Below are 72,089 nucleotides of genomic sequence, written 5' to 3'. Positions count from 1 at the left end.
GTAACACCGCGCCATCTGATCAGCTTTTACCCATTTCTTATGATACTCAATCTCCTCTGGGGTAGAGTCACCGTCAGGTGCATCAGGGCAAGCCTCAGTCAATACAAACTTATAGCTTTCAACAGTAAGAACAATGTCCAGGTTTCTTTTCCAATCAATATAGTTGGGACCAGTAAGTTTGTTCTCTTTCAGTATAATGGCTAGTGGGTTGAAAGTCATCCTAAGAATCACAAAAATAAACTTTGGTCAAGACTCTAAATTTAAAATAATATTGATTCCTCAAACAATACTATTTTAAATTAACCAACACCTCAAATCATCGTGAATATTGCATGCCACGTTAGTGTAGACGTATACAAATTTGACATTTGTAAGAGGAGGGTGTGACCCATTAATTTTATTATCTTGTCATCCTAACTTTATGACAAATAAAATTAATAGTTAGTTTCACTTTGGTCATACAATACAATAGCAGTGACTCCATTGGGGAGGATACTATTAAATGCGTCTAAGTGTATACAATTACTTGATACTAAGTCCATTAAATAGGATTGTGCCCCTTCAGTTGGAGAAGATCACATGCTCCTAAATAATTTCCTATAACTATCCATAAAAGGAAGTTTGATCTAGTGATCTGCAACAAACCCATCCGTTGTGGAGGGAGGCACTCAGAGCCAACACGCAAACCTGTTGCATCACTTACAAACCAGTAATGGAGACCATGAGATTTATTAAAATCCCTCTCCCACTTAGTTATTTAAAATGAGGATTTTAACCTATGCTAGCATACATCATATGCATACACACACATCACAGTAAATAAAAGCAATAAATATGAAAATCATTTCCCAACTATTATGGCATTTTTCTGTTACTGTCCTCTTTGTGCTCCAACCCTAGCTGCTGCCATCTTTAGCCACTACCATCGGGTTGAGTTGTCGCATCCATCTTGCTTCTTATTCCGCTGCGCCTCTGGTGCTCCAAAAGTACCACGCCTCGCAAGAATCCGATCCGCGATAAAAATATAATTTTACATATATCGATCCTATATTCCACGAGGGAATGTACATGTATTCTAGATCGAACAAAAAATAAAATTCTAAAAATAATACAGCTCCTGCTGTATTTTATACATACAATCATGCACACAAATAATGCCCTTGACATGTCCAAGGGTCCAATCACACACAATATCAATAAGCCATAATAGTTGGAGCCTGCAACCAAAGAGTTAGCACATCCTACTACTATCCTGCCTAAATTATGTATGACATGTGCATAACCTATTTGAATTCTAAAAATACACAGAGGCAAACCCTAGTTCTGATACCAATTGTTGGTTAGTCCTAGGAAAACATATCGGTTCCACTGTACAAAAAATTTTATATAAGTGTCGAACCTTTCCTTAAATAACCTATTGTGTTCTTTAGAAGTTAAATTAGGAATCGCAGACGGAACTTAACATCATTGATCCCAAATTTAACTTATCTGTTCTTAATGGTTTAGATTTGAATTGCAAGCGGAACTTAACACTATTGATTCAAATCTACCTAAGTTATTAATTCCATAAATATTAATTTCAAAAATTAGCTTCCAGGACTGCATGGCGAGGCGCATGACCTTCTTGGATATGGGAGCAACCACCACCGCATAGGCAAAGCCTTTTAAGGAAAGCTAATATTTATTTCCTTAAATAACTCTAAGTTAACCAAAAAGAACAATCGAATCACAAATTCGAAAAAGAAGAAAACACAAAATCGAAAATAAATTCGATAAACTAGATCTAATTGCCTCTTGTATTTAGAATTCATACAAAGAAAAATAACTAGTATGATGTGGAAGAAAAATACTAGTTATACCTTCTCTTTGTAAGCTAATGACCTCGAGATCTTCTGTCGTATTCCTCGCCTTGCCTTGGACGTCGTGTGGGCGACGATCCTCTAAGATGAACACCACCCAAAAGAGCTTCTCCTCTTCTTCTAAAATCCGGCCACCACCACCACCACCACCAAGGAGAAGAGAGCAAAGGGAAAGGGAGAAGGGAGAGGGCCGGCCACCAAGAGGTCTCCAAGCAAGAGAATAAGAGTTGTATCTCATGAAGCCCCCTCACCCATTCTTTTATATTACTTGCCCAAGGCAAATAAGGATAAACCTTTTACAAAAAATAAAATCATCCAAGAGTTTTTCCTTTTCCCTTTTATTTTTCCTTTTCTTTCCTCTTGATTGAATCAATCACCAATCAATGGTTGAGATCAATCCTATTTGGTTTAGGATTAAGCTTGGTTAACCCTATTGGCCGACCACCATATTTAGGAAAGGAATAATATTTTTTTTATAAAATTTTACAAGAAGAAAAACTCTTATAAAATTTTACATGCTCTCTTTCCTAGAGTTAAAAAAGGAAAGTTTTAAAAAATTAAAACCATGTTTTAAAATTTAAAACTTCTCTAACAAAATTTCCTTTTTTAACATGATGATAGAAAATTTTAATTTTAAAACTTATCTTCCTTTATTTTCTTAAACCATGAGGATGGTTAAAAAAGGAAAGTTTTAAAACTTTTAAAACTCTCTATTAAAACATGTGACCTAATTCAAATAAGGAAAGTTTTAAAAAATTAAAATCTCTCTTTTAAAACTTATAATTTTCTACAAAGAGAAGATTTTAAAAATTCAAAACACCCCTCCTATTTGAATTAATCTTGGTCGGCCCCTACAAGCTTGGTCACCAAGCAATAGGGCCGACCCCTATAAGAGGATGTGGCCGGCCATTGCTTGGTCACCAAGCAATGGTCCGGCCCCCTTCTTGAACACCAAGAAGAGCCTTACGTTTGGATGGACTTGAGGCTATAATGAGGCTACGATAGGGACCTAGAGGAGAAATTGGTTTTGGCCTTCCGATGAGCTTGAGTATCCCGTGTTCGCCCCGAACGTACAACTCAAGTTCATCGATAATAACTCATTCCACTAGAGAGTTATTATCACACTACCGCACCAATCCCAAATTGCATTATGAGCTTCTTCTTATCATGAGTGTGTTAGTCTCCCTGCGTTTAAGATTACGAATGCCCACTAATTAAGTAAGTTACTGACAACTCACTTAATTAATATCTAGCACCAAGAGTAGTACCACTCAACTTCATTGTCATATCGGACTAGGTCCACCTGCAGGGTTTAACATGACAATCCTTATGAGCTCCTCTTGGGGACATTATCAACCTAGATAACTAGGACACAGGTTCCTTCTATAATCAACAACACACACTATAAGTAATATCATTTCCCAACTTATCGAGCATATTGATTTATCGAGCTAAACCTCGCCCTTTGATAAGTCAAAGAAATAAATATTAAATATATGTGCTTGTTATTATATTAGGATTAAAAGCACACACTTCCATAATAACTAAGGTTTAGTTCTTTTAATAAGTCAGTACAAAAAGAACATACCTAAATGGTTCTGCTCAATACACTTTAAGTGTATCAGTATAATTTATTAGTCAAGATAAACTAATACTTAATTACACTACGACTATTCTGATGGTTTGTTCCTTTCCATCTTAGTCATGAGCAACTTGTTTATAATTTATAGAGAACTGACAACATAATCTTCTGAATGTGACACCACACTCCATGTTATCTACTATATAAATTAATTAAATAATTATATTTAACAAATAAATACAGATATTGACCAATGTGATTCTTTTATTTCAACTAATAAATGTTTATAAAAGCTAGGCTTTTAGTATACACTTTAACAGGGGGAAATACTTTTCAAGTAAACATAATATCGTCACAATCTCTCTTTGCATATCATCCAACTTTGAGACATCTATCACTTTATTGCATAACCCATTGAAGAAGAAACACAATCGAGTGATAGTGTGTCTGACATGTTTGGGCAAGACACCACGGATAGCCACTGAAAGCAATTGTTGCATTAAATTATGGTAGTCATATGACTTAAGGCCAATAAGTTTCAAATCTTTCATCGACACAAGATTTTTAAAATTAGATGAGTAACATGTCGGAAGTTGTATTCCAAACAAAGAATTCAAAATCTTTCTTTTCTCATCCTTACTAAGTGTATAACAGGCTGTTGGCAAAAATGTTCTCTTCTCCCCTATCCTTAGTGCCAAATCTATCCTCACATTCATTTCCAAAAGGTCTAATCTTGATACTACTCCATCCTTTGTTTTTCCTGGAATATCAAGTAACGTACCGATGAGACTTTCACAGACATTCTTTTCAATATGCGTCACATCAAGAACATGTCGAACATGTAGATGTTTCCAATACTGAAGTTTAAAGAATATTGATTTCTTTTTCCAATATGATTTTACATCATTCTTCTTCGACTAAATATTCCCACTGATTTTTCCCCAATAACAATTAATTCTTTCAACTCTTTCAAAAACTTCGTCGCCACTCAATGGTTTTGGTGCAGGGGTAAATTCTTGGTTTCCATTAAATGCCTTCCTTTGCCTTCGATAAGGATGAGTTGCAGGTAGAAACCTTCTATGGCTTGTATATGACATTTTCCTACTATGCTTCAACCTTTGTGAATAAGTTTCTTCACCACAAATAGGACATGCATGATATCCTTTTACAATACATCCTGACATGTTCCCATATGCAGGGAAGTCATTAATAGTCCATAGTAATACAACTCTAAGCGAGAAAGTTTCTTGTCGATATGCATCATACGCCTATATCCCATAAGCATTTAAGTCATCAATTAGAGGTGCTAAGTAAACATCAAAATCATTTCCCGGTTGTTTGGGGCCAGATATCAACAATGTGAGCTTCATAAATTTTCTCTTCATACACAACCATAGAGAAAGATTATAAGTGATCATTAAAGCTGGCCAACAACTATATGCAGAACTCGTCGAACCATAGGGATTCATCCCATCAGTTGATATGACCAATCTAAAATTTCTTACCTCAGTAGCAAAATCTAACCACTGGTGATCAATTATTTTCCAAGATGGTGCATCAACTGGATGACGTAAGTATTCATCATAAAGTCTTTTATCAGCATGCCAAGTCAACTCCTTGGATATCTCCTTATTTCGAAACATTCTTTGAAATCTTGGAATAGGGGGGAAGTACCATAGAACCTTTGCAGGAACTCCTTCCTTTATCATATTTTTTTTGGTCCAACTTCCACCTTGACATCCCGCAAGTAGGGAAATTGATAAAATCCTCATACTCCTTCCGATATAAGATACAATCATTAGGGCAAGCATGAATTTTCACGTAATCCATCCCTAATGCACATAAGCTTTTCTTTGCATCATAAGAAGATAAAGGCAATTCATTGTCATCTAGAAGGATTTCTCCTAAGAAACTAAGTAGGTCAGTGAAACTTTTATCACTCCAACTATCTTTTGCCTTCAAGTTGAATAATTTCACAACTGCAGATAACCTTGTAAATTTAGTGCATCCAGGATATAAAGGTTTCTCGGCATCTTCAAGTATCTTATTGAATTGGGTTGGATTCTCGGCATAATTATCAAATGCAACATGTACCATATCTATTGGGTCCTCAGCAACATAATTTTGTTTATCTGGCCCTACTTCATCACTATCATTCTTTGAGTTCCCTATCATAGCTCTTTCACCGTGCCATATCCATGTATGTGTTAGAGTGTATACTAAAATCCTAGCTTTTTGTATAAATATTTATTTAGAAATAAGAATCACATTGATCAAATGTCTATATTTATATGCTAAGTGTAGTTGTTCAATTAATTTATATTGTAGATAACATGGTGTGTGATGTCACACACAGAAGATCATGTTATCAGTTCTATATAAATTATAAACAGTTGCTCACGACTAAGATGGAAAGGAACAAACTGTTGGAATAGTCGTAGTGTAATTAGGTATTAGTTTATCTTGACTAATAAATTACACTAGTACACTCTGAGTGTATTGAGTATGACCATTTAAGGTAAATTCTTTTTTATTGACTTAATAAAAGAACAAGACCTTAGTTATTATGGAAGTGTGTGCTCTTAATCTTAATATAATAACAAGTACATATATTTAGTATTTATTTCTTTGACTTATCAAAGGGTGAGATTTAGCTCGATAAATCAAAATGCCCGATAAGTTGGGAAATGATATTACTTATAGTGTGTGTTGTTGATTATAGAAGGAAACTGTGCCCTAGAAATCTAGGTTGATAATGTCCCCAAGAGGAGCTCATAAGGATTGTCATGTTAAACCCTGCAGGTGGACTTAGTCCGACATGACGATAAGGTTTAGTGGTACTACTCTTGGACTAAGATATTAATTAAAATGAGTTGTCAGTAACTCAATTAATTAGTGGACATTTTACATCTTAAACACAGGGAGATTAACACACTCATAATAAGAAGGAGCCCAAAATGTAATTTGGAATTGGTGCGGTAGTTCAATAATAATTCTTTAGTGGTATAAATTGTTATTGATGAAATTAAGTTGGGTGTTCGGGGCGAACACGGGAAGCTTAATTTCATCAGGAGACAAAAATCAATTCCTCCTCTCGGTCCCTATCATAGCCTCTTATTTATAAAGTGTTATACCCACCCTTACCCACCTTCTTACCCATCCTAATGGGGTCGACCAAGCAAGCTTGGAACCCAAGCTTGGGCCGGCCAAAGAAGAAAGGATGAGTCAAGTTAGGGGCCGACCAATACTTGGAGACCAATCATGGTGTGGCTGGCCCTAAGCAAAGTAAAAGTATTTTTATTTTAAAAATTTTTCTTATGTGGATTCCATGGTTTTAAAAGAAAGTTTAAAATTTAAATCTTTCCTTTTATAGCTTTCTACAAAAGATTAAGAATAGATTCGATATCTTTCCTTATTTGTAGATTGATAGGAAGATTTTAATTTTGATAAAATTTTTATTTTTTGTAACCATGTTCATGATTTAAAAAGAGAGTTTTAAAATTAAATATTTCCTTTATAGTCTTCTACAAAAGATTAAGAGAAAGATTAGATATCTTTCCTTATTTGTAGATTGAAAGGAGATTTTAATTTTAGAGATAACTTTCCTTTTTGGAAATCAACCACATGTTTAAAAAAAAGTTTTTAATTTATAAAATTTTCTTTTATAACCAACCATGAAGAGAAAAATTGTTAGAGAAATTTTTATTTAAAATTTCCGGAAACAAATTAGGAAGTTTTAATTCTTGTGATTAAAATTTTTCTTGTTTGGAGTTTTAGAGTGGTCGGCCATATAGTTTAAGAAAAGGAATTTGATTTTAAATTAAATTAAGATTTTCCTTTTCATGGCAAAGTAATAAGAAAGTTTTTATTTAAATTTTTCTTATTTGCAAAGACCAAGGATTATAAAAGAGAGGGTAGGGGTGCCTTCATGGCGAAGAACTCTATTCTATTCTTCTATTCTCCTCTCTTCCTTGGTGTGGCCGGATTTCTTTTCTCCTCTTCCCCTATTCTTCCTCTCAAGTGGCCGGTGGCATCATCCTCTTGAAGAAAGCTTGGTGGCCAGATTTTGCTTGGAGAAGAAGGAGAGATAGGAGGCTTTGTTTCTAGTATCCCTTAGAGTTTGGTGGTGGTGGCTGAACCTCACATCTCTTGGAGTTTTTGTGGTGGCCAAAACTAGCTTGGAGAAGAAGGAGCTTGGGTGGTTCTCGTCTCGGTAGATCGTCGCCCACACGACGCCCGAGATAAGAAGAGGAATACGGTAGAAGATCAAGAGGTCGTTGTATACAAAGAAAGGTATAACTAGTAATTATATTCCGCATCATGCTAATTTTTCTTTGTATGAATTCCAAACACAAGAGGCATATGATTCTAGATTTTTGGATTAGATATTCAAAGTTGTGTTGTTTTTTAATTTTTTGAATTTGTGATTCGATTGTTCTTTTCGATTAAACCTAATGTTATTTTAGGAAATTAAATATTGAATTTCTATTAAAGGCTTTGTCGAGGCAGTGGTGGATGATCTCATATCCAAGAAGACCTAGTACCTCGCCATGTTTGACCTGGGAGCCGATTTTAGAAATAAATATTTAATCAACTTTATAACATAGGTGGATTTGGATCAATAGTGTTAAGTTCCGCTTGCGATCCAAATCTAAATCATTAAGAACAGATAAATTAAATTTGGAATCAATAATGTTAAGTTCTGTTTGTGATTCCTAATTTAATTTCTAAAGAACACAATAGGTTGTTTAGGAAAGGTTCGACACTTGTATAAAATTTTTGTACAGTGGAACCGGTACGATCTTCATAGGACCAACCAACAGTATGATATGTCAAATCTATACCATTACAATACATATGTGCTCTGATAGTTTGTACATTTCTCTTCTTTAAATTATCACATTTTGCACATGGGCAAGGTATTGCGTTACGATCATTAGCGTTTATTATTGCAAATTGCAAGAAAGACTCTACTCCAAACTCATATTCATGTGATAGTCTATCCTTTGACATCCATTCTTTGTCCATTCTTGTAACAACTAAATAACCAACAATGAGCTAACACCTTCAAAATAGTTGTAAATAATATACAAAATATTAACACAAACACAAGTTTAAAAACAGCAGATAACAAAGGAAAGGTAGATAACAAAAAACAAAAATAAAAAATAACAACATATATTAATTGCAAATATTTTAGAATATCAACAACAAAAGAAAACAGCAAATAATAGCATATAACAAAAATAAAAACAACCATCTGATTATTCTGTAGCGAGCTAGGAAATAAGAAAATATAACTTACAAAATTTATCAACAATAGCACAATTCTTGATCGATATACTAAGATCAAGCAAATGATCAGATAACAATCAATAGAACCGTGGTTGAAGGGTTTGCATATAAGAATCAAAATCTTGAGAAAACACTTTCCAGAATAAATATGAGTGGTGAACAAATAATTTTTGAAGAGGATTGCACAATTTATTTCCTAGAATAAGAAGGACAAGAGTACTTCTCTATTGTGAATTCCAAACTAATACCACAAGGAACAAATTTTGCATTATTCTTGAATAATATCGTCTGAAAGGCAATTCAAATAATGATTATAGAACAGTGAAATGACAGGCGAAATCAAATTACGATGGAATACAATCCTAAACTGAAAAAAATATCCTACTTAAGAGACAATTTATACAAGTCTCAGCTTTTCATTGTTAGAGGGGCAATAAAGGATAGAAAAGAACATCAAAAAAAGGTCGATCCAAATGAATGGAATTGTGAACAAAATTTCATTTCGCGATGGAATCATCTCCACCACGTTTATAAATAGTTTTGTCTCCAAGAAGGAAACTTTCAAATTATTTATAAAAACAAAGAAACCCTCGGGTAATGTGCCTTACAGAATCATCCGGAGAGCGCTCCCCTCAAGTTGAAATTAAATCAGACAAAGAAACAATAAACCAGAAAATCAAAAGAACCAAAGCGACAGAACAATTCGATCCTCCGCATTCTATCGGAAATCTAAGAGCTAGAACAAACAACACCACAAAAAAATAATCTCATACCCTAAAATCCCGCCAGCTGCGGAATCCCTGCGGAAAAGAATCGGTCGGAGACTGAGCGCAAAAGAAGAGCCCGGAGGCGAGAGGGGAGGGAGGAGAGGGAGGGGAAGAGGTAGGTGTGGTGGGATCGATCTGTTGTGGTCATCGCCTTAGCATGGGATCTACCGCTTGAGAGGAGGAGTTGGATGGAGAAGGCCGACGTGAGATTTAGATGAGAACTAGGGCGTGAGAGGAGGAGTTGGGAGAAGGGTTCGGGAGGGTGGGCGAGTGAAACTATGGTTTTCTGCTCCTTACTTGATCCAACGGTTTATATTAATCTAGATTTAGATGAGGACTTGACAATAGACAACACTTTTTTAAAAATATTGTCTTTGACCCATAAAAATCACTAATAGACAACAGTTTTAAAAAAAGCGTTGTCTATTAATAAGAAAATAATGAAATAGACAACGATTTTCACTAAAAGCGTTGTTAAAAAAAAAAAGACAACGCTTTTTTAAAAAACGTTGTCTTTTAAGTATTGTAGAACCCCAATTTTCTTTTAGTGAGAACTATAGAAATAAAAGTGTAATCACTAATAATACATACCTCCTCCGGTGTATGCACCCCATTTATATAGTGACCTTATAGTATATATGCATGCTTCTCAAAGCACGTGCATGTTTTCCATTTTTTCTATGAAAAGACAAGTTAGAAAAGTGTCTCTGACATTATTCCTTAATAGGGCGTGCAAATCATTGACATGACAGTGGAAGCTTCCATCGTACAATTTGCTAGCTAACCATGCCTTGTTGTCAGCAGCATCAACTTTTAGAAGGATACGATGAGCGAAGCAAGGGGTCCCACTAATTGGTCGCTCAACCAGGATTCCCTGCTCGGTCGCCCAAGGCTATTCTTCTTCACGGTCGTTCAGCTCGGTAGGTTGTTCCTCTTATGGTTAGACAAACAGTCTGGTCAGAGTAGCCCTTATAGGGTCATCACAGTTACGAACATCTGTTCTCCTCTCTTTAGTCATCCAGTTATCGGGGTGTTGCCTATCGCCTGGTCGGACGAGTGATCTGGTCATACGAGCTTTCGGGCGGCACCCTGTTCCAGGGCCCTCCTTTCGTTGAGTGGGTGGTCATGCCCGATCGACCCATTGCCACCCGCTCGAGTAACTTTAGTGACTTGGAGATTCTATGTCATTGACTGTCTTAACTTTGACCTCCACGTCGGCTGCTTTTCCCACTTTGACTCATCTTTGGTGGGCTCCTTTTACCACCGCATCATAAGTTTTCCCCTCAAGTCTAGTTGAAGGAGATCGTAAGTTCGACTGATTGAACGAGTAGTGTCTTCAGAGACCTTTCCGTTCGATCGGACATTCTCGGTTCTAGCGCTCAACTCACATTTTAACTAATCAGGAGTTTATGGTTGTCACTCGACTTTGAATTCTGTCGATCAAGGATTTATAGTCGCCGCTCAACTTTACTTGGATTTAGAGCGACCGATCGGTTGTGGTAAATACCGTAGTTGCTTCCTGCCATGGGTTTAGAGTCGCCTCTCAGTTATGAGATGGAATGATTAATCTCCAGTGAGCCACTTTATGACTATGTCTTCGCTCGACCGCTTCTCCATCCGAACAGTCTACTCGTGATGCTCGTGGGAAACACTTGGTAATTTTTCAACTTCCCGCTGCTTCCTTTGGCGAGTAAGTGCCTTGTAATGGTCGCTAACGTCATCTTAATTTCTTAAAGACTGTGTAAATCTTCGGCCATTAATTCTTGCACGCCGCCCATGCCCTTTAATTAAACTTCATTAATGATCCCCGTTATAGAGCACCACATGTCCAACTTTTTGCCACCGCATGTTTGATGTGATAGGTGGATATCTGCCATTGATGTGATGACTGCCTTTTCAAATTCAACTATCAGATTGAGGCTTCATTTTTTGAATCCCTCGATTGGACGACCCAGAGCGGCCGCCCTCAGGGCTTTTAAATGCTTACTCCTCTTCGTTTTCGATACTTCGCAGTGTCTCCATCCTCGTGCCCTGCCTTCTGCTGAGTCTCGCTTATTTTGCTCCTCGCTGGTGATCCTCATCCTTAGTAAGATCTTTTTTCTCTTCCTGTCTCCATCTATGCTTTTCATTGATTTTCCATGGCCTGTTCTTCTCCTCCTCCTCCACCCATCACCGGACTATGGTACACTTCCACATAATCCGATTTTAAGGTGATGAGGTCACCCAAATGCAGATAACGTATGGTATTCCAAAGGATTACCAAATAGTCATCCCCACTGCATATGCACGCCCACACAAGTCACCGGATGGCTTCCTTACCTTTTTCAAAGACCGATTTTTGGTCGGTCTGTGATTCTCGATCCATCCCTTCTTTTCTGAAGTTTGTAGATATTTTCATATTCCTTTGCCCTGATTAATGTCAAATTCCTTTAGTCGCAAAAGGCGACTACACTCGCCTCTAGCGACCCCACCAACCCGTCCCAGGGTCAACACGGAGGAGGTAAATCACGGGTGGCTACTAGCCTTTGGAATAGTGATTAGCGCATAAAAGAGGCATTTACCTTGGCTATGCCAAGATTCGAACCCCAGACATCATGGTGGCAACGCCTGATGCGCTAGCCACTAGACCGTCCCGAAGGGACAGTGCCAAACTCCTTTAAGCTTATATGCGGGGGTGGTAATCCTGTTTGTCCTGTATAACATCTTGCTCGCGCCCTACATTTTCCATTACTTTTTTTAGATCAATCACACGTGAAAAGGGGGGGGGATCACGTGGCTTTCAAAAACTCATTTTGTCGGTTTTAAAATTACGAGTATGTAGCAGAAAAGAATAAGAAGACAAACAAACACCAGAGAACACAAGCGGTTTTACTTGATTTGGAGCCTTTGGCGACTCCTACTCCAAGACCCAGATCCCATGGACCTATCGATGGGTAATCCACTAAAAACATCTTCCGGTACCTCTGGAAGAGGGAATCGAGTACAAGAATAGGGATAGTGTAAAAGCCTATCGGAAGTTCAAAAGGATGCGCGGTAGCTCGTATCTCTGTATTGTTACAATGCCTTCTCGAGACAACCTTATAAAAGGCATGGAAGGCACCTTCCATAGCCATGGAAGATGCCTCCAATGAGGCAAATTCGATCCCGAACACCCCGACACTTATCCACAACTTCGGTCAAAATATATCCTGTGGAAGGCGCCTTCCATAGCCATGGAAGGCCCCTTCTATGAACAGTACGAAGGTACCTTCACTGCTTGAGGGCGCCTTCGACACTGTTTATCCAAAAAAAAATTTCTTTTTTTGTCCTACAAAATAACGTTAGTCCAAATAACCTGTAACACAAGTATTAGGACAAACAATGATTAATAATAAAGGCTAGTAATTAGTTCCTATCCTCCTAGGACCAGGAACTAGTCAAAGTCTCAGCTTAGGAATCCCAAATAGACCTAAACTAGACCGATGCCTACTGTCCCTTCAACCGGGGCGCGCCCTCACTTGGTCACTCTCCTCTAGTGACTTACCTTAACTTACTAGTTTGCTAGATATCCGGTCAGCTTATCGACCTGTCTGGACTTCATGCCAGCTATCTGGTCGACCCGTTGACCTAGTTGGATTTCTTGCCAGATATCCGGTCAACCCGTCGACCTATCTGGACTTCGTATTAGCTATTCGGTCGGTCTGTCGACCTAGCTGAATTTCTTGCCAGATACTCGATCAGCCCGACGACCTATCTAGACTTCGTACCAACTATCTAATTGACCCGTTGACCTAGCTGAATTTCCTGTCAGATAGCTAGTTAGCCCGTCGACCTATCTGGACTTCTCCTGCACACTTAATCAAGTGATTAGATCACATCAACACCTAACTTAACTTGTCATTCATTAAAACCTGAGTTAGACCATTAGTACAAACTACACCAACAATCTCCCCCCTTTTTTGATGTAATGACAACCTGAGTTAAGTTAGGAAAAAACTATGCAAAGTAAGCAAACAATATGAGTAAATTAGCTTTCGTTGAGGGATTTAAGTTGTTTTGATTTTTCTTTGGTTTGCTAACTTAATCCTCCTAACCCTACCCCTTTGGCATTCATAAAAAACAAGAGTCAATAAGAAAATAAAAAAAAAAATTTGTTAAAACTTGTTCAACTTGATTGAAAAAATAGTGGCATTTTAGCAATAATAAAAATTTTAGAGTTATCGGGAGAGTTTTTTTTAAAGAATTGTAACATTTTATACAAATAGTTGTTAAGATAATTTTCAACGTGCACTAACTTTTTAAAATACTTTGGATAGGAAAGTTATAAATATTTTGAAAATGCTTTAATCATAAAAAAAATTAAGGAAATTTTGAAATAGGTTTTATGAAAATTTTTTTCAAGGAATACTTTTTAACTTTGTTTAAAATTCATTTATAAAATTTAAAATAATCGATTTTCACTAATCATCATAATTTTGTAAAATATTGGATATTTTAAAATGTGTAAAAAGGATTTTCAAAAATAGAACTTTGAAAAGTATAGGTGTGGTTTCGAAAAATATCTTTTAGAAATATTAAAAAAATATTTTTGAGAAATATCTATTCAAAGTAAAGATTTGAAAGTCATTTTTAAATGTTCTCCCCCTTAATCTGATATTATTTCAAATTAATCTAATCAACTATAAATTATTCTTGATTGTCTAACCGTTAGTTACTAACAAATTATCAGAAGATAACAATGTTCATTTGGTTAGTCAGATTAAATTTTTTATCTAGTTAGTGTTTATTAACCTGGATTACTTAACCTGATTACTATGAATTTGGTATTTAATGCCCAGATTTATGTTGATGCACTGATATAAGTATCTTAAGTCTAGACAATCTACCTATGCATCTCACCTCTTCCTATGTTTGGCAATACACAAACAATGTAGCCCTAATGTATTGGTGAGATGCTCAAGTCCTAAATCTATAGGAACATGCTTTTTATGGAGTTGATATAGACTAGGGCAAAAATTAATTTTGAAAATTCTAAAAATAAGGGAATTTTGAGAAAATGTTAGAAAAGAAATTTTACCCTAGAATTTGTAAATTTTTGAAAATAATTTAAAAATAGTTGTTGGTGCAATATCCCTTGGTCAAGGTTGATCAGGTTGATTGAGTTTGAGTTGACTCGAGCTTGAATTGACTCAACTTGAGTCTTGATGTTTAGGTTTCGATGTTTGACAATATATGGAGATTGCAGGAGCAATCGTTTGATTGGGGAGATTGTTGGAGCAATTCCCTTCTGGTCAAGGTTTGACTAGTTTGATGTGAAGAAGAGTTAACTAGGTCAAAGGGTTGATCAGATACTTGACTGGAAAAGTCCTAACTGGAGGTTAGGCAAGTGAAAGACCTAGTGAGTAAAGCTAGGCAGTTGAAAATCCTGGTGAGTGAAGTCAGGTGAAAGACCTAGTGAGTGAAGCTAGGCAGTTAAAAAATTTTGGTGAGTAAAGCCAGGTGAATGACCTAGTGAGTGAAGCTAGACAAGTAAAAGTCCCGGTGAGTGAAGTCGGACAGTGAGAAAATCCTAGTGAGTGAAGCTAGGTGAAAGCCTTGGTGAGTGAAGCCAGACAGATGAAAAGTCTTAGTGAGTGAAGTTAGACAGATGAAAAGTCTTAATGAGTAAAATTAGACAGATGAAAAAAATTTGATGAGTGAAATCAGGCACGTGGAGATGCTTGATGCCTTATTATTACAGGTTTGCAACTGCCAACCCAGATGACAAACTAATATTGGTTAGCTATTGCTTCAGTTTGCTACTTATTGACCAGTTCATTTTTTGTCTATTTGTTAAAGTATATTATGCATGGTTTTCCTCAGGGGAAGGAATATGTCTTTGTTGCAAATTCAGATAATTAACTTGGGTGCTATTGTTGACATCAGTATGCCTGCTATTACCTTAGTCGTGTTATCTTATCTAAATTTGATTTCCACTGCCTCACAAAAGAATGTTTTGTCTGCTAGAAATCTTGAACCGTTTGATTAACAATCAGAACGAGTATTGTATGGAGGTATGGGCTTATTCTTCTGAGAATTACTGTGTCTAGGACATGCATTAATATTTCTGCGTGTGTCTGTGTTCAGGTGACACCTAAAACGTTGTCTGATGTTAAAGGTGGGGCATTGATCTCATATGAAGGAAGGATTCAGGTAAAATGTTTGGTTTTAGTATTTAATTTTTTTAGTTGGCGTTAGATATCTAATTCTTCAAATTAACTAATTCTAGGTGATCAGATTGGCTCATGAAATTTTTTCATCGATCATCAGATTAAATTAGGAAGAACTAATAAAGACTCATTCAGACAGTTAACATTCTTAGATCCGCTTCTCAAAAAAAAACGCTGCAACTGAGATTTGAAAAAAATAATGATGGTGGTTTTAGTGTTTTTGATGCTACACTACTTTGATTTTCATCTTAGGCATGTTTAATGATTCCAAATTTTAAAATCAGTGATGCATATGTTTGTTGACTATAATGACTGTGGTTTTATAAGAACAATGGAATAAGTTATCTGTGCTAATTCTTGGTTTTAGCTAGACTCCGTAGAATGAGTTATACTTGCAAGCACCTATCATTTCCACAATAATTTGCAACTATCTACTGGAGACAACTTGAAATTAAAGTTTATATTCAAAATAGATCATAAAATCAACGTCGTCAAGCCATGCTAGTTCTGAACCCAATTGTTTGGAATTAGTTGTGTAGACCTTATCCATTAATTAAACTTCATGCAAGGTCATATCACATGGAATATTCATAGCAATTAAATCACCTTTTCTTACACTAACTAAGACCTAGAGATTAAAGGTGCATCTAGCAGACCTAGAGATTAATACTTCCTACGATTTTGATGTTGAATAAGATAATGATTATCTTACAGATGGACGAGAAAAAGAATTTGAGAAAAAGACAATAAAAGAAATCGTTGTCCTCAAGGATTTTTTTTTAAAAAAAATTTATTTAATAATCAAGGATAATTCCTCAAACAGTTAAACATACACTCATATAGACAAACTCTTACTCATAATAGGCAAAACTGTCAAAAATACCTAAAATGTCAAAAATAATAAAACAGATATTCAAAGGCTCTGAAAAGACACTGAATGTTATTTTTCAAATTTTAAATTTGATAGTCACAGGTTCCACCATTAACAAATTTAGGTCTCTAAACTAGCTTCGTTTCAAGTCAAATAATATCTTACAAAAGTTATGATCTTTGAAGTTTGGGAGGTCTCCTTGATTGATCCTACATCAGATATTGACTTTATTTCTTAATCTTAGCTCCTGAAATGGGTGCTTTCAAGTATGATTGTTGCAAGTGAACCACTTCAAAGATGAATTATTTTATTTTTTTACAATCTCCTAATTTGTTCATTGATACAACTTTTCACCTATGATTGTTGCAAGTGAACCACTTCAAAGATGAATTATTTTATTTTTTTACAATCTCCTAATTTGTTCATTGATACAACTTTTCACCTAAAGGAGATGAATGATATCTTAATATGATGATCCCATATTACTCATGACAAATCTCCCTGCTTAATCAAAGAATGAGATGTTAGAAATATTTTATCTTGATTACAAATCTTTCCTTATTACATGACATATATGATGCGGATATATTGGGGGAGGGGCCCAAAGGAAATTAAGAAAAAGAAGAGGGGCATTCCGATCTTTTGGCATGAATAGAGTTTTGTTTTAAAATGCAACATGGTTCACACAGAGGGGATCTTCTTCTTCCTCCGTGTTTTTTCCGCCGCTAGGATGAGGATGCACGGACTTGGCCGTCTTCGTTGCCTCCGACGCCACCCAAGTCCGACGCCGGCAACCCCTTGCCCTCACGACGCTATCTCATGCACGCCGGAGCCATATCACGCATCGGCATCACCTTCTCCGTAGCACACATGCGACTGCCACTCCCCTCCTCCTCCTCGCGGCGCCGCCACAGGACGGACTCGGCGCTGACTTCCTCATGCAGCGCGCCCTCCACTGCCACCCATGCTCTCCCTTTTCTCTCGCCACCAGCAACCTCCCACCGCCACTTCCCCTCTCCTCCGAGGCCGACGCCCCTTTCACCGTCTTCGGCACTGACGCCCCCTTTTGTCATCTCCGACGTCGGCTGGATCGGGGGTCCGGAGTCCGTTCCCTCCCTAGCAGCTCTCCTGCATCCAACGGCCTTTGCCGCCGCCGCCAAGTCCAGCGGCCACCGCCGCCACCTCTAGTGGCCGAGGCTGCCCTCTGATGCCACCTCCAATGGCAGTCACCAGCCGCCCCACGACCTTCATCAAGGGGGCACAACACCATCATCTCTGTTGGCACTCCTATCGAGCGATGAGCCAGCTCTCGAGTTATCGTCGATCCGGCCTTCGGGCTACTGCTATTGCATTCTACCTTTGTGACTTGTGTCTTGCATTGTGTTGTGTTTCGGCCACCGAGCCGCTGTGTTTCATATCGCTCTTATGATTGTGAGTTACTGGTATTATCCAGCCTACGTGTCGTGCCCCGACCCGCGAGCCGTTGTGTATTCCTGCTCAAGAGTCGTCGTCATATTTCGGTCGACATGCCGCCTTTTGGATTCGTGCTGCATCGGATTCCATGTCGTTGCTCCCAGATTCGGCTCCTCAGCTGACTCACACTCATTTGCCCTTCAGTGTCACGACGACTCGATCAGCCTCACAACCAGCTCACTGATCCATCCGAGGTGCCCCCCGGGGCCAGGGTACGTTCTCGTACTCACTATCCGTTCATTTCATTGTTCTACTATTGTTCGGTTGCTTATACATTCGTGGGATTCGCCTCGAGCATCGAGGTACTAGTGACCGGGTCAACCCGGTTACTGGCTGTAGGTATTGTTGACCAGAGGATTTCTGATGACTTGATCAACACAAAAGACAACTCACCCTCCGGGTCATGGAGATGCGGTCAAGATTCTAGACACGCCATTACGACAATTCCGTCTTCTCAGATTCCCGACAGGATTATATTGGCGCCGTCTGTGGGAACTTTGCCTGATTTGGAACGTGAAGATGAACGACGTCGGAAAATTCTATTATACTCATGATCTTGGTGGGTTTCGACGAGCATATCATATTCTCCTCACTCAACGGGTATTTGAGAGTCGAGGAATTGCGTCAAATCCTTTGATGGTTGGCAGGTCAGTTTTTCCGTTATATTTTCTCTTTCGGTCATAGGATATGCTATAGTTCCTCGATCGAAGACTCCTGTGCCGATCGACCGGGATTATATTATAGTAGAGTCACGGGCTCAATGTCGAAGACTCCTGTGCCGATTGGCCGGGATTATATCATAGTAGAGTCACGGGCTCAATGTCGAAGACTCCCGTGCCGATCGACCGGGATTATATTATGTTAGAGCCGCGAGCTCAATGTCGAAGACTCCCATGTCGTCGGCAAGGATTATATTATAGTAGAGCCACGAGCTCAATGTCGAAGACTCCCGTGCCGATCGGTCAGGATTATTTTATGTTAGAGCCACGGGCTCAATGTCGAAGACTCCCGTGCTGATCGATCGGGATTATATTATGTTAGAACCGCAGGCTCAATGTTGAAGACTCCCGTGCCGATCGGCCGGGATTATATTATGTTAGAGCCACGGGCTCAATGTCGAAGACTCTCGTGCTGATCAGCCGAGATTATATTATGTTAGAGCCGTGCGCTCAATGTCGAAGACTCCCGTGCCGATCGGGCGAGATTATATTATGTTAGAGCCGCACGATCAATGTCGAAGACTCCCGTGCCGATCGATCGGGATTATATTATGTTAGAGTCGCGCGCTTAATGTCGAAGACTCCCGTCCCGATCGGTCGAGATTATATTATATTAGAGCCATGAGCTTAAAGTCAGAGACTCCAGCGTCGATCGACCGGGTTTGAGTTATATTAGAGTCATAGGCTATAGAGGTCGAGCGACGACTATAAAAAACCATGTGAAGACTGTCAAGCGGCGACGTTAAACCCAGGTCTCCACCAACGGTCGAGCGGTGACCTTAAACCCGAGTCTACGATACGAGTGGTGACGTTAAATCTAGGTCTCCACCAACAGTCGAGCGGCAACCTTAAACCTGAGTTTGCATCAAATCGTAGAGCGGCGACGTTAAACCCAGTTCTCCACCAACGGTCGAGCGGTGACCTTAAACCCGAGTCTGCATCAAATTATCGAGCGACGACGTTAAACCTAGGTCTCCACCAATTGTCGAGCGACGACCTTAAATCCAAGTTTTCATCAAATCGTCGAGTGGCGACATTAAACCCAGGTCTCCACCAATGGTTGAGCGGCGACTTTAAATCCAGGTCTCTACCATCGGATCTCCTATCTCCCCCGTTCAGGGTCGAGCGGTCTTCACTGGTCGCGGACCAGCATATCAGATGTTCTATCTCCCCCGTTTGGGGTCGAGCGGTCTTCACAGGTCACGAACCAGCATATCGGATCTCTTGTCTCCCTCGTTTTGGGTCGGGTGGTCTTCATTGGTCGGGATCAGCATATCAGATGTTCTATCTCCCCCGTTCGGGGTCAAGCGGTTGTCACTAGTCTCAGACCAGTCTTATCAGATCTCCTATCTCCCTTGTTCGGGGTCGAGCGGTCTTCACTAGTCGCGGACCAACATATCGGATCTCCTATCTCCCTTGTTCGGGGTCGAGTGGTCTTCATCTTCACTGGTCTCAGACCAGCTTATCGAATCTCGTATCTCCTCTGGTCGAGGTCGAGCGGTCTTCATTGGTCGTGGACCAGCATATCGGATCTCTTGTCTCCCCCGTTCGGGGTCGAGCGGTCTTCACTGGTCATGGACCAGCATATCAAATGTTCTATCTCCCCCGTTCGGGGTCGAGCGGTCGTCATTGGTCTCGGACCAGTCTTATCAGATCTCCTATCTTCCCCGTTCGGGGTCGAGCGGTCTTCACTGGTTGCGGACCAGCATATCGGATCTCCTATCTCCCTCGTTCGGGGACGAGCGGTTTTCATTTTCACTGGTCTCGGACCAGCTTATCAGATCTCATATCTCCTCCGATCGAGGTCGAACGGTCTTCACTGGTTACGGACCAACATATCAAATGTTCTATCTCCCTCGTTTGGGATCGAGCGATCGTCACTGGTCTTAGACCAGTCTTATCAGATCTCCTATCTCCCCCGTTCGAGGTCGAGCGGTTTTCACTGGTCGCGGAATCTCATATCTCCCCCGTTCGGGGTCGAGTGGTCTTCATCTTCACTGGTCTCTGACCAGCTTATCGGATATCATATCTCTTCCGATCGAGGTCGAGCGATTTTCATTGGTCACGGAGCCTATCAGAGCAACTTATCTCCCTCGTTCGGGGTCAAGCTATCTCCAATGGTCGCGAACAAGAGTATTCCCATTAGTTACAGACCAGAATATCTTATAGGCTCTGCGCCCGCTCAGCTCACGACTTTCGCTTTCGTGCGTCTTCGATTCCCGGGCTACACTTCCGTTCAGCTCACGGGCGATGCGCCCGCTCGGCTAATGACTTTTGCTTACGTGCGCTTTTGATTCATGAGCTATACTCCAGTTCAGTACACAGGCGATGCGCCCGCTCGGCTCATGACTTTCGTTTTCGTGCGCATTTGATTTTACGGGCTATGCTCCCACTCAATTTTCGAGCTCCACTTCCACCCTTCATTGCCTCATCGCTCATTTGGTATTCGCCCGGGCACTCACTTGGCATTTGCTCGATAGCTTGCGTGGCATCCGCTCGACACTATTTTTCGCTGCTCGGTTGACACATTTTTCTCGCCACTCTGCCAAGCGCGCGTCATTTTGTCAACACTTACGAAGTCGCCCGACTGGTATCGCTCAATCGTCTGTTTGGCCACACACTTGAACTAGGTTGAACGCTTGACATTCTCTAGATGGGTTGGTCAACATTTTACGATCGTCATTCTCTCTCCATTCGTCGCTATTTGTGGGACATTATAAGACATGCCTAGTGATCTGGCTCTACATTCAGGGGCGATTTTGCTTTACCTTAGGCTTGGTCTATTCAGTCAGACTCGCGCCTCCTTCGACAAAACTTAAAGGGGAGGCTTGTGATGCAGATATATTGAGGGAGGGGCCCAAAGGGAATTAAGGAAAAGAAGAGGGGCATTCCGATCTTTTGGCATGAATAGGGTTTTGTTTTAAAAGGCAACACTGTTTACATAGAGGGGATCTTCTTCTTCCTCCGTGTTTTTTTCGCCACCAGGATGAGGATGCACGGGCTTGGGTGTCTTCGTTGCCTTCGACGCCACCCAAGTCCGACGCCGACCCCTTGCCCTCACAACGCTGTCTCATGCACGCCGGAGCCATCTCACGCATCAGCGTCGCCTTCTCCGTAGCACACACGCAGCTGCCATTCCCCTCCTCCTCCTCCCGACGTCGCCACCGGACGGACTCGGCGCCAACTTCCTCACGCAGCGCGCCCTCCGGCGCCACCCATGCTCTCCCTTTTCTCTCGCCACCAGTAACCTCCCGCCGCCACTTCCCCTCTCCTCCTAGGTCGACGCCCCTTTCGCCGTCTCCGACACTGACACCCCTTTTGTCATCTCCGACGTCAGCCAGATCGGGGGTCCGCAGTCCTCTCCCTCCAAGCAGCTCTGCCGCATCCAGCGGCCTCTGCCACCGCCGTTAGCGGTCGCCGCTGAGTCCAACGACCACTACCGCCACCTCTAGTGGCCGAGGCTGCCCTCCGATGCCACCTCCAACGATAGTCACTAGCCGACCCACGCCCTTCGTCGAGGGGGCACAGCGCCATCGTCTCTGATGGCACTCCTATCGAGCGATGAGCCAGCTCTCGAGCCATCGTCAATCCGGCCTTTGGGCTACTGCTGTTGCATTCTACCTTTGTGACTTGTGTCTTGCACTGTGTTGTGTTCCAGCCACCGAGCCGTTGTGTTTCATATCGCTCTTATGATTGTGAGTTACTGATATTATCCGGCCTGTGTACCGTGTCCCGACCCGCGAGCCGCTGTAGTATTCCAGCTTAGGAGCCGTCGTCATATTTCAACCGACATGCTGCCTTTTGGATCCGTGCTGCATCGGATTCCATGTCGTTGCTCCCAGATCCGGCTCCTCAACTGACTCACACTCATCTACCCTTCAGTGTCACGACGACTCGATCAGCCTCGCAACCAACTCACCGATCCATCCAAGGGCGCCTCCCGGGGCTAGGGTACGTTCACGTACCCACTATCCATTCATTTCATTGTTCTACTATTGTTTGGCTACTTATACATTCATGGGATCCGCCTCGAGCATCGAGGTACCAGGGACGGGGTCAACCCGGTCACTGACTACAAGTATTGTTGACCAGAGGATTTCTGATGACTTGGTCAATACAGAAGACAACTCACCCTCTGGGTCATGGAGATGCGATCAACATTCCAGACACGTCATTACGGCAGTTTCGTCTTCTCATATTCCCGAAAGGATCATATTGGCGCCGTCTGTGGGAACTTCGCCTGATCTGGAACGTGAAGATGAACGATTCCGAAAAATTCTGTTATACTCATGACCTTGGTGGGTTTCGACGAGCATATTATATTCTCCTCACTCCACGAGTCTTTGGGAGTCGAGGAATTGAGTCAAATCCTCTGCTGGTCGACAGGTCAGTTTTTCCGTTATATTTTCTCTTTCGGTCATAGGATCTGCCTTAGTTCCTCGATCGAAGACTCCCGTGTCGATCGGCCGAGATTATATTATAGTAGAGCCATGGGCTCAATGTCGAAGATTCCCGTGCTGATCGACCGGGATTATATCATAGTCACGGGCTCAATGTCTCCCATGCCGATCGACTGGGATTATATCATAGTAGAGCCACGGGCTCAATGTCGAAGAATCCCATGTCGATCGACCGGGATTATATTATGTTAGAGCCGCGAGCTCAATGTCGAAGACTCCCGTGCCGATCGGCTGGGATTATGTTATAGTAGAGCCACGGGCTCAATGTCGAAGACTCCCGTGCCGATCGACCGAGATTATTTTATGTTAGAGCCACGGGTTCAATGTCGAAGACTCCCGTGCCGATCGACCGGGATTATATTATGTTAGAGCCGCGGGCTCAATGTCGAAGACTCCCGTGACGATCAACCGGGATTATATTATGTTAGAGCCACGGGCTCAATGTCGAAAACTCCCGTGCCGATTGGCCGAGATTATATTATGTTAGAGCCGTGCGCTCAATGTCGAAGACTCCCGTGACGATCGGCCGGGATTATATTATGCTAGAGTCACGTGCTCAATGTCGAAGACTCCCGTGTCGATCAGTCAAGATTATATCATATTAGAGCCACGAGCTCAAAGTTAGAGACTCCCGCGCCGATCGACCGGGTTTGAGTTATATTAGAGTCATAGGCTCTAGAAGTCGAGCGGCGACTATAAACCCATATGAAGAATGTCGAGCGACGACGTTAAACCCATGTCTCCACCAACGGTCGAGCGGCGACCTTAAACTCGAGTCTACATCCAATCGTCGAGTGGTGACGTAAAATCAAGATCTCCACCAACGGTCGAGTGACAACCTTAAACCTGAGTCTGCATCAAATCGTCGAGCGGCGATGTTAAACCCAGCTCTCCACCAACGATCGAGCGGCGACCTTAAACCCGAGTCTGCATCAAATCGTCGAGCGACGATGTTAAACCCTGGTCTCCACCAACGGTCGAGCAGCGACCTTAAACCCGAGTCTACATCAAATCGTCGAGCGATGACGTTAAACCCAGGTCTCTACCAACGGTCGAGCGGTGACTTTAAACCCGAGTCTTCATTAAATTGTCGAGCGACGACGTTAAACCCATGTCTCCACCAACGGTCGAGCGACGACCTTAAACTCAGGTCTCCACCATCGGATCTCCTATCTCCCCCATTCAGGGTTGAGCGCACTTCACTGGTCGTGGACCAGCATATCAGATGTTCTATCTCCCCCGTTCGGGTTCGAGCGGTCTTCACTGGTCGCAGACCAGCATATCGGATCTCTTATCTCTCCCATTCAGGGTTGGGCGGTCTTCACTGGTTGCAGACCAACATATCATATGTTCTATCTCCCCCGTTCGAGGTTGAGCGGTCATCACTGGTCTCGGACCAGTCTTATCAGATCTCCTATCTCTCCCGTTCGGGGTCGAGCGGTCTTTACTGGTCACGGACCAGCATATCAGATCTCCTATCTCTCTTGTTCGGAGTCGAGTGGTCTTCATCTTCATGGTCTCGGACCAGCTTATCGAATCTCGTATCTGTAGGACCGTTAGATTCAATAGAGGGGGGGGGTGAATATCGATTCAAAAAAGACGAGTATAAACGCAGCGGAAAAATAAAGTAGACACAGATGTTTTTACTTCGTTCGGAGCCTGTGACGACTCCTACTCGAAGGCCCGTGGTCCTTGACCACTTTCGTTGGGCAATCACTAACAAGTCGAAATATGATTACAGAATAAGAACAGGAAATGCTAGTAATAATAAAGCAATACCGACAAAGAAAAATCAAATAAACACCGGAGGAGCACTTTTGTCGGAGCGTTGTTGACGTCGCACGAACGCCGAGCAAGACGGCGGAGAAGAGTTCTCGGAAAATTGATTTTGAAGCCCCGCTGGGCTTCTTTATATCTGTCCCGGCGCTGGATCCCTTCCGGCCACGGAGTGTGACGTATCGCCAAACCAAGATGCTCCCGGGCGACGACTTGGCTGGATAAAATTCGCCCAGGCGCCGGACCTCCGGGCCTGATCCGCGCCTGACCACCTTGTTCCGAAAGACTCTTTTCTGCAAAACAAAGTTAGTCCGAGGCAAATATACATATAGAAAAAACAAATGTTAGCACAGTTAAAGTTCAACATAAGAGAGTATGACTTAGATTCCGTCCTTCCGAGACCGGAATCTAGTCACGATCTCGACTTAGGCATCCGAAATGGATCTAAGCCGGATCGACGCCTAATGTCCCTTCCCGGAACGCGTCACTGGATCACTCCTCCAGTGACTTACCCGACCTCCAACCCGTCGACCCGTCTGGACTTCTCGCCAAGCGTCCGGTCGGCCCGTCGACCTGCTTGGCCAACTATCCGGTCGGCCCGTCGACCTAGGACTTCTCGCTAAGCGTCCGGTCAGCCCGTCGACCGCAGACTTCTCTCCGCTACACGGTCGGCCGTCGACCTAGCTGGACTTCTCCTGCACACTCGATCAAAGTGTCAGACAACAACAAGACTAACTTAACCTATTTGTCATTCATCAAAACCTAGGTTAAATCGTCAGTGCTAGCCGCACTAACAATCTCCCCCTTTTTGATGGAATGACAACCTGGTTAAGTTAGTGAAAGCATATGCAAGAAACAACATGCATTTGTGTGGTTTTAAAGTTAGTTTGTGTTTTCAAATTGGTTTAGCTAACTTAACCACCTAACCCTCCTCCCCCTTTGGCATTCATAAAAAAAAAATGAACAAAGGTAAATAATCATAGTGAAGAGTTACTGTAACAGGTAATCAAATTTTGAAAGATAAAATTGTAATTTTTAACACCAAGTCAAAAAATAGTCAAGTTGACTCTCAAGCGTGTGGAATAGGTTTTTCAAATTTACTTTTTATGTTTAAGTAACATCTACTTTTCAAAAAGGTAAATTTTTCAACTTCGATTTTTCAAAACAAAGCAAAAATTAAATAATTTTTCAAGAAATAAATTTTTTTTCCAAAATTAATTTTTAAGGCTAATTTGATAAAGGCTAAATTTGGAAATAGTTAATTTTTCAAATCAGGTTTGAAAATTGGGTGGGATCAAACTTTCACATTTTTCAAATACTTAGTTAAATTTAAATTTTGTAAATCAATGTTCAAACATAGGTTAGGTTTTAAAAGGCATTTTTCAAACACACAAAATTTGAGTTAATTCTCCCCCTGAACTTGATATTTAACTTTAACCAGCTGTCTAACCAATTAGGTACTAACTAGCTATCAGAAGATAGTAGCTTTCACATGGTTAGTCAGATTAAGTTGATTACAAGCAGTCAGTTTTTTGACTTGACTGATTAACTTTAATCTGATTAATATCTGAGTTGTATTTAACGTCCAGACTTATGTTGATACACTGAAATAAGCATCTTAAGTCCAGACAGTTGGCCTATGCATCTCACCCCTTTCTATGTTTGTCAAACACAAGCAAGGTAAACCTAGAGTGTTGGTGAGATGCTCAAAAACTAGTCCTATGGGTACATGCTTTCTAAGGATTCAAAACTAGTCTAAGGCCAAAACTGTTTTTGAAAATCTAAAAATGGTAAGTTTTTGAAAACATACAGTTTTAACTTATAAGTTAAAAAAACTAGTTTTTAGAAAAATTATAGTCTACCGAGATAGAACATAATCAATGTAGGTCTGAAATATCACTAGATAAATCCAAAATATTTTACAAGTAGTGTAGCTACAGAAGTAGGTCATCACTAAAGCTACTGAGATGATGAAGGGGGTGGTCCAGATCCCAAGGATCGAAGAAGTGCCATCAGCTCAGTGTGTCGGGTGTCTCCGGCAGCTCGTAACTCGGCAACCTCTCGCCGTATGTCCCGATGAAAATCAGAGTTCTCCTGCTGGAGACTCGCCATAGCTCTCTCTAGTCCGGTCATACGGTCGGCTAGAGTGCGGGGAGCGTGTCGTGGTGCTCGAGCTGGGGGTGGTGGTGGAGCCGGTGCGGCTTCCTCCGAAAATAGTGCGAGCATGAACTCGTCCACCTGTGGATCGGGCTGGTCTGTGCCCCCTCCGCCAAGACATAGTCCCGTCATCTCTATCTATATGGATGCCGACTAGGGAAAAGTTCCGAGCGGCTATAACATCGAACTCGTTCATATGGGCAACGTCTCCCCTAGTGACATCAATGTGCAACGAGGACATATAGGCTGTCAGAATGTGACCAAATGGCATATGGACTCGACTGTCAGTCACAAATCCAGCTGAATAGATGATGGTGGAGAAGATATCTAGGCTGATGTCAATGTCTAACCTATGAATCAGGGCATAAAGTAAGAACGAATGGAATGGGCGCATCACAGCGATGTCCCGAGTAGTCAGTGGTAAAATGCAAATGACTACAACCCTATAAAGAGCGTAGTCCTGGACTCGAAGTTCTACTGACCTAAACTGTGTCACAGTGGGATCTCTCTCTCCCCCAAAAAAATACGAATAAATCGTATCGAGAGTAATATGTGAGTAGGGATCTTCGAACGGTAGATCCCTCGGAGGATAGCACAAAAAGGAGCAAGTAGATGGACGCAACTCTAAAAACTCTCGGATAGTCGTAGGGGAAAATACGATATCAGTGCCTGCTGCCCTAGTGGTATAGGTGAAATCGTCTACTTTTACTAGGTTATTGCAAAATTTGGCACACAGACTTATGTTTATTGGACTGGTACATTCGACAAGGTTCGTTAAGTTATAGTGGCCTATAACCTCTAAAGCAGAGGGACATGACCTTAGAAAGAACGATCTATCTATGCAGGTAGTTCTAATGGCCTTATAAATGGTGGATTCAAACTTAATCCTAAGTTCGTCTGTGGGAAACCTAGGGTCTGTACTAGTATTGGAGGGTCCAGCACCAGTATTTGTTCGTTTCCTACTGTATATAAATAAAAGAATATTCTAAGAAAAAAATTGAGAAGACAAATTCTAATAAGATTTTAGAGAGGGGAAGTATTTTATTTACCGAGGAGCCATCGAAAAATATAGATTTGATGACCTCGGTTGAATCGCAACAGCGTCTTCACCGCAAGAAAATTTTGATTTAGAGTACTTTCGCACTGAGGTTCAAAGTGAACCTTGGCAAAAGTGAGAATTGGTGGGGCAAAGGTTGGGGGCGCCTGCTGCCCCTTATTTATAGGGGACTCCGGGCGCCCGGAAACCCTTCCGGGCGCCCCGGAGGGGAATTTTTTTTTTTTTTTTTTTTTGAAATTAGGTTTGAAGTTAAGTTTAAAATTAAAATTTTGAAATTAATTTTTAAGTTTAAAATTTTGAAATAAATTTTTAGGTTTTAAAATTTTAAAATTAATTTTTAAGTTTAAATTTAAAATTTTGAAATTAATTTTTAAGTTAAAATTAAAATTTTGAAATTAATTTTTAAGTTTAAATTTAAAATTTTGAAATTAATTTTTAAGTTAAAATTAAAATTTTGAAATTAATTTAAGTTTAAAATTAAAATTTTGAAAATAATTTTTAAGTTTAAAATTAAAATTTTGAAAATAAATTTTTAAGTTTAAAATTAAAATTTTGAAAATAAATTTTTAAGTTTAAAATTAAAATTTTGAAATTAATTTTAAGTTTAAAATTAAAATTTTGAAAATAATTTTAAAATTTTGAAAATAATTATTTTGAAAATAATTTTTAAGTTTAAAATTAAAATTTTGAAAATAATTTTAAGTTTAAAATTAAAATTTTGAAAATAATTTTAAGTTTAAAATTAAAATTTTGAAAATAAATTTTAAGTTTAAAATAAAATTTTGAAAATAATTTAAGTTTTTAAAATTTTGAAAAAAAATTTGAAAGTTTAAAATAAAATTTTGAAAATAATTTTTAAAATTAAAATTTTGAAAATAATTTTTAAGTTTAAAATTAAAGTTTTGAAAATAATTTTTAAAATTAAAATTTTGAAAATAATTTTTAAAATTAAAATTTTGAAAATAATTTTTAAAATTAAAATTTTGAAAATAATTTTTAAGTTTAAAATTAAAATTTTGAAATTAATTTTTAAGTTTAAAATTAAAATTTTGAAATTAATTTTTAAGTTTAAAATTAAAATTTTGAAATTAATTTTTAAAATTAAAATTTTGAAATTAATTTTTAAGTTTAAAATTAAAATTTTGAAATTAATTTTTAAGTTTAAAATTAAAATTTTGAAATTAATTTTTAAGTTTAAAATTAAAATTTTGAAAATAATTTTTAAAATTTAAATTTTGAAATTAATTTTTAAGTTTAAAATTAAAATTTTGAAATTAATTTTTAAGTTTAAAATTAAAATTTTGAAATTAATTTTTAAGTTTAAAATTAAAATTAAGAAATTAAGTTTAAAATTAATTTAAGTTTAAAATTTTAAAATTAATTTTTAAGCCTTATTCATCTCACCTGATCTATATTATCAATCAGGGAATCCTATGATTTTGTGAGATGAAATTGGTTTGATTACAGAGTTTTGGTTTAACTTGTGTTAGATTCAGACTTAGCTTTGATTTCCACAAATAGGCATTCTTCGGATAAACTTCTAAGCTTGGTGAGTCACAAGGACATTATTAGAAATAACCAACCTTTCGAGGTTTTCCGAATAGTCCTATCCACGGAACTTAGTACTAAATCTTGGTCTAACTGGTTAGGATTCGTTTAAGGGTAGCTTCAGTCAGTTCCACTTGGCCAAATGCACCAGATCGAAACCATATCTTTCTAGACATGCGATGCCCAAGTTTCCCTAACGTACTATCATCTAAAAATTTCACCAATACCATGATTCAAGTTAAACTTGGTCTCTAATTCTAATTGCCCTGCCGGGTTTGTTAGTTTTGGGTTACCCTGTCGGGTAAGTTAGTTTTGGAGGTGCCAGCTATTCTGGAGCCTCCCCCTGAATTATTGGCCATTAATTTAAGTTTTGATTTTAGGCTTGTGTCGATTCTTTTTATAGTTATAGTTAACTTGGTGATAATTTTGTTGTTTTTTAAACTGTTTAGATTTTGAATTTGATTTAGGTTTGTATTTTGCATTTTGGTTTGGTTTATTTAATTTTATATAATGTATTTTTTCTTTAGGTATATAATATTGATTAAGTCCTACTTGCGTGGTCAGACACGCTTTCGGAACCCAAGCTAGATTGGTTGACTTGTATTGGGTTATTAATGATTTGAAGGTTTTATTTGAATTCGACTTATATCCTAGTCCGGTTTTATTATAACATGCTTTTTGATTATTTAGGATTAAGTCTAAATTTTTTGATCTTGTTGTGAATTTTTCTAACATCTCCTTTAAATTGTTTATTTCATTTTTAATGATAAATTCTCCTCCTCAAGTGTTAGATCTTGAGTTGGATTTGAATTTTTTAATTGTTCCTTGAGGTTTTGATTTTCCTCAAGAAGTAATTTGTTTTTATTTTCTACTTTGGTTAATTTACTATTTAAACAAGAAATGATTCTAAAAACTTTTTGTTTAAATTAAAATATACCTCATTCGAGCCTTCGGAAACGAGTACGGACTCATGGCTTGTTTCGGGTTCAGACCCGCCTTCATCTTCCGACTCATTTTCGTTTCGGCTCGCGGGCCATCAGTGCGAGGTGGTTTGCTCTTCTTCTTCGATTCGTCCGAGGAGTCGTCCCACGTTGCTTTGAGTGCTTTCTTTTTGGTTTTGTCGAACTTTAGTTTTGGGCATTCGTTCTTGTAATGTCCCTTTTTTTTGCCATAGCAAGTCACGCTCTTTTGTTACGAGGGAGAGCCGATCTTTTGGCTGAAACTCCTCTTTCTCCTGGTGAACATTTTTCTTACCAAGTTCACCGATGTTCTTCGTTTTCGGAGTCTTCTTCTTCAAATTCGGGCTTGCTTTTCTTTTCTTTGGAGGACCCTGCAAATAGAGCTATACCTTTCTCGGCTCTAGCATTAGTTTGTTCGTGTAATTCTAATTCACAGAAAAGCTCATCTAATTTTAAGTTAGAAAGATCCTTAGAAATTTTGTAGGCATCCACTATTGATGCCCACAAACTATTATTTGGAAAGGCGTTTAATGCGTACCTTATTAAGTCTCTGTTCTCCATCGGGTGGCCTATCGCATGGAGCCCGTTGAGGATGTCCTTGATCCTCGCGTGTAGTTGATTCGCCATTTCACCTTCCTGCATTTTTATATTAAAAATTTTATTTAAGAGAAGGTCTCGTTTTGTTACCTTGGCGTCGCTCCGTTAAATTTCGATCAACTTGTCCCATAGCTCTTTAGCGTTTTTGTGTGGACCGACTCGCTCAGTTCTTCTCTTGTCAATCCGCATTAGAGTGTTGATTGCCTTATTTTCTGTTGATGCTTTTTCTTGAGATCTACTGTCCGTCTTGAGGATCCACTAGATTCTCGGCGTTGTCCATTGGAATTTTGTAGGGTCTCGTGATGCTCATCCACCGGTCGAAGTCTGTTTTGAGGTAGACCTCCATGCGCTTCTTCCAGTAAGGGAAGTCGTCCCCGTTGAAGAGTGGAGGTCGCACTGTGTTGAATCCTTCTTGTTGGGACATTCTGTGCACAGGTAAATAACCAAAAAAAACCCAAGACTTGGTCTTGGATTAGTAGTGCGGGAAGAGAAACATAGAAAGGAATCTAGATTCGTGTTGCACTAATTTAAATTGATTAGAGAAATATTAAGTTAACGAAACAACAGTTTTAAAGTTAAAAAATCCCCGTCTGATTGGTGGTTGCACCAAATCGAAGCGATACCGGCTTTGATACCACTTGTAGGACCGTTAGATTCGATGGGGGTGAATATCGATTCAAAAGACAGTATAAACGCAGCGGAAAAATAAAGTAGACACAGATGTTTTTATGGCTCGGAGCCTGTGACGACTCCTACTCAAGGCCCGTGGTCCTTAACCACTTTCGTTGGGCAATCACTAACAAGTCGAAATATGATTACAAAATAAGTACAGAAATGCTAGTAATAATAAAGCAATCGACAAAGAAAAATCAAATAAACACCGGAGGAGCACTTTGTCGGGCGTTGTTGACGCCACACTTGAACGTCGAGCGGCAAGACCAGCAGAGAAGAGTTCTCGGAAAATTGATTTTGAAGCGCTTCTTTTATATGCCCGGCGCTGATCCCTTCCGCACTGAGGTGACGAATCGCTCAAACCAAGATGCTCACGTGGCGGCGACTTGGCTGGATAAAATTCGGCGCCGGATCTCCGGCGCCTGATCCTCCGGACCTCCGGCCGGATCCTCAGGCCGACCACCTTGTTCCGAAAGACTCCTTTTCCCGCAAAACAAAGTTAGTCCGAGGCAAATATACATCCTGTAAAACAAATTATTAGCATAGTTAAAGTTCAACAGATGGATAAAGAGAGTATGACTTAGATTCCGTCTTTTCGAGATCGGATCTAGTCACGATCTCGACTTAGGCATCCGAAATGGATCTAAGCCGGATCGACGCCTAATGTCCCCTTCCCGAACGCGTCCTCTGTTCAGACGTCCGGTCAGCCCGTCGACCCGTCTGGACTTCTCGCCAAGCGTCCGGTCAGCCCGTCGACCCGCTTGGACTTCTCGCCAGCTATCCGGTCTGCCCGTCGACCTAGCTGGACTTCTCGCCAAGCGTCCGGTCAGCCCGTCGACCCGCTTGGACTTCTCGCCAGCTATCCGGTCAGCCCGTCGACCTAGCTGGACTTCTCCTGCACACTCGATCAAAGTGTCAGACAACAACAAGACTAACTTAACCTATTTGTCATTCATCAAAACCTAGGTTAAATCGTTAGTGCTAGCCGCACCAACAGTATCTCCTTCGGTCGAGGTCAAGCGATCTTCACTGGTCGTGGACCAGCATATCGGATCTCTTGTCTCCCTCTTTCGGGGTCGAGCGGTCTTCACTGGTCGCGGACCAACATATCAAATGTTCTGTCTCTCCCGTTCGGGGTCGAGCGGCCGTCATTGGTCTCGGACCAGTCTTATCAGATCTCCTATCTCCCCGTCGAGCGGTCTTCACTGGTCGCGGACCAGCATATCGGATCTCCTATCCCCCCATTCGGGGTCGAGCGGTCTTCATCTTCACTGGTCTCGGACCAGCTTATCGGATCTCGTATCTCCTCCGGTCGAGGTCGAGTGGTCTTCACTGGTCGCGGACCAACATATCAAATGTTTTATCTCCCCCGTTTGGGGTCGAGCGGTCGTCACTGGTCTTGGACCAGTCTTATCAGATCTCCTATCTCCCCCGTTCGGGGTCGAGCGGTCTTCATTGGTCGCGGACCAGCATATCAGATCTCCTATCTCCTCCATTCGGGGTCGAGCGGTCTTCATCTTCACTGGTCTCAGACCAGCTTATCGGATCTCGTATCTCCTCCGGTCGAGGTCGAGCGATCTTCATTGGTCACGGAGCCTATCAAAGCAGCTTATCTCCCCCGTTCGGGGTCAAGCTATCTCCAATGGTCGCGAACAAGAGTATCCCCATTGGTTACGGACCAGAATATCTCATAGGCTCTACGCCCAATCAGCTCACGACTTTCACTTCCGTTCGTCTTCGATTCCCAGGCTACACTCCCGTTCAGCTCATGGGCAATGCGCCCGCTCGGCTAATGACTTTTACTTACGTGCGCTTTTGATTCATGGGCTATACTCCCGTTCAGTTCACAGGCGATGTGCCCGCTCGACTCACGACTTTCATTTCCGTGCGCATTTGATTTTGCGGGCTATTCTCCCTCTCAGTTTTCGAGCTCCACTTCCGCCCAGCATTGCCTCATCGCTTGTTTGGTATTCGCCCGGACGCTCAGTTGGCGTTCGCCCGATAGCTTGCGTGGCATCCGCTCGGCACTATTTTTCGTCGCTCGATCGACACGTTTTTCTCGCCACTCTGCCAAGCGCGCGCCATTTTGTCAGCACTTGCTAAGTCGTCCTACTGGTATCGCTCAGCCGTCCGATTGGTATGGCTCACCCGTCCTTTCGACCACACACTTGAACTAGGTCGAATGCTTGACATTCTCTAGATGGGCTGGTCAGCATTTTACGATCGTCATTCTCTCTCCATTCGTCGCTATTCGTGGGACATTATAAGACATGCCCAGTGATCTGACTTTACATTTAGGGGCGATTTTGCTTTACCTTGGGCTTGGTCTAGTCAGTCAGACTCGCGCCTCCTTCGACTAGACTTGAAGGGGAGGCTTGTGATGTGGATATATTGGGGGAGGGGCCCAAAGGGAATTAAGGAAAAGAAGAGGGGCATTCCGGTCTTTTGGCATGAATAGAGTTTTGTTTTAAAAGGCAACACTATTCACACAGAGGGGATCTTCTTCTTCCTCTGTGCTTTTTCCGCCGCTAGGATGAGGATGCATAGACTTGGCCGTCTTCGTTGCCTTCGACGCCACCCAAGTCCGAGATCGGCCCCTTGCACTCACAACACTGTCTCATGCACGCCGGAGCCATCTCACGCATCGACGTCGCCTTCTCCGTAGAACACACGCGGCTGCCACTCCCCTCCTCCTCCTCTTGGCGTCATCACCGGACGGACTCGGCGCCAACTTCCTCACGCAGCACGCCCTCCGACACCACCCATGCTCTCCCTTTTCTCTCGCCACCAGTAACCTCCTGCCGCCACTTCCCCTCTCCTCTAAGGTCGACGCCCTTTTGCCGTCTCTGGCACTGACGACCCCTTTTGTTGTCTCCGAAGCCGACCAGATCCGGGGTCTGCAGTCCTCTCCCTCCCAGTAGCTCTGCCGCATCCAGCGGCCTCTACCGCCGTCGAGTCCAACGACCACTGCCGCCACCTCTAGTGGCTGAGGCTGCCCTCCGATGCCACCTCCAACGATAGTCACCAGCCGACCCACGCCCTTCATCGAGGGGGCATAGCACCATCGTCTCTGTTGGCACTCCTATCAAGCGATGAGGCAGCTCTCGAGCCATCGTCGATCCGGCCTTCGGGCTATTGTTGTTGCATTCTACCTTTGTGACTTGTGTCTTGCACTGTGTTGTGTTCCAGCCACCGAGCCGTTGTGTTTCATATCGCTCTTATGATTGTGAGTTATTGGTATTATCCGGCCTGTGTACCGTGTCCATACGCGCGAGCCGCTGTAGTATTCCAGCTTAGGAGCCGTCGTCATATTTCGACCGACATGCTGCCTTTTGGATCCGTGCTGCATCGGATTCCATGTCGTCGCTCCCAGATCCGGCTCCTCAGCTGACTCACACTCATCTACCCTTCAGTGTCACGACGACTCGATCAGCCTCGCAACCAACTTACCGATCCATCCAAGGGCGCCTCCCGGGGCCAGGGTACGTTCCCGTACCCACTATCCGTTCATTTCATTGTTCTACTATTGTTCGACTGCTTATACATTCGTGGGATCCGCCTCGAGCATCGAGGTACCAGGGACCGGGGCAACCCGGTCATTGGTTGCAAGTATTGTTGACCAGAGGATTTCTGATGACTTGGTCAATACAGAAGACAACTCACCCTCCGAACATGGAGATGCGGTCAACATTCCAGACACGTCATTACGACAGTTCCGTCTTCTCAGATTCCAGACAGAATCAATATATATATTAAGATTTTATTTATATACAATGTTTTGTCTTAATTAAGAGATCATATATATTGTAAAATTTAAATGTCTATAATTAATTGAAATGCATATATTATATCATTTTATATGGTATGATTATTTTATCATAGTTTGCCATAATATTTAATGAGTCCTTATAAATAGTGGTGAATAGGGTTTTAAACATATACATCTTTGAAGAATAATAATAATTTTGAATATTTAGAAGACTCTAAAGTAAATATGAACCGCTGGAGATAATAATCGATTTATTAAGTGATCATGTTTGTTTAGTACACATGATTTAAAAGTCTAACATGTGACACTTGGATCATAGTGGTTCTATTCCTTTAATAGAATACTTCCACGTAGCATAATGTGTCACACCCGTTAGTGAGCACCATGCAAATTAATCACTTTTAACCCTCGGCTAACTGTCTTAGGACCTGTTTTACTACTAAACATACATATATACTCGTTAACCACATGGAGCTGTAGTAAAAGTTGGTCAAGTTTAACGAGTATATATGTATGTTTAGTAGTAAAACAGATCTATACATATGCGTCGATTGAAACTGCATTTCTTTCCTAATTATACATAGTCATAAATGCATTAAAATTAAAGAAGAAATTTAAAAACATGAAATACAAATAAATTTTGATACCCTTTATTTAGGAAAAATATAAAAAATGAATTTTGATACAAAGTTTTCAGAATTTACAGATTTTAAATTCACTTTTGCAATTAAATATAGAAATGTTTATCGTATAAGAATTTATAAGCAATAGAATAGTTCAATTCCTATAGACCACATGCAGCCTGGAAAAATGCAATTTTAATGTTTGATATTTCACTTGTGATTATCTAATTCAATAGTTTTCTCTGCACTATTCCATCAACTATTCCCTAATTTCTAATGTGAAGGGCAACATGACCATCACTGTAAAACCTGGGCCGATAAAGGTGGAGCCGGAGAATTCTGATGGAACTCTCCTAAAAATAAAGGAAAACAACGTATATATTGACCATTCCTTTTCTCTAGAGTTTCGAGCTCCCAAGATCCAGAGATTGATTTTTTTTTCTTGTATCAGGTGATTAACGGCCATGAAAACCTCCGAGCATCGACTCGGCACTAGATTTTGGTTTGAGATTTGAACACTCTTTGACAGATTTTGTGATTTTGGTAAATGAGTTGCTAACATAAGAATGAAGCTTCATGTTCTTTAAAGGCTAGCATTGCTTCACTTTGCCTTAGAATATATTAAAAGAAAGAGATTTGAAGAGACCTACAAGTCTATCCTCACTAAATCTAAAACCTAGAGCCAATGTATTAGGTTTTCTCGGGACGGTATGAAAGTTGAGACATGAGTATTAATTACCATAATGAGATTTTAGGATTGAAATTTGATACATTTGAGTATGTCTTTTCTTATATCTTGATCAACTACACTAATAATTAGCCATTTGTAATTGTAAGATATATAAGATGTTATTTTAGATTCAGATTATCACCAATGATACATCAACTTTGTTTTTTATGCACTTATGTGGAAGATGTACTTTCTGAAAAAAAATACTGTCTTATGATATAATTAATTTTTATAGATTATTTTTTTTAGATAAACTTTAAACCTAACAAACTTTGTTTTTAGAAAGAAAAAATATATTATATCCTTATTTCAATATTGTAGTGTTTTTTTTTAAAATTAATTTTATTTTCATTATTAAATTTTTGGCTCGATGAATAAAGTAACTAAATTCATATTTCTATCTCATAATAATATATTTTTTTGTGTAATTGACAAAAAAAAAATTAGATCCCATTAATTATATTGCTTTTATAAATCAAATTCATATTTATATATAGTTTGGAAATTTTATTACTGAATTTAATTTATTATTACAAAAAAACAAGGTATTAGTCAAGATAACAGAACTACACATAAAAATAACTTTCAGAGAAAGTCGAACTCGCGACCTTCCGCTTACAAAGCGAACGCACTACCACTGTGCTATAGAAGCTATCGAAATAGTAATTTTTTTTGTATAATTGACAAAATAATATTAGATCCCATTAATTATATTGCTTTCAAAAAATGAAATTTTATTACTGGATCTAATTTATTATTACAAAAAAAACCAAGGTATTAGTCAAGATAACAGAACTACATATAAAAATAGCTTCCAGCGAGGATCGAACTCGCGACCTTTCGCTTACGAAGCGAACGCACTACCACTGTGCTATAGAAGCTGACTGAGATAAATGTTTTTTTTGTATAATTGACAAAACAATATTAGATCCCATTAATTATATTGCTTTCAAAAAATGAAAATTTATTACTGGATCTAATTTATTATTACAAAAAAAAAACCAAGGTATTAGTCAAGATAACAGAACTACACATAAAAATAGCTTCCAGCGAGGATCGAACTCGCGACCTTTCGCTTACGAAGCAAACGCACTACCACTGTGCTATAGAAGCTATGACGTGTAATTATATATCAATAAATAAAGTGTACTCAAATCTAGACTCCTGGACCCCACACAAGCCCAAAAAAATCATGCGAATGCTTACTGCTCAGGCATCCATCACGTGATACCTTTCGATACCCCCGCCGCCCATCACGTGCGACATATCTTCCGAGGTCGAGAGGAGGAAAAGAACAAAGAAGAGGAGAGAGAGAGAGAGAGAGGGGGAGAGTAGGGGGGCGTACGGAATGGACAACAAGAAGCCGGCTGCGACTACAAGGAAGACGAAGAAGAAGGGAAGACCCTCCCTCTTGGACCTCCGGCGACGCAGCCTCCGCCTCCAGCAGCAGCAGCACTGCGATCTTAGCCCTGATGACGATCCCCGCCCAGCTGCCGACGATGACGACGAGTCGGACCAGGGGAGGCGGGAGAAGAAGCTCCGCCTCGTCCTTCGGCTTCCCAACAACGCCGATGCGGCTTCCGCCGGCTCAGAATCCGACGACCGTAGAGCCCGGAAGATCGGGCTCGTCGGGAATGATCCCCAGGTAATTTGATCTCGCATCTTTCGCTTCCCCTACCTCTCTCTCTCTCTCTTTGCCGGAATGTAGATCTGTGGAGGAGTAAATTGGCAAGTTGGTGTTCGGAAACAATTAGTTGTACTATAAGAGGGTTGGGGAGCAAATCTGGTGCGGATTTACTTTCTGGTACGGTTCCGTCTGTGGATTGGGAATCTTTGCGTGCTTCTCGGGTGGGGTATTTTTTAGATTTGCGGGATCCTTGGATACCGTTATGCTCGATTTAGAGAGAGAAGAGTGTGGTGGACTTGACTTGGTCAACTCCTGGTAAAAATTTTCATTAGAAAAAAAAACCCCAACTTTTCTTTCTTTCTTTGTTTTTTTTTCCTAACCAGGTGATCTTTTTCCTCCACCAATCCCCTTTATCTCCTGTTCAAAATTTTCCCCCCTCCTCTTATTTTTCTTTAAAAAAAAAAAAATCCTTTTTGCTGATATTGCCTGGGTCATTTCCCTTGTTTCAGGAAGAAACGCAGAATCCTACATCGAAAGTGACGGATCTTCCACAAGGTTTGATGCCTCGCTTGTGCATTTATTTCGTGAATATAGAAATCATACATCATTTTATTTAAGTGGTTCTCGATGATAATTTGTTGTGTATTGCTGTCATCAGATTGTGGACCCGATACACCATTACCGGACAAAAAGTTGTTAGTTTTCATCCTTGATAGATTACAGAAGTGAGTGCTGTGCCCTGCCTTCTTCCTCGTTATGTATTTTAGCCATGTGCATGTTCTGTTCAATTGTGTATCTTTTCAGTACATATATTATTTTGTTGTCATCATATCAGGAAAGATACTTATGGAGTCTTTTCCGAGCCTGTCGACCCTGAGGAGGTGCGTTGTATTTTAAATATGGCTACCTTCTGTGGACATGGGGATTGAATGACATTGGCTGGTCATTGTATCAGCTTCCAGATTACCATGATATTATCAAGCATCCCATGGATTTTGCTACTGTCAGAAAGAAGGTTTCAGATGATGCTTATTCCAACCTAGAGCAGTTTGAGGTCAGTTACTCAGAATGTTGAATGTTAAGTCGTTCTCTCAATGACTTATTGACATATGTCTTAACCAAAATGCTTTTAGAAGCCGCTGCATTTTGTATGGTTATCTATAGTGTTCTTCTCAGTAAACCCTTTTTACAAAGAAATCCTTCACTATTGGATTACAAGCAGTTTTAGATACTTCAAAAGATAAAATGTAGATGAATTCCTTTACATCTCTTCCCTTTGGGAGGTGCTACAGTTAAGAGCCTGTCTTCTTTCTGTTTGTCTTCCATGTTTGCTAAAAATTTTATGCATTTTGCCAAGTCAGTCTGTAGCTGCTATTTCTTTGCCTTGTGAGGCAGGTTTCATCATGATTAAGAATGAAAAAGAAAGTCGGCATTGTCCACTGTTTTAAAAAACCTATGCTTAGGCTGCCTAGGCAGTATTTTGAAGGGGATCATGTAGTAACTGCATATGACTGTGTATGACATATGCAGTCTGCCTGTGTAGTTGCCTAGTTGGAATAATATTATTTGGATCGATTTACATTGTTTATTAATATTGATTGACATGCTTCATGTGATTTGCATTGTATGACTGACATGTTTTGTTCCTATGTGGAAATATGAATTGAATGTGTCCATAAGTCTAATATATTGTGTAATTATATTAGTTATTTTATAATTTAAATATTTTTAATATTTGCCACATATGCTGTCCCATACCACACGTGTTAGGTGGTGGGTGGATCACATACCATATTCTTTTTAAAACCTTTCCATTGTTCTTTTGGAAATACTAGCATTTCCTTTTTCTTTCCTTGGCCCATGGAAAGATTCAAATCTCCCAGTCAATATTGCAATATTTGTGTTCTGGTAGAACTGCAGTAGAAGTCTAATATTTGAAACTTTGCTAATTCATCTGATTTTTCTTTGTATTCCACTTGAAATTTATTATGGTACAGATTGTACACTATAACTTATTTGCATAGAATTTGACCTGATTTTTCTTATTAACCTGGTTTATGGTATGAAGAATATGTGGGGTTTTAGAGAGTTTTCAGCAATGGTTACTCAGCCTACTTAAATTTGTAGATCTAAGAGTAGACTTAGACTACCAGTACCCTAACTGGGGTGATGGTGGAGCTAACTTATGTGGTTACAACTCACGGATGATTTATTTGAGACAGAGAAAGAACTAGAGATGCATTTGATGGTATTAGAAAAACTGTTATGAGCTGTAAGGTTCAGTCACACTCTCACATATTCCATGCACATTGTCAAATGGATACTTGTTTTCTAGTTTTTTAAAACTACTACTAGTCGGAAGCTGCCTGCTTGATTTGCTTTCTCACGTCTATCATCTAAGCTGATGCAAAAATTTTTTGTTTCTCATTGACTTATCCTACTTAAACACCGGGTTAATTTCTTTTTTTGCCCCCATAATTTAATAATTTTCTCAATTTAGCCCAAAGTTTATTTGGTTTGAATATACACATATATTTACAAGTGTATTTCAATTTGCACCAACAATGTCAGCTTTCTCTTAACCCCAAGTTTACTTTACAACAGCAACCAAGCCTTATCCCACTAGGTGGGGTTGACTATATGGATCCTTTGACGCCATTGAGCTCTATCTTATACTATATCATCATCTATACTTAAATAAATTTTATCTTGTTTTATTATTGCCAACCAAGTATTTTTTTGTTTTTCTTTTCCTCGTTTGATATGTGTATTTGTTATAGTTTCACATCGCCTAACTAGAACATTTATTGGTTGTCTAAGCACATGTTCGTACCATCTTAAATGTGTCTCTCGGAGTTTTTTCTCAATAGGTGCAACTTGGACTTTTTCTCCGCTCTCATTTCTTATTCTGTCCATTCTCGTATGTCCACACATCCACCTTAACATCCTCATCTCTACAACTTTCATCTTCTGCTCATGTACTCGAGTCATAGCCAACATCCAACTCCATATAACATAGCACGTCTAACTGTGGTTTTATAAAATTTTCTTTTAAGTTTTAGAGGTACTTTATGGTCACATAAAACACCCGACGCTCTCTTCCATTTTAATCATCCTGCTTGTATTTTATGTAAGACATCTCTTTTAATCCCTCCATCATTTTGCAAAAATGATCCTAAATATTTAAAGATCTTGATTCCGGGCAACTCATCATCTTCTATCTTAACAATTGTCTCATGTGTATATCCAACACTACTAACGTATGTTAGGTGGTTAAGCTTTCTCCAGACATAACCTTGCAATGTTTATAAATTTTTCTATCATTCTTCCTAACCATAAGAAAGTCAATTTATAAATTATTATTCTCACTTTTGAACGTGACTAGATGTTCTTCTCTTTTATTAAAAAATATATTAGCTAATATAAAGTTATATGTTATTGCAAAATCTAATATAGTTTTTTCTTCTTTATTTCTCGTTCTAAACTCATAACTCTCATGTATCCTCTCATGTTTCTCATTTTTTATTCCGACATGCCCATTTAGATCACCTACCCATTTTATCTCTTGTACACATAAAATATTAATTTTTCTCTTAATCATCGTATCTACTGCCTCCATTGATTATCAGTGAGGGTTCCTAAGTTCCATGTTCCAAATCTTAGACTATTAATTTTCATATCATATTTGTTCTTATCCAATTTATGATGTGAGAACTCTTGTCTATTTAACAATACGTCCAAGTTCTCATGGATATGTAGCGGTCCTTGCCGATACGTTACAGTCGGACCCTGCACCGTGAATTCTTGCATATTTAGCACTACACCCGAGTTCTGAAGATATAACGGTCTTGCCAAGACGTTACAGTCGGATCTTACAATGCGTTTCGTCCGGGGAACAACTTAGCATTAGCACAATAGTTTAATGGATTCATTCATTGATCATTGTCATAGTTTTAGTGCTGGTTGATAATGTAACGCAACCCTTCTCCTTTATTCAGGCTTGGGACCAACCATGACTGGTTCGTCACGAGCGGAGTTAACTCGAAGTTAACTTCTGTAAAAAAAAATAGAAGTATTTTTTTTAACCATGATTATGTGATTTGGCCTCTTCCAAGAGAGAGGTAGCCATGGATTTTTAATCCAAATAATGGTTATAGGAACTAAAATTAACTATAATTTTTTAAAAACTAATTAGGGAGAGTCCAATTGAGGGATGAGATCCATGTAGGTGCCATATAGTCAGGAGTAACATGATTATATAAACTAAGGATCTCATGCAAATATCATAAAAATAGAAGAAAAAAATAGATAAGAAACTGTAAATAATCATCATCAAATTGCATGATGATATCTTCATTATGATATAAAGTGGATTGTTTTGCCCCGAGACAATGGTGCAGCAGTTAGGCTCTTCAAGCATCTAAGGGTTGAATCCCAGTTGCAACGCACTGCAGGGATTTTCCTTCATGGGATGATAACTCTAAGAACGTTGGCCGCTTGGATGGACCTCCATGAACACTTTCCAATTTATCCTATACTCAGTGGGAAACTGTTGCCCATGACGATTGGTCATGGCCAGTCCCAAGCACGGAGAAAGGAGGAGGGTTGCGTTAGGCTACCCGCTAGCGTTAAAACTATGACAAATATTTAATGAATGAATTCATTAAACTATTGTGCTAATACTAGGATGTTCCCCGGAAGGAACACGTTGCAGGGTCCGATTGTAACGTCTTGGCAAGGACCGCTACATCTCCAGAACTCGGGTGTAGTGCTAAATCCAACTGTAAAGTATTAGCAAGGACTGCTACATCTCCGTGAGAACTTAGGTATAGTGTTAAATAGGCAAGAGTTCTCACACCATAGGTTGGATAAGAACAAATATAATAGGAAAACTAATAATCTAAGATTTTGAACATAGGAACCCTCACTTGTTAATCAATGAAGGTATTAGATACGATAATTAGGAGAAAAATTTGTATTTTGTGTGTATAAGAGACAAAATGGGTAGGCGAGAAGGTAAAGATGATAGAGAACTCAGGTTTTAAGTTATGGTACACTGGAAAGAGTAAAGCAAGAAATGGAGTGGGTATTATTGTAGATAGTTCATTAAAGGATGAAGTTGTAGGAGTTGTTAGAAAAGGGGATAGAATTATAACCCTTAAGATAATAGTGGTGAAAGAAACTATATACATAATTAGCATATATGTACTGCAAGTAGGATTAGATGAAGCTACCAAATCAAGGTTTTGGGACGACTTAGATGAAATATTATAAAATATTCCACCAAATGAAATGATTTTAATAGGAGGTGATCTAAATGGACATGTCAGAGTGAAAAATGAAGAATATGAGAGGGTACATGAGAGTTACGGGGTTAGAACGAGAAATGAAAAAGGGAAAACTATATTAGATTTTGCGATAACATATGACTTTATATTAGCTAATACGTTTTTTAAGAAAAGAGAAGAACACTTAGTCATGTTCAAAAGTGCGAATAATAAATCGCAAATTAACTTTCTTATGGTCAAGAAGAAGGATAGAAAGATTTATAAAGATTACAAAGTCATTTCTGAAAAAAGTTTCACTACCCAATATAGGTTAGTAGTGTTGGATATATGCCTCAAATATAGTATTAATAGAAAGAAAATATATACGACTCCTAAAATTAAGTGGTGGAAGTTAAAGGATGAGAAGTAAAATATATATAAGGAGAGGTAGAAGTACAACCATTAGGTGAAATATATGATGACTCTAATACAACATGAGATAAGATGGTATTAAAGTTAAAAATAGTAGCTAAGAGTGTACTTAGTGAGTCAAAGGTGTTAGGACCCTTGGCAGCCGACTAGAAGGGGTAAATAACCCTGCAAAGAAAAACAACCTTCCTCGAACTTTATAGCTTTAACAAAATTAACACTTGCATAAAATATATAAGACTGATTAAAAAGGAAGAGACACAATGAATTATTTGGTTACAACCGGGGAGGTTATTAATCTAAGGAAGTGGAAAACGCATTAATTTTTTCTTCAGGCGGAGAAGCCTCTTTACAGTGAAGTACTAAACATACGAAGCTAGACAAAAGAAATCGTTTACAAGTGTTCTTCAGTGTTCTTCATGTTATTTTTGGCTTCTAGGATCAGGACTGTATTTATAGCTCTGGTCGGGGCGCTTGGAAAGGTTTCGAGCGCCTGGAGGGGATAAAACTTTATCCCCGTCGCAACGGATCGCGTTTGATGCGATCCGGATAAGTTTCATGGTCCAGGTTCTTATTCCGGTTCCACTCGCTTAGGTCCGGGTCTTCCGCTCTAGTGCCGGCTCTACTTGGGTGATCTCGGCCTTCCGGAAAAGGGCTCACCCGAACCCAACTTCCGGCCTTCGAGCAATTTTCTGCTCCGACTTCTCGTCCCTCGGAAACGTCGCGCGTTTCCTTCTCGTCTGCCCGCGTACTCTTCCACAGCATCTCGTCCCTCGGATGCACCGAGTCCGTCGGCTCTCTTCCGTGTCGTCTCTCTTGCTAGCTGCGTCTTTCGCTCGACTTTCTGTGCTCCTAAGTTCCTGCACACTTAGACATAGGGGTTAAAAACCAACAGGACTTAACTTGACTTGGTTGATCACATCAAAACTACCTTGGGGTACTAACAATCTCTCCCTTTTGATGTGAGTAAACCCAAGTTAAGTTAGGGTAAAACCACAAAAAACAATTATAAAATAACAGTCATAAAATTTTGCAAGTAAAAAAAAAATTAAGTATAAAAATTAGAAAAATTGTACTACTCTCCCCTAGACTTAATTTTTACTACTCTCCCTTTTGATCACATTAAAAATGGGGTACTTTTAAAATGACTTTCGAAAATTTAAAGCCTAAGGGAAAAACAAAAAAAAAAAACTCCTTTAATTAAATTTTTTTTGCATGGATTGAACAGAAAAATTTCACAAAAATTGTTGAAATTTGGCAAAATTTAAAGCATTTGCATTTTGATAACTAATTCAAAAAAAAATTTATAACGGAAAAGATTGTTTAGATTAACGTTTCACAAAAAAATAACTTAAACAAATTTTAATGCTCAAATTTATTTTTCTAACAAAAGTTTAAAGCATTAGTAAAATGCTTACAGTAAGTTAATTAAACATTTAATTCAATAATTAACTTCCAGGCTGTGGTGAGACACTAGGCCTTCTTGGTTATTGGAGTATCAACCACTTATAGACAAAGTCTCTTAAAGAATTTAAACATTTAACTTTCTTTTTGAAAGCCCTAAGTCCAGAAAAACAGTTAACCTAAATATAATTTTGGAACCCAGTACATGCTCCTACCTACTGGATTTATCAAGAATTTCTTAGGAATGTATTTATGATATTTTCCTAATTTGACCCTTATGGTATTTAAAATTCCAGTTTAAATTATTATATCTCCTAATATTTTGATTATTTGAGCATGTACGATTTTTCCAATATTCTATTTCTGTTTTTAATTTCACATTTTTTTAATTTTAAATTATCGAACAGATCTAAGGGGCATGCATTGGTTAATTGTCTTTTCAAGTCCATATTTTCTTTTTCTAATTTTACTAAATCCTTGGAAAGAATCTTAATAAATTTAAACGACTTTTTAGGAGATAAGACACGTACTTAACTTACCTCGTATTCTAATGCTCTCTCTTCATTGTGGCTTTCCTCTGATGATACTCTCCCTTCGTCGATGCTCATGTCTGAGCTGGTTTCGTCTTCCTTTTGATGGTCTGCCATTAGGGCCGAGTCAGGCGTAGACTTCGATTTTGGATTCGGAGGACGACGATTTATCCCATGTGGCCTTTAGATTATGCTTGGGCCGAGCTGACTTTTTGTTCTTTTCCTTGTCCTTGTCCTTGTTCTTCAATTTTGGGCAGTCATCCTTTATGTGCTCTTCTTCGTTACAGTTGTAGCATCGGACCTTCCTTTTGTTCTGATAATGCTTTCTCTTCTGCGATTTAAATTTATTAGTTTTAATAAATTTATTAAACTTTCTTACTAGTAGTGTCGCTTCATCTTCGTTGATCGACGCTTCGGAGTCAGGATCTTCCTTCTTGGCTTTCAGGGCAAGATTATTGTTTGATTTTTCGATTTCTTTAGAATCTGCACATCGAGTTTCGTGAAGTTCAAAAGTAGAAAATAAATTTTCTAGTGTACTTACCTCGAAGTTCGAAGTCCTTAGAGATGTAGTATGCATCTACTAAGGATGACCATTTTGGAATTCTTGGGAAGACGTTGAGCATATACCGGATTGAATCTCGGTTCGTTATTGATTCTCCGAGATTGTTGAGCTGAGTGATGAGTTCTTTGACCCGTTCTTGGAGTTGCAATACCTTTTCTCCATTGTTCATCCGCAGGTTTGTTAGCTGGGTTCGGAGGATGTCTCGCATTGCTAACTTTACTTCTGAAGTGTCTTCGTGGAGTTCCAGGAACTTCTCCTAGAGTTCTTTGGCGGAGTCGTAGCAGCCAATTCGATTGACCTCCTGGGGTGGAAGGACGCTTAGCAGATGGAACTCTGCTTTACCGTTCGCCACGAAATTGGCCTGTTCTTTCTTCGTCCATAAACACTCTTCCTTTCCAGCTTCATGTTGGTCCTTGTGGGTTACAAAACCATATTTCATGATTAACAGAATCCCAAAATTGGTTTTAATAAATACCTCCATCCGAAAGTTTCCATTCTGCGAAGTCTCCCTCGAACTTTGGTGGATGAATGCTTGCACCGACCATCGTCTCGTTGCTTCAGTTGGCGGTTAGTCCTTCTGAGGCGTCCTGCCTCTGATACCACTTGTTAGGACCTTTAGCGGCTGGCTAGAGGGGGGTGAATAGCCCTGCAAAGAAAAACAACCTTCCTCGAACTTTATATCTTTAACAAAATTAACACTTGTATAAAATATATAAGACTAATTAAAAAGGAAGAGACAACGAATTACTTGGTTTCAATCGGGGAGGTTGTTAATCCAAGGAAGTAGAAAGCGCACTAATTTCTCCTTCAGGCGGAGAAGTCTCTTTACAGCAGTTGAAGTACTAAAAATACGAAGCTAGACAATGTATTTATAGCACTGGTGGGCGCTAGAAGGGTTCGGTGCCTGGAGGATAAAACTTTATCCCGTCATGATGGATCGCGTTTGTCGCGATCCGGATAAGTTTATGGCGCTCCCGCCAAGTTCTTGCGTTAACTTGCTTGGTCCTGGTTCTTGCTCCGGCTCTGCTTGCTTGGGTCCGGGCTTTTCGCTCCGGCTATGATTCCTCTGGCTTGGGTCCTTTTGGTCATCCGGAATAGAGCTCACCTTGTCCCTCGGATGCACTGAGCCCGCCGGCTCTCTCTCGTGCCGTCCTTCTCGCTGGTTGTGTCTTTCGCTCGACTTCCTGTGCTCCTAAGTTCCTGCACACTTAGACACAGGGGTTAAAAACCAACATGACCTAACTTGTTTTGGTTGATCACATCAAAACTACCTTGGGATACTAACAAAAGGGACATGCACCACTAAGTAAGGAATCTTAGTGGTGGAATGAGAAAATACAAGAGAAAGTGAAGGAAAAACGAATAGCTTATAAGGAATTATATATTTGTAAGAACGAGGAAAACTTAAAAAAATATACAATAGCCAAGAAAGAAGTTAAGAAAGTAGTGAGTGAAGCAAAGAATGAAATTTTGAACGATTATATTAAAAATTGGATACAAAAGAAGGGGAAAGAGATATTTATAGAATAGCTAAAGTGAGAGAAAGGAGGACAAGGGATCTTATTTAAATAAAATGTATTAAAGATGAATGTAATAGAGTATTAGTAAACGATGAAGAAATAAAAGAGTAGTGGAAGAAGTATTTTTATTAACCCTTTAATGAAGGTTTAGGTGACCAACTTAAGTTAGGTAATTTAATTAGGTCAAATGAGTATAGAAATTTAAATTTTTATCGTAGAATTCAAACTTCAGAAGTAGAACAAACTTTAAATGAGATGCACAATGAAAGAACCGTTGGATATTCTGATAGAGGTATGGAAGTGCTTAGGGAAATAAGGTATTGAATGACTTATAAAATTATTTAACATGATATTGAAAATGAAAAAAATGTTTGATCGGAGGATAAGTACTCTAGTTCCCTTATATAAGAACAAGGAAGACGTACAAAATTGTGCAAACTATAGGAGTATTAAACTAATGAGTTATACTATGAAACTTTGAAAAAAAAGTAATAGAAAAAAAATTAAGGAAGGAGACCACAATGACCAAAAATCAATTTGAGTTCATGCCTGGAAGGTCGACAATAGAAACTATACATCTTAGATAATTAATTGAAAAATATCAGGAGCAAAAATATATTGAACTAATTAAGGATATGTATGAGAATGTAACAACAGAGTAAAAACTTCAGACGGAGTAACTGAAGCATTTTCAATAAAAATAGGGTTACATCAAGGATCAACTTTAAGTCTTTATCTTTTTACACTAATTATGAATGAATTCACTGCGCACATTCAAGACACAATACCGTGGTGTATGTTGCTTGCAAATGATATTATTTTGGTAGATGAAACATGTGAAGGGGTAAATGCTAAACTAGAATCTTGGCGGAAAACACTAATAGGGAAAGGTTTTAGGCTTAGTAGATTAAAGACAGAATATATGAAATTTATGTTTAGTAATATTAGAATTAATGAGACAATTGTTAAGATAGGAGAGCTTGTCCGGAACCGAGAGTTTTAAATATTTAGGATCATTTTGCAAAACGATTGAGGGATTGAGAGAAATGTCTTACATAGAATACAAGCAAAATGGTTGAAATGGAGAGGAGCATCAGATGTTTTATGTGACCGTAAAGTACCTCTAAAACTATAAGGAAAGTTCTATAAAATTGTTAGACCTGTTGGTGCGGTTAGCACTAACGGTCTAACTCAGGTTTTGATGAATGACAAATCAGGTTAAGTTAGGTTTGTTGTTGTCTGACACTTTTATCAAGTGTGCAGGAAAAGTCCAGCTAGGTCGTGGTGACGAGAAGTCAATGGTCGGCCAGAGGTGGCGAGAAGTCAGGTAGGTCGGCCGGATGGAGAAGCGAAGTCCACCAGTCGAGGTCGTGGTGGCCGGATGGTGGCGAGAAGTCCAATGGTCGACAGGTGGACCGGACCTTGGCGAGAAGTCAGACAGGTCAGGTGGCCGGACGTCTGGCGGTAAGTGAGTAAGTCGGCTGGTGGGGAGTGGCTGCGGGGCGTTCCGGGTGGGAACATTAGGCGTCGATCGGCTTAGATCCATTTCGGATATCGAGTCGAGATCGTGACTAGATCCGATCTCGAAGAGACGAAATCCATCTATAAAACTATGCTAACATTCTTTGCTGCAGGGTACATTTGCCTCGGACTAACCTTTTCTTGCAGGAGAAGGACTTTACGGAGAAGAGGGGATCCGGGGCGGAAGGATCCGCGCCGCAAATTCGTCAGTAGAGTCATTCTAGGCACCCGGAAGGATCCAGGCGCCCGGAGCAACATATAAAAGAAGCCCACAACCAATCATCATCTGAGAACTCTTCTACTGTGGTCCTGCTGCGACGCCAACAAAGCTCCGACAAAGTGCTTCTTCGCTTTTTGGTTAATTTCCTTGTCGGTATTACTTTGTTTCATTAGCATTCCTTGTACTCGTTTGTAATTATATTCGAATTGCTAGTGATTGCCCAACGAAAGTGGTCGAGGACCACGGGCCTTCGAGTAGGAGATTAAGGTGCCTTGATCTACTAGAATCAACTCTCCAAGTGCAGAATACTTTCGATCCAGACAATATACAATTGTGTACCTATCATAATTTGCTACAAGTCTAGGCAGCCTCTTTGATTTCTCGGTCAACCTCCAGATGAAATATTTTCAATTCAATGATATTATTATTTTTGGAAGATTTTTTCGTTACACTTAGAGTTCTTTTTTCCATGCTAATCGAGGCGAAGTCTTGATTTCCTTTCGATTAATTTAGTGTGTGCGAGGATAAGATGTCTCAGAAGGCGTTCGTCCTCCCTATTCAGCGGGGATGACTTTTCGTCTTGGAAGAGAAGAATGGAGTCTACGTGAAGGCAGACTACGACCGATGGATGGCGTCGCGAGGCATAAAATTCCGATAACTCAGGAAAATAATAGACCACGAAGAATGGACAAATGATTTAAAGAAAAAGGCATCGATTGAAAGCAAAGCCATGACACTCTACTGCGGACTAACACGAAGAAGCGGCTGACCGTAAAATAAGGAGCTCGGGATAAAGCGATCGAAATTGCTTGAAGGAACAATGACGAAGGTAAGAGATTCTTTGTTAAATAAAATTTTTAATATAAAAATGCGGGGAAGGAGAAAGCAAGTCGACTCAGGCGGTCGAAGATATCCTCAGCGGTCTCCAGCGATAGGACACGAATGGAGGCGAGACTTAATAAGGTGCGTTAAATGCTTTTCATGAAATAATTTGTGGGCATCGATTGTAGATGCCTATAAAATTTCAAAAATTTATCTAAATTAAAATTGGATGAACTCTTACGTGAATTAGAACTTAGCGAACTAACGCCGGAATGTCGAAAGGTGTAGCTTTATTCGCGGTTCATCTAAAGAAAAGAAACAAACCGAATCGAAGAAGATTCCGATCGAGACTCAAGGCGAAGAACACAGGTGAACTGGTAAGGAAAATGTTCACGGAAAAGAAACTTCATGACGGGATCTTGAAGATGGACTCGAAATGTCACGTGTTTGGATGCAGCCAAAGGGGCACTTCTGAGCAGAATGCCCGAGATTGAAACAGCCGAAAGAAGAAAGCCCTCAAAGCAACATGGGACGATTCCTCCTCGGACAGATCGGAGGAGAAAGCAAGCACAGAAGTCACCTGCGATGGCTCATGGTGAAGCGGAAGGCAGTCGGAGGAATCGGAAGGCGGGTCGAACCGAATCAAGCCACGAGTCCGCACTTTCCGAAGGTTCAGAAGAGGTATACCTAAACTTAAATCGTAAATTCTTTAGAATTATCTCGTGTTTAAATAAAAATTAGTTAAATTGGAAAATGAAAATAAATCACTTCTTGAAGAAAATCAAAACCTCAAGGAACAATTAAAAAATTCGAATCCAACTCAAGACCGAACACTTGAGGAGGAGAATTTATCATTAAAAAGTGAAATTAATAAGTTAAAAGAATTGTTGGAAAAATTCACAACAAGATCTAAAAATTTAGATTTAATTCTAAATAACCAAAAAGCACGCTATAATAAAACCGGACTTGGATATAAGTCAAAATCAAACAAAACCTTTAAATCATTATTAACCCAACACAAAGTAACTAAACAAGCTTGGGTCCCGAAAGCGTGCTTAACCACGCAAGTAGGACTTAATCGATTCTATATACCTAAAGATAAAATACATTATATAAACTTGAATAAATCGGATCAAAAACTAAAAATAAATTTAACTTGAAATCAAAATTCAAAACTCAACAAAATTTAGACTATCACCAGTTGATTATAACTATAAAAGAATACCATCGAAATCTAAATTAATGGCGATAATTGGGGAGGCTCGAATAGCCTCCAAAACTAACATGCGGGGTAACCAAACTAACCGACAGGTAATTAGGATTAGTTAAAAGAGGCCAAGTTTAACTTGAGTACTGGTGAAGTTTTGGATGATGATACGTTAGGAAGCTTGGGCGTCGCGTATGCAGAAAGATATGGCTTCGATGCAGTGCGTTTGGCGAGTGGGCCGAGAAGCTACCCTTAACGATCTAACTGCTGTTAGACAAGATTTAGTACTAAGTTCGTGGATAGGACTATTCGGAAAACTTGAAGGTTGGTTACTTAATGATGTCCCGTGACTCACGAGCAGAAGTTTATCAGAAGAATGCTGTTGTGAGCGAAACTAAATCTGAATCTAACACAAGTCAAACCAAAAGTCTGTAATCAAACCAATTTCATCTCACAAAATCATAGGATTCCCTGATTGATAACATAGATCGGGTGAGATGAATTAGGCTTATTTTAATTTTAAACTTAAAAATTAATTTCAAAATTTTAACTTTAAACTTAAAAATTAATTTCAAAAATTTTTTTTAAACTTAAAAATTAATTTCAAAAATTTTAATTTTAAACTTAAATTAGTTAATTAAAAAAAAAAAATAATAATAATGATTGATTAAAAATTGATAAACTAAGACTAACATAAAAATCCTACGTGTTGTAGGAAACCAAGTGGATTTTGGACAGTGGCTGCTCCAAACATATGACTGGAGATCACACCAAGTTCACTCAATTAACCTACAAAAGCCTAGGAACAGTTGCCTTTGGAAACAACGGTAAACTCAAGGTAATTGGTATAGGTAATATTGAATTAAAAATAGATTTCATAATTTCAAATGTTCTACTTGTTGAAAATTTTAAATACAATCTTCTGAGTATAAGTCAATTGTGTGACACTAGGTATAAGGTAAAATTTCTATCCACAGAATGTTTGATCAAACATCTAGATAATCCAACTATAAGCCTATGCCATCAACTTAACCACTTCTTCAGTCAAATGTTATTTAACGCAAAAAGAAGAAACCTGGTTATGGCACGGAAGAATGTCACACACCCATTTCAGAAACATAAGTAAATTAAATGGTCCAGTTAGAGGCTTACCAAAATTACCTAACTTAGATTTAACAATATGTAATGCTTGTTAACAAGGCAAACAAACAAAATCTACCCACAAACCAATTAATGAATCCCAACCAACTCAGTCCTAGAACTTTTACACTTAGATTTATTTGACTCCCATGGAGTCAAATCAATAAATGAAGTCTGTCTGTTTAGTTATAATATATGACTATTCTAGGTTCACTTACATAAAGATGAAACCGTTGAAATTTTTACGAATTTCTGCAAACAAATTGAAAATGAAAAAGGCATAAAAATTAAAAGAATCAGAAGTGATAATGGAGGAGAATTTAAAAATCATAATTTTGATAAATTTTGCCTTGAAAATGGCTACCATCATGAATTTTCTTGCCCTAAAACTCCCCAACAAAATGGAATTGTAGAAAGGAAAAATAGAACCTTACTTGAAGCATCTAGAACTATGCTAAATGAATACAACTTACCTAAATATTTTTGGGCAGAAGCTGTTAGTACTGACTGCTATGTACAAAACCGAACAACACTAAACAAAAACCACAATAAAACATTTTTTGAAATATTTTACAACAAACAACCTAATATAAAATACTTTAAGGTATTTGGTTGTCCAGCATTTATCCTAAATACTAGAGAACACTTAGGCAAATTCACTTCCAAAATAGAAAATGGAATTTTCTAGGTTACTCTCTGAATAGCAGAGGCTACAGAATTTATAATAAAGTCACTTTAAGAATTGAGGAAACCACCGATGTAAAATTTAAAGAATCCATCAAAACCTAGAAACAATGACCTCGACGATTAACTCATTGTGAGCATATCAATTAGGAACAAACCCAGAAACCATGAAGAAGAACAACTACAAGTCAACCTCCACAGAACCATAAAGTGACCCAAACCATCCTACTAATCGAATAATTGGTGACCCGGACACGAGGGTTCAAACTAGGTCATCTTTCGAAACCTAAGTCAAATCTCGTTAATCTCAAATATTGAACCCAAAGCTGTAGCTGAATGACCCAGACTGGGTCATAGTTATCAAGAAGAATTAGCTCAATTTGAGCGAATGAAGTTTGGGACCTAGTACCTCCACTAACGATAAGAAAATAATAGAAACCAAATGGGTATTTGAAACAAATTAAGTGAAATGAGAAATTACTCGAACAAGGCCAGGTTGGTTGCGAAGGGTTCATCGAGTTGAAGGACTTGACTACGATGAAACTTATGCCCCTGTAGATTAGAGTCCATTAGAATGTTACTAAGCTATACGACATAAAGGATTCAAACTATACCAAAATGGATGTCAAGTCCGCCTTTCTTAATGGATTGATAAAAGAAGAAGTGTATGTGGGTCAGCAGGTTTTGAAAGCCTAGAACACCCCGACTATCAAATTAAAAAGGCATTATATGGACTTAAGCAGGCACTAGGGCGTGGTATGAAGACTAACCTCTTACTTAACCTCAAAGGGTTGATCGGTCAGATTGACCCAACACTATTTTGAAATCAATAAAGAAGATATTTTTATAGCTCAAATTTATGTAGATGATATCATCTTTGGTTCAACCAACTCGGAATTTTTAAACGAATTTACAAACCTAATGGAACACGAATTCGAAATGAGTCTGGTAGGAAAATTATTTTCTAGGTTTACAAGTCAAACAAACAAATGAAGGAAATTATATTTATCAACAAAAATATACTAAGGAGGTACTTAGAAAATTTGGAATGGAAAATACTAAAGAAATAAAAACACCTATGGCAGTAAACACAATCCTAGATGATGATCCTAATGGAAAGTCGTAGACTTAAAACATTATCGGAGCGCGATAGGTAGTCTGCAAGTAGACCTGACATTTTATTTGCGGTTAGTATGTGCGCTAGATCTATGCTAAAGAATCTCATTTGACTCAAGTCAAAAGAATCTTTAGATACCTCGAGGAACCACGAATGTAGGTATTTGGTATCCTGGAACCAACAACTTTGAATTAATAGGATATTACGATTCGGATTATCTTGGGATCTGAATTAGACATGGCACAGAGTGGTGGATGCCACTACTTGGTCCATCCCTTGTCGATTTGGTTTAGTAGAAAGCAACAACGTGTTGCCTTATCTCTGGTCGAATCGTAGCTATAGGCGGTGTGTTGCCTGAAAATACTATGGATGATCGTACTCAAAGATTTCAACTTAAATATCACAAATGTAAAAGTATTAATTGATAATATAAGTTCGATTAACTTAACCAGAAATGCATCGTTCGAGAACCAAACATATTGAAGTTAGGCATCACTTCAGGGATCGTGTTACTAAAGGTGATATTGAACTCAAGTACATTGAGTCTAAATCAAATTTAGACATTTTACAAAACCCTCCACGAAAGTGAATTTAGCAACTATTGACGATTAGGGATGTGCTCGATAGACTAGGATCCTTGAAAATACTTTGGCGATTATATCAACTTATAGGCTAAACTTGTTTGATTTCAAAATTTCCATTTTAGACTTCAGTAATTTCCTTACTAGTCTTACGTCCTTAGAAAGCATGTACCCGTAGGTTTAGTTCTTGAGCATCTCACCGACACCTTAGGTTTACCTTGCTTGTGGTTGATAAACATAGAAAGGGTGAGATGCAACTGTCTGGACTAAGATGCTTATTTCGGTCATCGTCTTTTGGGCGTTAAATACAATTCAAATATTAATCAGATTAAAGTTCATCAATCAAATCAAACACTGATTATAATTAACTTAATCTGACTAACCAAGTGAAAGCTACTATTTTCTAATAGTTAGTTAGTACCTAATTGGTTAGACAGTTGGTTAGATATCAAATTCAGGGGGAGAAATAAACTACTTTAGTTTTCCAAATTGAATTTTCAACTTAATTTTTAAAATCAAAGTTTAAAAATAATTTGTTTAAAATTGTGAAATTTTTAATCTCACAAACTTTTTACCTATTCTTTGAAAACTGAACTTTTCAAGTAAAGATTTAAACTTAATCTTACTTAAAAAATTGTCCTGAGTCTATTTCTTAAAAATTTGATTTTACTTAATTTTGACAATTTAATTTGAAAGATAAATTTTACAGAGTTTAGTTTACAAACTAAGCTTCTCAAAATTATTTTCCTTGATTTTGAAAATTGAATCTTGTACACTTAGTGTTGAAAAATAAATTTCAATTAGTTTTGAAAACTAGACTTTTCAAACTTAGTTTTGGAATTTTGGTTTTGAAAACTTATGTTTAAGTAGCATTTCAAAGTTGAAACTTGTTTTGGACCTTATAGACGTATGTTTAAACTTAGCATTTTTTTAAAAACTAAAAGCTAACGCTTTAAACAAAAATTCAAAACTTTATACTCCCCCAAGTCAATTTGATCTTCTCTTGGATTTAAAAACACAGTTATTGTTCAAGGTATTATTGTTTTCGGTATTTCTCACTGTGTATCTTTACCCTTGTTTTTTGATGAATGCCAAAGGGGGAGGGTTAGGTTGGTTAAGTTAGAGCAACTTAATGCAAACTTGAAAAACTAACTTAAACCTTAAAAAAATCATGCTTGATTCTTGCATATTTTTTATCACTAACTTAACCAGCATAGAGGGGAGATTGTTGGTGCGGTTAGCACTAACCGTCTAACTCGTGAATGACAAATCGGGTTAAGTTAGGTTTGTTGTTGTCGACACTTTTATCAAGTGTGCAGAAAAGTCCGACTAGGTCGTATTGGATGGTGGCGAGAAGTCAATGGTTGACGCAGCTCCGGTCGACGGATATGGTGGCGAGAAGTCGGCTAGGTCGATGATGGCCGGATAGGTGGCGAGAAGTCAAGCTGGTCGACGGCCGACGCTTGGCGAGAAGTCAGACGGTCAACCGCCGGACGTCTGGCGGTAAGTGGTAAGTCACCGTGGGGAGTGGCTGCGGGGCGTTCCGGGTAGGGAACATTAGCGTCGATCGGCTTAGATCCATTTCGGATATCGAGTCGAGATCGTGACTAGATTCGGTCTCGGAAGGCGGAATCTAAGTCATACCTGCTCATCTATAAAGCGTGCTAACATTCTTTCTTTGCGGTACATTTGCCTCGGACTAACCTTTTCTTGCGGGAGAAGGACTTTCTGGAGAAGAGGGGTCCGGGCGCCCGGAGGGGATCCGGGCCGCCGGGAGGCAAATTTCATCCAGCCGAGTCGTCGCCACGTGGAGCATCATGGTTTGTGCAGCTACGTCACGTTCCAGGCGCCCGGGACAGCATATAAAAGAAGCCCCAGGCAGGAGCTTCAGAACCAATCATTACTGAGAACTCTTCGACTGCTGGTCCTGCTGCTCCACGTTCCTGCGACGCTAACAAAGTTCCGACAAAGTGCTTCTTCGTCTTTTTGGTTAATTTCCTTGTCGGTATTACTTTGTTTCATTAGCATTCCTTGTACTCATTTTGTAATTATATTCGAATTGCTAGTGATTGCCCAACGAAAGTGGTCAAGGACCACGGGCCTTCGAGTAGGAGTCGTCACAGGCTCCGAACGAAGTAAAAACAACTATGTCTACTTTTCTTTTCCGCTGCGCTTATACTCGAAATTTTCGAATTGATATTCACCCCCCCTCTATCGAACCCATCGGTCTTACAAGACCTACTATGTTATATGGAGCTGAATGATGGACTATGACTCGAGCACATGATTAGAAGATAAGAGTTGCAGAGATGAGGATGTTAAGGTCGATGTGTGGACATACAAGGATGGACAAAATAAAAACTGAGAGCATTAGAGAGAAAGTCAGAGTTGCATCTATTGAGGGTAAACTTCGAGAGACACGTTTAAGATGGTACATGTATGTACTTAGACGACCAATAAATGTTTCAGTTAGGCGATGTGAAACTATGATAAACATACATATCAAACGAGGAAGAGGAAGACCACAAAAGATTTGGTTAGTAACAATAAAACAAAATAAAATTTATTTAAGTATAGATGATGATATAGTAGGAGATAGAGCTCAATGGCGTAAAAGAATTCATATAGCCGACCCTACCTAGTGGGATAAGGCTTAGTTGGTGTGTTGTTGTTGTCAGTGGGAAGCCTCCGTGAGTCGGATCGGTCACCTCTAAAATTAGTTAGTTCGAAGAACTAGATACCTAGATTACCAAAAAAAAAAAAAAAAGTTGGATTATACTAATCTTGCTTTGAATCTAACAAGAGAAACTGAATCTCCATAGATCAAATTGTACTGATTTATTCCCGATAAATTATTATCAATGTTCTCCTAGGCTGAAAATAGATAGTAGGAGCAAGATGGGAAGACTGGGATTTTGACTTTTGGGTAAAGGTCTCATCACTTGGAGTTTTAAAAGGTTTACTATGACGCACAGCCTTTTGAGTGTTGACCACTGGACAATAGTTTTTAACTTTTCATTATTTATTTATGGGAAATAGATGTTTTTCACAGCTATGGGATGTGGGCATATTGAGGCGAGGGGACAAAATAAGTAATTTGGTTAAATAAAACCTTACGATTTCAATGATGCAAGCAAAATTATTCTATAGTTGTAAAAAAATGAATCCATTAGAGTGTATAAGATAAAAGGAGATTAAAGAACGCAACTGTTAATTTAATAAAAATGATTTAATTTATAAAGATTACTAGTGATATAGCCTTGCATATTTTTTCCTTTGGGTATGGGATCAACTGCTACCCTTTCCCTCTTAGTTGTTATCTTGCTAATTGGTTTGATGAATTCTTTATCTGACTTGAGCGATGCAGCTCATTGACCTTTGCCATCTGTTAGTTACTAAAGATTTGTTTTTTGTGATGCATCAATCCCAACTTGGGTCTGTATATTCTATAAGATTTAGGCATCTAGGTTTTTGCGATGTGCTGCAAGCTCAACGATGACTTTGAGTGAGACACTATGATTTTTTAGGCAGCAAAGAAGGTGTTTCGGGGCTGAGTAACTCAAGAGTACGATGGAGGTGTTTCGAGTTATGTGAGACGACAACAAAGGTGCTTCAAGCTAAGAAGTAGCGTGAGGTGGTGATGACTTGTGCGAGATGTTTTGGATTGTGATATTCAAGCTTCCTAACATAACATTGCCTTCATGCTAAATCACAAAATCATAGAATGTGAGTCTACGACGACTTCCACATAGGTGTCTCGGGTTGAGATGTCGATCGTGGTTAGCATAGCTTCTAAAATGACACCTCTATGATAACCCTAGGAAGCCTTACGAAGAAGAAGTGCCTTCTCTCTTTCTCCCTTCTCCTTAGCTTTGGCTGTTTAGTACACCTACCAACACTACAACTCACATCTATGTCTTGTTCCGATTTCGAACCAAGACCCTAGCCCAAACGAGATTTCAAGCCTTATTCTTGTGACCTTTTAATAATTTGTTACATGACTAATAGAACTTATTTCTTCAAGCACATGCTAACATTTTTTACATCTTACCATTATCAACTGTAGTATGTTTTTTTTTTTTCTAAAACAAACTTTTGGTGTCATTGGACACTTCCCAGTAATGTCACTCTTCTTGCATATGTTGAGCTAGGGGAAACTAGCATATCATGAAAAGCCTGTAATACTCATAAAAAGAATGAAATCATCTCGTCGAAAAGTATGGTAAATAAAAACATGTGAAACACAAACTACAAGGTCCAATGAATAGCTTTCATCCTACAGCATTGTTTTCATTCAACCTTCTCTCTCTCTCTCTCTCTCTCTCTGCCTTCTTCCTGTAAAAAAAAAAAAAAGGACAGTCCGGTGTACGAAGCTCCCGCCATGCGGGGTCCCGGGGAATGATCCATTATACGCAATCTTACCTTGCTTTTTGCAAGAGGCTGTTTCCAGCTCGGTGCCTTCTTCCTGTAATTACAAGCTATTCATTCAAGCGGTGACTCTCAGAAACTTTGATTTGTCTAAGGGTTGCAATTTTGAAGTTTCGATCTCCTTCAATTGATTAATGATTATAGAAAAGCTTGCACACGTAACAATGAACCATTTTTTTTATGGCAATCATATGTTTAAGCTGCTTCAATTAGCCTATTGATGTTAGCATGGGCATTATTACTGTATAAGAACCTTGGCAAGAGAAAAATAGATTCTGAATTTGTAGGAGACACTATACACATTATACAATTCAATAATAATTACCTTGCATTTTTTTTCCTTTTCTATTCTGTGCTCATCATATTTAGTGACATAGTACATTAGTGTTTCAAGATTTAGAAAGTCTTGTCAAAGAGTTCCATGACAATTCAAATGGAATTTCTATTGATTATAAGATCCTCCATAACATTGTGTATTTTGTTTCTTCTACTTCTGAGATACTATTTTTATTGTATCTTGTTCTTTGAGGTCTGGGCCTCTTTGCTTGAGGCCCTTAATGATTTATCCCGTCTTATTAGCATAAGTGAAATGCCCTTCTATTTATCTGAAATATTTGCACTCGTGCAGAAACATTTTTTTACTTTTTGTTTCATGGTTTGCAGAAAGATGTCTTTTTAATATGCTCAAATGCAATGCAGTACAATGCATCAGATACAATCTACCACAGACAGGTATCAGCTGATCTATCTGTTTCTTTCCACTGATTTCTTATTTTTATGTTAATAGGTATTTTGTCTGTATAGGCTCGTGCAATTCAAGAGCTTGCAAAAAAAAACTTTGACAATCTAAGACAAGAAAGTGATGACAATGAACAAGAACCAAAACCAGCACGGAGAGGCCGACCACCAACTAGAGATATTTTCAAGAAAATAGGCCGTCCCCCTAGTGGTAATGCTGGTTCAAATCTCTCTTCCAATGCAAAACTTGCTAATGCTGGGGACAATCGTCACTCTGTCAATTTCTCGCCCGATTTATCACAAAAGGGATACCACAATACCAACTTACCTACAAAACCTTACGGTCTTCGCAATTCTGAAGATCATAGTTTTTATGAGGAGCATTTGTTTGAAAGGAATGATGATACTTCAGGTCTACTTCTCAAATCTTATATTGAGACAAAAAACTATTGCCATTTGCAAAATATCCAACAAGCATTCTTTGCGGGTTCTTTTTGTAGGTTCTGCCTTCAAAGGTGCTGCGTTAAGATATCCAAAAAAGTCCTCTGTTAATGATGAAAATCGTCGTAATACATATACTGAACCTCAGGTGGTCAGCTCCACCAAGCCATCAGTGTTAACAGCATTTGATGGACAGAGAAAGCAGCTGATTCCTGTGAGTACTAAGTCAGATCCTGATATATAAACTGGCTGTGTTCAATGTCTATCCAACATTCTTATCTCTCTATATTATAATTATATTCACTACAATCCCCCTTTCCTTGTACTTCCGGCCAGCTTTTACATATTGGATACCACGACAAACTATATCAATAGATTATTTACTAACAAATTTGATGATGTCTCAATCAGGTTGGCCTTTACACGGAGCACGCATATGCATGGAGCTTGGCACGATTTGCAGCAAAACTTGGTCCCATCGGATGGGAAATTGCAGCTAAACGGATTGAGGGTACCCTTCCTCCCGGAACGAAATTCAGCCGTGGGTGGGTTGGAGCAAAAGATGCACCACATCCGTTGTCTCAATCTCAGCCACTCCTGGCGTCGAGATCTCCACATTCTTCCCAACCAGAAAATATGCCATCCATGAGTGCATCCGCCACATCTGAACATGCAGTAGATGATACAGCTGTTGAAGCTAAAGCAAGATCAACTCCACCATCTTTCTTGCCAAGCAGATCCCTGGATTCTTCAGAGGCCTCTAGTAGAAACCAAGAAAGTACTTCGAAGCCACACAATGCTATTGGGTTACATGGTATTTGGCAAAAGGTAGGAAGCCAATTTCCACAAGGAGGCTCCGCCGCGATGCAGCCTCACTCGAATGGTTTTTACACCTCAGGATTTAACCATCTTTCTCAAGCTGGGAAGAGTATCGGTGCGTCAGCACCACCTCGACCATCATCAGGCATCGTTTCAAGAAATAGCGATCGACCATCAACGACTAATTTCACTTCTGATATTATGAATTCAGCTGCCAATCCAAGTACATCTTCCAGCTATGGGCCTGATGTCTCCCATGGTTCTCAGGAAACAAGGAGAGCTGTAACAATGCTGAGGCCGGTTTCGTTTCCTCCCGATTTAAATGCTGGTTTTCAGTCACCAGGGTTGCCAGTTTCAGGTGTTCTATTAGACTCACAAAACCCTAATCCAAACTTAGCACTTGGACTGTGAAATTGTACTTCTTTTTTCATTTTTTTATCCCATCGGTAGAGATTAGAAGAATCCACGCTTACAGTTCAGAATAGCCCAATGATGCAGGTGTTTTTAACAATTATGGCAACTGTTGTAGAAGTAGAAGGCGATTGTACAGATTAAATTATTATTGATATTAATTTTTGATATGGTGACTGATCTGGCTCGAAAAAACATACTTCACTGTACTTTCGAGAGTGATGAAGATGAGAATTGTTTGTGATGACTGTGAGAGAATTGTATCTCAATTTTTTGCACAAATATTTTGTCATCAAAATTGTAAATCAAAGAATCTATTTCTTCTCTTCTGTGTTTTTGTTAAATCACGTTTGATATGTTGTAAGGTGCACAACCTGAGAGGATCATGTGTATTTTTTTTTTTTGTTGAATTTAGGGTTTTGTACTTAGTGGTTAGGGTTTAGGTGTTGGATCGGATGGATCGATTAGAGGGGAGTAAATAGTTTGTAATTAACATTAACACTTTCTTTTGTTTCTATCTTAGCAAGTAATGCGGTGATAAGGAAGAATCTACTTAGCATGAGTCAATTATCACAGTGTAGGTCAAAGCTAGGGCAGTCAATGCTAAGGCTTAAGCAAGGCTCGTCTACATAACCCGGGCGGAAGGCAGCCACATTGGTCGATTGGATGGACCACTGTCCGATTGGCCGACCGGATGAACCAGCGTCTGGTCAAGAGAACGGGCCAAGTGGGCTACTCATCCGGCTCAGGGTATGGCATTATACGTATTAATAATGAACCAATAAAATAATAAAAGAGAAAAAGACTAAGATACTTAATAAAAGGGAAGAGAAAGTAAAAGAGAACATTTCATCTATCATTGAATGCAAAGAACCCAAGACAAAATAGTCTTTTACCAATGATTAATACTAGTTTTATGAACGTGAGAACCCAAGACAAAGATGTTTTCTGTCAGTAATTAATATCATTAAATAGGGGAAGATGGAGGGTCACTAAGAAAGATATAAAAGAGTATGCTAAGTATGAAGAAGGGAGGATTGATCTCTGTCTCTATTATTCTCGATTTCTTTTCCTATTATTTGTTGGTGCAACATCCCTCAGGTCAAGGTTGACCTGGTTGACCAAGCTTGAGTCTTGGTTTGGGTTTCGATGTTTGACAATGCAAGGTTGATTGAAGAAGAGTCAAGTAGGTCAAGGATGACCGGATACTTGACTGGGAAGTCCTAGTGAGTGAAGCTAGGCAGGAGGAAAATCCTGGTGAGTGAAGCCAGGTGAAAGACCTAGTGAGTGAAGCTAGGCAATTGGGAAGTCCTAGTGAGTGAAGCTAGGTAGGAGGAAAATCCTGGTGAGTGAAGCCAGGTGAAAGACCTAGTGAGTGAAGCTAGGCAATTGGAAAAGTCCTGGTGAGTGAAGCCAGGCAAGAGAAATCCAGATGGGTCAAGGTTGATCAGTGACAGGAGAGTCAAGTAGGTCGAAGGGATTGACTGATATGTGAAAGAAAAGTCAAGTAGGTCGAAGGATACTTGGCAAGAAGAGAAAAGTCTAAGTGGGTCAAAGGATTGACCGGACACTTGGTGAGAGAGTCCTAGTGGTCAAGGGTGACCGGATGTTAGGTCTTATGTACCAACAAGTCATGGTTGACTAGATGTTGGTTTAGGGGCTTGGACTTGGTTTTGGGCAAAACCAAGGTTTGGATTGATCCGTGGATTGATCCAGCAGAGGTTTGGATTGATCCGTGGATTGATCCAGCGAGTTTGGATTGATCCGTGGATTGATCCGAGGTTGGATCGATCCGTGGATCGATCCAGAGATCTGGATCGATCGGTGGATCGATCCGGAAGATGATCGATCCGCCGATCGATCCGGTGAGTCCCCGCTCGAGATCGATCCGTGGATCGATCGAGGATCGTGGATCGATCGTGGTGGTTCGAGCGATAAGCGCTGGATCGATCGTGGATCGATCCGGAATGTTTCGAGCGAGCCTCGGATCGATCCGTGGATCGATCCAAAGCCTCCCGATCGAGGAGCAATCCAATCAATTGGGATTCGGCCGTTGGCGTCGTTTATAGCCGCTGTGGCGTGCGATTCCTTCGGCAGACCTTCACCGATTCATTCCAGTTTCAACACGGCTCCTCCCGACCTCTCTAAGCTCCTCACCGCGGTTCTTGAAGGTTCTTGGAGGTTCATCCAAGTCAAGAGCGTTGCAACGAGAAGAAGAAGAAGCTAGGGTTTTTCTTGTAAGCTTTTGCTTATTCTTTACTACCCTTTCTTCTTCTTGTACTGAGAGTCTTGTAGGGCTTCTCCGCCCTCGGTAGTTACCGAAAAGGAGTGTTTTCATAGTGGAGGGTGCGTGCGTGGTGTGGATCCTTGGATTAGTCATCTCCGTTGGAGGTGGATACCAAGTAAACTCCTAGTGTTAGCGTGTTTGTGTTTGTTTATGTATTTTCCGCTGCATATTCTTGAAGAAACAAGCAACGCCGAGCAACGCCAAGCACCGAGCAAACGCGACGAGCTATTCACCCCCCCCTCTAGCTACTTTTGGTCCTAACACTATTATTTCTAACTTAAGCGTCAGAGGGCCAACGCCAGGGACCCTTTCTCTGACTCGGTTTGTTTTGCAAAAGAGCGAGGTTTTCATCCAATCAGAAGAGCTGCCACATCCCCGGCTTTCTAGCTTCACGCTTTCAGACAGGATCAGCAAGGATACACAATTAATTTAAAATAATTAACATAAAAAGAAATAAGAGACAAGTTTTTTTACTTAGTTTACAACCGGGAAGATTACTAATCCAAGGCAGTGAAAGCTCAACTAAAGATCTCTTTCTTTGAAGACGGAGTAACCTTTTAGAGACGTTAAAAGCATAGAAATTAAACTAAGAGTTGTAGATGAAAGTGCATAGTGTGTTTTTTTTAACTTCAAGCACCATCCCTCTATCTATATCCTAATGGTCGAAATGACCGTTATGCTGATGTGGCACTTCTTGAGCCCTTGGAAGTGATCCGAGAGCCTAAACTCAGTCGATCCACTTTGCAATGGATCTCTTCAACGATTCTGAGCTTCCCGAACGTCTGGAAGGGATCTGGGCGCCTAGAGATGGCTAACATGGTGTTAGTGTGTATACTAAAAGCCTAGCTTTTGTAAACATTTATTTTGAAATAAAGAATCACATTGGTAAAAAAAAATCTACATTTGTAGTTGTTCAATTAATTTATATTGTAGATAACATGACACAGAAGATCATGTTATCAGTTCTTTATAAATTATAAACAGATGCTCACGACTAAGATGGAAAGGAACAAACCGTTGGAATAGTCGTAGTGTAATTAGGTATTAGTTTATCTTGACTAATAAATTATACTAGTACACTCTAAGTGTATTGAGTAGGACCATTTAAGGTAAGTTCTTTTTATACTGACTTAATAAAAGAACTAGACCTTAATTATTATGGAAATGTGTGCTCTTAATCCTAATATAATAACAAGCACATATATTTAGTATTTATTTCTTTAACTTATCAAAGGGTGAGATTTAGCTCGATAAATCAAAAGACTCGATAAGTTAGGAAATGATATTACTTATAGTGTGTATTGTTGATTATAGAAGGAAACTGTGCCCTAGTAATCTAGGTTGAGAATGTCCCCAAGAGGAGCTCATAAGGATTGTTATGTTAAACCCTGCAGGTGGACTTAGTCCGACATGATGATGAGGTTGAGTGGTACTACTCTTGGATTAAGACATTAATTAAAATGAGTTGTCAGTAACTCAATTAATTAGTGGACATTCGATATTTTAAACACAAGGAGATTAATACACTCATGATAAGAATGAGCCCATAATGTAATTTGGGATTGGTGTGGTAGTGCAATAATAATTCTCTAGTGGAATAAGTTGTTATTGATGAACTTGAGTTGTGTGTTCAGGGCGAACACGGGATACTCAAGCTCGTCGGGAGGTCAAAACTAATTTCTCCTCTAGGTCCTTGTCGTAGCCTTATTAATGCCTCATATCCACCCATGAAAAGCCCATCTTGGTGTTCAAGAGGGGGCCGACCCAAGGCTTGGTGACCAAGCCAAGGGCCGACCACTATCTTCTCTAAAGGGGCGAGCCATAAGTTTTGCAAAGGGGGCCGACCACATAATTCAAATTATGAGGGGTGTTTTGAATTTTTAAAATCTTCTCTTTGTAGATATCTACAAGTTTTAAAAGAGAGATTTTAAATTATAAAACTTTCCTTATTTGAATTAGGCCACATGGTTTAAAAAAAGTTTAAAAGTTTTAAAACTTTCTTTTTTTAACCATCCTTATGGTTTTTAAAAAGAAAGTTTTAAATTTGAAACTTTCCTTTTTTGTCACCATGTTAAAAAAGGAAATTTTAAATGAGAAGTTTTAAATTTTAAAATAAAGAAAACTTTTCTTTTTTAAACATTCACATTAGGAGATTAAAAGAGAGCTTGTAAAATTTTATAAGAGCTTTCCTTCTTTGCTTATAAAATTTTTACAAAATTTTTATTTCCTTCCTCTTAGGGCTGGCCACCCTTGCTTGGTGCCCAAGCAAGGGGTCGACCAATCAATTGAATCAATCAAAGAGGAGAAAAAGGAATTAAAAAGGAGGAAAGGAAAAACAAGAGGAAGATTTTAATTTTTTGTAAAAATCTTTCCTTGTATGTCTTAGACAAGTATTATAAAAGAAGGGGAGGAGAGGCCTCATGATACATCAATTCTTATTCTCTTGCTTGTGCTCCCTCTTGTGGCCAACCCTCTCCCCTTTCCTTTCCCCTTGCTCTCTTTTATTTCTTTGTGGTGGTGGTGGCCGGATTTTAGAGAAGGAGGAAGAAGCTTTTGGGTGGTGTTCATCTTGGAGGTTCGTTGCCCACACGACGTCCAAGAGGAGGCGAGGAATACGACAGAAGATCTCGAGGTTATTAGCATACAAAGAAAAGGTATAACTAGTAATTGTTTTCCGCATCATGCTAGTTTTTTCTTTGTATGAATTCCAAACACAAGAGGCATATGATTCTAGAGTTTCGAATTTGTGATTCGAGTTTGTGTTTTTTTTTTGTTTTTCGAATTCGTGATTCGATTGTTCCTTTTGGTTAAACCTAGAGTTATATAAGGAAATTAAATATTAGCTTTCCATAGAAGGCTTTGTCTAGGCGATGGTGGATGATCCCATACCCAAGAAGGACTAGTGCCTCGGCATGCAGTCCTGGAAGTCAATTTTGGAAATTAATATTTAATTGAATTTATAACATAGGTGGATTTGGATCAATAATGTTAAGCATCGTTTGCGATCCAAATCTAAACCATTAAGAACAGATAAGTTAAATTTGGAATCAATAATATTAAGTTCCGTTTGCGATTTCTAATTTAATTTCTAAAGACCAAAATATGTTGTTTAGAAAAGGTTTGACACTTGTACAAATTTTTGTACAGTGGAGCCGGTACGATCTTCCTAGGACCAACCAACACATGGAATTCGTGCTGATCCTCTTCAGCAATGATTCTCACTGACGTGGTCGCCCTTCCCAGGCATCTGGAATCTAGGCACCTGGACTTGATCCATATGCTTGGAATGGTCAACTCAGAAGTTGACCATGCTTCCATCCACTCACTTAGGTAATACTCTAGCGATCTACAATTGAGCTCACCTAAATCCAACTTTGGCCTTCTCTTCGAGTAGGTTTCTTTCCTACCTTCTCATCCCTCGGATGCGCCATGCATGTTCTTCTCATTCCACCGGTATATTCTTCTGCAGCTCCTCATCCCTCGAATGCACCGAGCATGTCGACTCACTTTTCGTGTCATCCTTCTCAGTCGCTACATCTTCCGCTCGACTTCTTATATTCTTAAGTCCCTGCATACTGAGACACAAGGTATTAAATATATAGGATTTACCTTAACCCTGTTGATTATATCAAAACTAACTTGGAGTACTTACAATCTCTCCATTTTTTTTATGTGAATCAACCTAAATTAAGGTTTGGATAAATAAATAATAATTTATAAAAACAATTATAACATTTAACATTAAATATTGCAATTAAGTAAAAAAAATTGAAAACTTTCTCTTAACTTAACTTAACCCTGATAAAAAATAAGGAAAAATAAGATAGAAAAATATAAAAATCTAAATTTTTTTAAGGGGTTGTAAACATATTATTCAAGATTATATCTTTTTACCAAAATTATTCTGTAATGAAAATAATTTTTAATAAATAAACCTCATTTAAAAAAAAAATAATTTTAAAATAATTTTAAAATTTGGAAAATCTTTAAATTTTTATCAATGTCAAACAAAGACATTTAGACTATTTTTATTTATAACTAAAATAAATATTTTTAATAGAAATATATATTTTTGATATTAAATATTTAAAATATAGATTTTTTTTCTAAAAAATTTGTTGATTTTTCTGAACATTCAAAATCTAGCCATTAGTTTTGAAAAAAAAAAATCAAAATTTTATCCCCAAAGATTTTCAATATCAAAATATCATTTTTTAGTAAAAATACATACAAATTTATATAATGGTCCAAAAATTTTGAAATTTTTTCCGGCAACAAAAAAATATAATTTTTTATCACAAAAAATTTAAACCAAATTAAAATAAAAAAAAGGTTGACGAAAATTTAATTTTGCCAATATAATTAATAATTCAACTAAACTAATTCTAGTATGCATATAAAATTAATTTAATAAGTTAAAACAAATTTTGGAATCTAAAATATATTATTTTCTAGGGGTTAATTAAATATTTTTTAAGAATTATTATTTCTTAATATTTTGCAATTTGTCCCATGTGGTTTCTCAAATAACAATTTAGTCCACCATTATTTCTAATATTTAAAACTTGTAAAAAATTTGAATTTGAACATGCAAAATTCTTTTCTAATAATTCTATTTTTTCATTTAATTTTGTATTTTAATTTTACTTTTATCAAAGTCTTCTATTAGACATGCATGATCTTTCTTTGATTTTATATATTTGGTCATAGTTTTGCATAATGATTTACTTAACATCTTGAGAGTGTTGGTGCGGGAAGCATCAGACGATCGAACCTGTGTTTTGATAATGACAAAGGATTCAAAAGTTAAGATGTTTTGTTGTCTAACAAGTGTGATTGAGATTGTAGGAAAGTCCTAGTAGATTCTAGGTAGGTGGAAAATCCTAAGAGGAGATAACCCTAAGTCCTATGGGTGATAACCTTAGGTAAACCCTAGGGAGAAGTAATCCTACGTCCTAGGGGGTGGTAACCCTAGGTGAAAAGTCTTGGCTGGTCGAGCGCTTTGGACGAAATCTTAGAGTCGGCGATTCTAGGTGAAAATCCTGGTAGTCGCGAACCAGGTGGAAAACTGGATGGGTCGGGGATCAGACGTCCAATAGAAAAGTCCTGAAGACTCGGACGCTGAGCAAAAGTCCAGTCGGTGAAAGCTTAAATAGAGGTGAGGTTCCTCGAAGAGTGTTGGTTAATCCTAGGAAAACGTACCGGTTCCACTGTACAAAAATTTTTGTACAAGTGTCGAACCTTTCCTTAAATAACCTATTGTGTTATTTAGAAGTTAAATTAGGAATCGCAGACAGAACTTAACATCATTGATTCCAAATTTAACTTATCTGTTCTTAATGGTTTAGATTTGAATCGCAAGCGGAACTTAACACTATTGATTCAAATCTACGTAAGTTATTAATTCCATAAATATTAATTTCCAAAATTGGCTTCTAGGACTGCATGGCGAGGCACATGACCTTCTTGGATATGAGAGCAACCACCACCGCCTAGGCAAAGAATTTTAAGGAAAGCTAATATTTATTTCCTTAAATAACTCTAGATTAACCAAAAAGAACAATCGAATCACAAATTCGAAAAAGAAGAAAACACAAAATCAAAAAATAAATTCGATAAACTAGATCTAATTGCCTCTTGTATTTAGAATTCTTACAAAGAAAATAACTAGTATGATGCGGAAGAAAACTACTAGTTATACCTTCTCTTTGTAAGCTAATGACCTCGAGATCTTCTGCCGTATTCCTCGCCTCACCTTGGATGTCGTGTGGGCGACGATCCTCCAAGATGAACACCACCCAAAAGAGTCCTTCCTCTTCCTCTAGAATTCGGCCACCACCACCACCAAGGAGAAGAGAGCAAAGGGAAAGGGAGAAGGGAGAGGGCCGACCACCAAGAGATCTCCAAGCAAGAGAATAAGAGTTGTGTCTCATGAAGCCCCCTCACCCCTTCTTTTATATTACTTATCCAAGGAAAATAAGGAAAAACTTTTTACAAAAAATAAAATCATCCAAGAATTTTTCCTTTTCCCTTTTAATTTTTCCTTTTCTTTCCTCTTGATTGAATCAATCACTAATTTTAATTTTGTGATGATTTTAATTAAATTAATATGGCCGACCACTTGCTTGGGCGCCAAGCAAGGTGGTCGACCACCTCATCAAGGGGAAAAAGGAATTTTATTTTTCTAAAATTTTATAAGAAAAACTCTGATAAAATTTTACAAGCTTTCTTTCCTAAAGTAGGAGTTAAAAAAGGAAAGTTCTAAAAATTAAAACCATGTTTTAAAATTTAAAACTTCTCTTACAAAATTTCCTTTTTAACATGATGATAGAAAATTTTAATTTTAAAACTCATCTTCCTTTTTTTCTTAAACCATGAGGATGGTTAAAAAAAGGAAAGTTTTAAAACTTTTAAAACTCTCTATTAAAATATGTGGCCAAATTCAAATAAGGAAATTTTTAAAATTAAAATCTCTCTTTTAAAACTTATAGTTTTCTATAAAGAGAAGATTTTAAAAATTCAAAAACAACCCTCCTTGTTTGAATATTGTGGTCAGCTCCTTCATGCCTGGTCACCAAGTCGGCCCGTGCTTGGTCACCAAGCATTGGACCAGCCCACTTCTTGGACACCAAGAAGAGCCTTACATTTGGATGGACTTGAGGCTTTAATGAGGGCTCTGACGGGGACCTAGGAGAAATTGGTTTTGGCCTTCGAGTGAGCTTAGTATCCCATGCTCGCTCCGAGAACACAACTCAAGTTCATCGATAATAACTCATTCCACTAGAGAGTTATTCTACGCGATTCCCAATTACATTATGGGCTCCTTCTTATCATGAGTGTGTTAGTCTCTATGTTTAAGATTACAATGCCTACTAATTAAGTAACCGGCAACTCACTTAATTAATATCTAGCTCCAAGAGTAGTACCACTCAACTTTATTGTCATGTGGACTAGGTCCACTGGGGGTTTTAAATGACAATCCTTATGAGCCTCCTCTTGGGACATTCTCAACCTAGATAATTGGGACACGATTCCTTCTATAATCAACAACACACTATAAGTAATATCATTTCCCAACTTATCAGATTGATTTATCGAGCTAAACCTCATCCTTTGATAAGTCAAAGAAATAAATATTAAATATATGTGCTTATTATTATATTTAGGATTAAAGCACACACACATAATAACTAACAGTTCTATTATCTTAATCGATTCAAGAACTAAAGATG

The 72,089-nt window shown here is 38.9% G+C and overlaps 1 protein-coding gene and 2 non-coding genes across 3 annotated transcripts; 1 reads left to right on the top strand and 2 right to left on the bottom strand.

Moving 5' to 3' along the window:
• Positions 1-37,911: 37,911 nt before the first annotated feature.
• Positions 37,912-37,983, bottom strand: TRNAT-CGU. Its single transcript has one exon. It is a non-coding gene; the product is annotated as a tRNA-Thr (tRNA).
• Positions 37,984-38,143: 160 nt separating this feature from the next.
• TRNAT-CGU lies at positions 38,144-38,215 on the bottom strand. Its single transcript has one exon. It is a non-coding gene; the product is annotated as a tRNA-Thr (tRNA).
• Positions 38,216-38,367: 152 nt separating this feature from the next.
• LOC122030974 lies at positions 38,368-62,862 on the top strand. The gene is made up of 9 exons (XM_042590020.1): positions 38,368-38,747; positions 39,239-39,284; positions 39,388-39,454; positions 39,565-39,610; positions 39,685-39,783; positions 60,825-60,893; positions 60,966-61,311; positions 61,400-61,554; positions 61,752-62,862. The coding sequence occupies exons 1-9, from the start codon at positions 38,451-38,453 to the stop codon at positions 62,568-62,570; spliced, it is 1,944 nt and encodes a 647-aa protein (XP_042445954.1). The 5' UTR covers positions 38,368-38,450; the 3' UTR covers positions 62,571-62,862.
• Positions 62,863-72,089: the final 9,227 nt, after the last annotated feature.

This window comes from Zingiber officinale, chromosome 1A, assembly GCF_018446385.1.
Source record: "Zingiber officinale cultivar Zhangliang chromosome 1A, Zo_v1.1, whole genome shotgun sequence".
NCBI lineage: Eukaryota > Viridiplantae > Streptophyta > Magnoliopsida > Zingiberales > Zingiberaceae > Zingiber > Zingiber officinale.
This window is presented reverse-complemented; position numbering and strand designations above follow the sequence as displayed.

Coding starts and splice junctions, on each gene's coding strand:
- LOC122030974 (XM_042590020.1), top strand. CDS start 38,451: ATGGACAACAAGAAGCCGGCTGCGACTACAAGGAAGACGAAGAAGAAG. Junction 38,748..39,238: donor TCGTCGGGAATGATCCCCAG/GTAATTTGATCT, acceptor CCCTTGTTTCAG/GAAGAAACGCAGAATCCTAC. Junction 61,312..61,399: donor AAGGAATGATGATACTTCAG/GTCTACTTCTCA, acceptor TTCTTTTTGTAG/GTTCTGCCTTCAAAGGTGCT.